General features: G+C 33.5%; 3 protein-coding genes across 3 annotated transcripts; 2 read left to right on the top strand and 1 right to left on the bottom strand.

The window, feature by feature from the left end:
* Positions 1-4,209: 4,209 nt before the first annotated feature.
* HELRODRAFT_170795 (hypothetical protein) lies at positions 4,210-7,668 on the top strand (the record flags this gene model as incomplete). Its single annotated transcript, XM_009016627.1, has 3 exons — positions 4,210-5,495; positions 6,366-6,438; positions 7,573-7,668. 3 exons carry the CDS (start codon positions 4,210-4,212, stop codon positions 7,666-7,668), a joined length of 1,455 nt encoding a protein of 484 aa, XP_009014875.1.
* A 3,340-nt stretch (positions 7,669-11,008) lies between these two features.
* On the top strand, positions 11,009-19,686 carry HELRODRAFT_77130 (hypothetical protein; the record flags this gene model as incomplete). The annotated part of the gene is made up of 12 exons (XM_009016628.1): positions 11,009-11,125; positions 11,832-11,987; positions 14,349-14,446; positions 14,834-14,980; positions 15,188-15,335; positions 15,506-15,667; positions 16,382-16,481; positions 17,403-17,557; positions 18,106-18,197; positions 18,273-18,309; positions 19,011-19,193; positions 19,423-19,686. The coding sequence occupies 12 exons, from the start codon at positions 11,009-11,011 to the stop codon at positions 19,684-19,686; spliced, it is 1,659 nt and encodes a 552-aa protein (XP_009014876.1).
* A 3,762-nt stretch (positions 19,687-23,448) lies between these two features.
* On the bottom strand, positions 23,449-58,939 carry HELRODRAFT_98742 (hypothetical protein). The gene is made up of 28 exons (XM_009016629.1): positions 58,642-58,939; positions 56,046-56,219; positions 54,113-54,223; positions 42,174-42,366; positions 41,634-41,710; positions 31,637-31,728; positions 31,290-31,500; positions 30,780-30,901; positions 30,513-30,690; positions 30,219-30,322; positions 29,897-30,116; positions 29,640-29,809; positions 29,119-29,307; positions 28,774-28,937; positions 28,522-28,658; positions 28,124-28,289; positions 27,848-27,980; positions 27,597-27,695; positions 27,188-27,307; positions 26,813-26,967; positions 26,354-26,645; positions 26,184-26,277; positions 25,856-25,932; positions 25,498-25,632; positions 25,248-25,373; positions 25,014-25,168; positions 24,522-24,657; positions 23,449-24,339 (listed from the first exon to the last, which is right to left on the bottom strand). Exons 1-28 carry the CDS (start codon positions 58,802-58,804, stop codon positions 24,250-24,252), a joined length of 4,083 nt encoding a protein of 1,360 aa, XP_009014877.1. The 5' UTR covers positions 58,805-58,939; the 3' UTR covers positions 23,449-24,249.
* Positions 58,940-65,654: the final 6,715 nt, after the last annotated feature.

Consider the following 65,654-nt stretch of genomic DNA (forward strand, 5'->3'; position numbering starts at 1 on the left):
TTGTATGATAAGAGTGTAGAGTAGAAATAATTAAAACATTGTCTCTTCATAAAATTTTTTTATTCTGTTGGTACGTTGTTGCTCCGTTCAAGTGAGCCAGTGAAACATCTACACAGAGACAAGGACTGTTTTGTTTTTGCATGTATCATACTTAGCCATCCAGGCATTCTTCTTCACGCATTCCACTGTATAATAATGCAACAATTAACAATTTGTCTTTCTAGGAGTGTGTGTGTGTGTGTAATGGTATGAAATAAATGGGTATGCAGTGGCGGATCCAGACAAATTTGACGGGGGGGGGGCTAAGATTTAAAAAAATATTTGACGACCGGCCGGGAAGGATTTTAAAAGAAATGTTGATGATAAATAATCGTAAAATAATGTTTGTATTTTTTTCTTCGAAAAAATCTACTGAAGTCGTAAATGTGATTTGGATTAGTTGGATTAGTTTGATGTTTCTCTTACTGTTGGCATTCAAATAAACGTTAAACAAAGTTTGCGTTTGAAGAAGTTGTGTTCATCTATCTGAAATCTTGAACCAACGAACACTTGACGGTCGTTGGAAGCTACAACACAGGTGTTGGAAATAAAATGATCACTGAAGTTATAACACCGGTGTTGGTAGTTACGAGAGCGAAAGGGTTACAGCATTATTTTATGATGGTCTTAATATTGAAATTAGTGCCACTATCCGATTATCGAAACATCAAAAATGTTTCAAATAGTTGCTCTCAATTCAAGTATGTTCAGGTTCACGGTATGCCAGTTTTTTTTTATAATGTGGCGACACGGACATTAGTTAATCTTATTTGTGTGCTATTTTGAAAGTGCCCAAGTGTGTAATCCTTTGAAGAAGGAAGAGGTTGTCGTGTTGGCCGGCCAGCGCGCCGTTGTTCTTAACACTACTCGCACACAGTTTCAATTTAACAATTTTGTCAAAAGTTTTATATGATTTATGTTCAAGTGTACACACCACACACACTCACACAAACACACACACACACTCACACACATAACACAAAAAATATTGCAAGTTTGTTCACCATAGTCTGATATGTTACATTGACTGAATGTTTGTTCAACTCCTTCTTTTTCCGATGACCATAGAAAAATTTTTATTTGAGATTGTTTGACGAATTCATTGCTTTGGTTTAGTAGTAGCTTTTTGAAGACAGTGAACAAAATTCTATACACTGTTAGGATAGTATTTGTATGGCAATGGTATTTTGTCTTAATTATTTGATATTTTCTTTGAAAATATAATTTATAAAGAGTAAAGTAATGGGAACATGAACGAAGTTGAGGATGAAGATTCCGAGATGAATCTGCATACAGGTGATCAAAAAACGAGATATGTGTGTTAATTGAAAATTTCAATGTAAATATAATCTATATAGATTTTATATTGCTTAACATTTGACATTTACTTTGTTTTTCAACAGGCCAAACCTACCTCTATCTTGAATATCTAGCAATAGATGTTGTGTGTGTGTGTGTGCGCGCGTGTGTGTGCGTGTTGCATGTGTATGTATTAGATACTAATTTATATTTTCATACCTGCACCTTGGTATAATAGATTGCATTTAATATTTGGTGTGACACAAGTAGGTACAAATTTTGAATTATGATGGATTTAAATTAAAACAAAATAAGATCGTCATGTCGTTTAAATATCCGCCATAAAATACAAAAATATTTCCGCCCATTTTAAACACTGCTCAAATACAAATCAAATTCAACTTATGTTCGTTGCGAGTATCTCTGATTACCTGTCTGATTCGAGTAGAATGTAGAATCGCAATGTCGACAAGAGATTGTATGATGAGGTCTGGTCATCAATACTTGCCACAACTGGATGTGTCTGCTTTTTCGATTGCTGATGAACGAAGTCTGAGACCGAAAATAACCTTGCTGCTTTACGAAAATTGAGAACGAAAAATTATGGAATCGTCGTCCTTAGCTGTTGTTTGAAATCGACTGCCTGACGATGTGGTGAATGTGGTGGTAGAAAGAAGGAGATTTGGAAAGATCGGTGTCTTTATTTAACTAGCAGGACCTCTGAATACAGTGTAGAAGAATGCCCATATATAACCAACATCATTATAAATTTCAGACAATTATTTCGAATTTATTGAGTTAAAAATTTTCAAAAAAAGATTTTGATATGACTTTAAAGAGAGTATGGTGAGTTACGAAGGGTTCAAGTAGATACGCGTCAAATCTCGACCTGCGAGTTAAATCAATCAACCATCCCAATTGTAAGTCTTCCTCGCTGGAATGTTGTATTTTTATTTTGTTTGCGAGCAAGCATAAATAAATAATTGTGTATATTAATAATAGCTTCAAACTAAAAATATGTTTTAATAAAATTTATTTTAACGCTTTTAACGTGATAATGCATCTTTCAAAAGAGTTAGCAATTAGAGTGGTGCGTATTATCATGATACCATAACAATCAACCGTCGTTAGGTATTTACGTCATTCACTGAACGATGAATCGAGCGTGATCACCATCTCCCTCCCCAGCTGATAGAAAAAAAAAACAGTCCAAAACACCACCACCAACAACAATGATAATAATAATAAAAATAATAATAATAACAATAATAGGACAAGTGAATATAAATGTTGAGAATACGAGAAATAATAGAAAATAATAATCATTAGAATGGTTTGAGATTTATCTGAACGCTGAATAAACATGATCCCATTGATTATCCAGCATATGGCGTGTTGTGTATGTGTATTGTGTACGAGTGGCATGTGCTTACGTACGTACATATATACTCGTGTGTGTGTGTTTGTATGTGCTGCTTTGAAATGTTTTCATACAGCTCTCAATTATGATAATTGGTTTTTGTCATATTTTATTGAATCTGTATTATTTACGTTTTCTGTAATGTTAATATTGAAATGATATGGTTGACAAGTTAGTTAGCTTAGTCGGTAAAAGTGTCATGCCTCGCGATGTTATTGTGCGACGGTGACCTGGTTCGAATACTGTCTGTCCGAATTCAAAGACTTGTACGCCATGCCATGTATGTGTGTGTTTTTGTATGTGTGTGTTTGTGTGTGTGTGTTTGTATGTGTGTGTTTGTGTGTGTGTGGTTGGCACAAAAGTTCAACAATATAACTATATAAAAATATGCAAGAAGTTCTGAGCATGTAAGAGATGCATAATATTAATAAAAAGCAAACAATAAGATATTATGCAAATAAAAAATTAGATGCAATAATATAATAAAAGTAATATAATATTATAATGATTATAATTTTTGTCATTTCCAAGTTCGATACGTGTAAAAAATTGTTTTATGACGACGTTGTTTTTACACAGTTCATCGTTTGAAATCAAATTTTTCCTGCGTTTTAGTTGTGTAAATGGAAATAAATGATCTTCACACAAGAGTCCAAATTGTTTACAAATGCCATGACATTTGCACATATTCATCCATCACCGCCCGCCTTTGGTTGCAAAAATTCTGCTAAGTGATAGAAATGTCAACTCGTGCATCAAGGCGCTATGCAAACGACGCGTACTGTACAATAATTAACTGTCGTGTCGAACGCGTGTCAGTGCAATTTACGTACGTACGTACCTATGCTCAGGTTTGTTATTCAGCAAATTGTTAGTTCAACGCTAAGCCAGGCCAGTGTTTTTTGTTTCTGAGAATTAGTTTCCTATGTAGATTTTATGGGCCGATGAATATTAAACTTTCAACAGTAGCCAGGTGCAACAGCGGTAAACTGTTCAAAACATTTTAAACATACTCCCGACAAATTTATTGTTGCTAAGTTATTTTTAAACATCCACCATTTTTTAATAAATAAAAAATTGTATGCTTCTTGAATTGCATGTAATGGTTCGGAAGAAAAATTGTTGAGAATGTTGGCAGTGTTTGCCTTGCCACATCACTTGTTTGCGAATGCAGATGCTTTCCAAAGTGATACGTAACTTTTATTTCTTGTAGTTCTTACGATTTCATTCAGATTATTTTTGGAAATAACGTTTTCAAATTTTTGGTAACAGTTGGTTGAGAATAGTAAAATTATAAAATAATATTTACAAGAAAATGAATTATAGAATTGTGGCAATATCAAAACAGCAATTTAATGCGATTAACAGTGAAGTAGATCATTAACGTTCTGTGATATCATTTTCAGACTGGTTCAGTGGAATGATAAATGATACACGATACGTGATACACGATGCACAACACAAACGATGACTCTGCAGCATCCATGGGTGAACAAGCATTCATCGACCCATCCCACGACTCGCAGCTCCCATCATCACCGTCATCATCGTCATACGTTCATTCCATGCAATCCTCATCACTGAAAGTGGCAGATAATGATTCATCATTTTGTGATTCAAACGTCGATGTTGACGACGATGAAGTGGCTGCAACATCGTCCTCCCCGCCAAAGCAATCAACGCACTTAACGCTAGCCTCGACATCTCCCGTGCAAACCTCGACAGTTGAGCCGTCGGTATCTTCAACCTCGTTGCCCAACGGCAGGCCAACGGGAACATCTTCAACAATTCTTGCAACATCATCAAGTTCATCATCGTCATCATCTTTAAAATCACCATCATTATCAGCGCTTTTCTCAAAAACCACAAACACATCAACGCCAAGAACAGCATCGTCAGCAACAACAAAAATAACTTCGCACTCCCAACAACAATCATTTTCATCAAAATCGTTTGTCAAAACTTTTCCAACTCCACCTAAGCCGCCATCAACCCTATCCAGTTTCACATCTTTCTTGCAGTCCGCAAAGTTTCTCAATACGGCAATCATGTCCACAACCACAATACTGGCCTTCCCAATGTGCATTGCACTCAATGAAGGCAACGAGGAGCCTAACAACAAAGAGAATCCACAACAAGACTGCAAACCAGCAGAATGCGTTCAAAAACAACAACAACAAAGCATTCCTACAACGAACATATCGACTGAAACGATATCAACTCAAGAGAGTGCTTCGAAAAAAAATGATTCAAATGGACAAGTGCAAGTTTACCTTTCAAACAGTTTAACAGACTTACAAAATGTGAACAGTCACTCGAGCAACGACGACAACGTAGAGCAGCTATCGCGTAAGAGTTCCTCTCAATTCACTTTGAATACGAACGCACATGATGGAAGTTTGTTAACAATTGATGCCCAACTAAACAACAACACGAACAATGAAAAGCATTCAAATCCAGACCTCCACTTATCACAGCCGATCCCAATCTGCATGGTTTCATCGCCATCTCCTCCACTCCCCCTCACCACAAAACCACCCACCTTTCCGGTGAAATCATCGGTGGTGACATCCAAATCATCACCAGCGTCCTCATCCACACCACCCAAATCCGTTACACTGCCCACTCACGTTCTACCACCTCATATTCTGGCCGCCAAAAATTCAGCCACAAGAAGAAGTTTAGGATTTGTGCAGAGAAAAATGGCCGACAAGAAAAAACTCAGCGTGTCCATAAGGTTTGAAATTTTTTTTAAAATACGTGTTTTTCAATTATTAATACAAAATATTTTGTGCATTAATAAAGCTAGCCAATATTTCAGTTATTTAAAAATTGTTTTCAAGGTGATTATAGCGAAATGTAAACCCACTAAGAAATAATGCCAATGCTAAAATAGAGGATAATTATGTAGCCATCTAGACAGGCACATTTAAGTGAACGGTCTAAAAACACAGCCTGTTAAAAATTCAAGTATGTCAGTCAGTCATTATTTTATAACTGGTTCACATTCTTAATTGTATGAATGGCCCAGCGTGCAATTTTATTCAATTGCAATTCCTTACTTGTTCTCTATTGACCTTAAATTCTTAATTTGCTTCTGTAATTTTCTGTTTCAATGTTACTCACTAACCTCAGTATTTCGGTACTTTTTCATATTTGATACCTGTTACCATTTGATGTCATTATAATGAGTGATTGAAACTTTAGTTAGTATTTGAATATTTTATTTAACACTTTGTTGATTTGTTTGTTTCTAGCTCATATAACCTGATCAATTTAAATTTTCAGTTAGTTGGCAGCGACATTGTAGCTCTTGGTTAAATATGAATGAAGTTAAGAAAATTATGAACTAGATTCAGATATAGGAATATGAACTGATTAATATTTTAGCACGTGTATACTACGTAGTCTCCACTCTAATCTATTCTACACGCAAACACACAAACGTGTGAGCACACGCATATAGATGTTCGCATTCCTCTTTCATCCTCTCAACCGCATCTTAAAGACCACTACGTTGCAAGGAAATGAAACACAATTCCATGGGATGCCCACATAAACTCTTATTTACAACCTCATAATGTACAAACTGCGCGGCTCGTTCCAGATGCTCACACGCTTATGTAGACACGGTATATAGAAACAAAAAAGAGACATGTTGCAAAAAGACCCACTCTGACGTTCGTTCTGTCTATAGGCAGCTGCTGAACGGCCTATGCTGTCTGTTGGTGTTATGTTATGATTATTGACCGGTTGAAAATGTGGATTGGTGGTGATTTTAGTTAGGCACACTTATGATGCAGCGCTGGTAATTCTTGATAATGCTACTTTGTAGATGCTGCAGAGTGTGTTTACGTATCTCTGTTCGTCTCGAGTGCCTCTTTGTAGTTTGCTTTTCATCTGGCGTCATTCGAAATTTGTTCGTAAGTTTCAGTTTATTGCAGAAGTTGTAACGCTGGGTAGAATGATTCAAGTGTGTTTATCACCTTTATCACGTTATCATCATCATCATCATCATCGTCATCATCATTTTCATCGTCATCATCATCATCATCTACGTTTCCATCGCTGACATTTTTATTCCATGCAAGTTTTTTTTAGGAAAAAGGAAAATGAAGCTTCATATTATATCGCTACATCGTAAATCTTTCCACACACACACACACACACACTCACACACACACACACACACACACACACACATAAACACATACACACGAACACACACATAAACACACATAGTTTCTACATTCTTCCGGCTCGCAGATATCTTCATGTACCCCTCCAATGTTATAGTGACTTTTTTCCTCGGGAAATTACTTTTTTGTTCTCAGCTTATATGCATTATTTTTTACAAATATATTTCTCCTGGAAAACCAATCTTATCTCTCTGGATGTTTTAAAAGTGCCAACATTTCGATTTCAAAACCTCTTTAATACTTCTTTTCTTAAATAACAATCAAGCTTTTACTCTCTTCTCAGACAGAAAGGCGCGCTGTATTTTTCGTGAAAGATTTATTTAAGCAAAAACAAACCACTTTAACGCGAATATATATCTTATATATAAATTTTATCGTGCGATATGAGTGTCACAAGATAAAATTTTTTACCACACAAGTTCAAAATAAACTTCTGCTTGTGACACTCTTAATATCAGGCTTCCCGCTGCTAGCGTACAAATGCCAAACAATACAGAACACAACGACACAAAAAATACAATAAAATGCAGTACTAAACAGTTTAACAATGAACAACATAAAAAAACGTTATGAAAAAAAAACCTTCGACATAAAACAACAAACAATCCAATACAGAAACAACAGATGAACACAAGTGTCCAACCAAGCAGTCACCTGCTGATAAATTTGATTTTGTTTGGAAGTGTCAAGTTTTTGCTCTTCAATAATTAACTGAACAATTAATAAATTAACATCTTTCATTATTTTCAACGTACGAACCTACTTGTCCACATGTATTTTCATAATTTAAACATGAACACACGTAAGGTATAACTTTGTATACCGTGCATTAAACATTTTACATGCACAATAAATGTATTACATTCAATAGCTTCTTTATATATTCTTTGTATATTCATGTATGAGCAGCGTCATTAGAGTCATGTATACCTTTACTTTCATTGACATTATGTATTTACATTACGTTCATATATTTGCATGATAAGACATTCAAGTGTATGCTAATTGTTTCTGCGTGCCTCTTCGTACGTACGCATGAGTTCAGCAGGGTTTTCAATGAAAGTTTCGTTCAAGTTGTTGTTGCTATAGTCGTAACGAGAACAAATTGTTTATATAATTTTCATGAATTCCCAGTAAGTTTGGTTGTTGTGCTATCTGTTCTCAGCTGGTAGAGCTTTTATTTATGCATTGAACTGATGCTCTTAATTAAAATAAACACGAACAAGTTAAGTTAGTCATCAGTTATGCTCTCTAAGTTCTTTCAATTATTCAAACTTTTTTGCATTAATATAAAAAAGTACACCATTAAATACTAGGATTAAATTAATTGAATCTCTATTCTTTGTTAGTGAGTGTTTAATGTGTGATACAATCGGTTTTACATTTGACTTTAAACAATTAAATTCCATCGATAAATTTGAATAGTGTGGAGATTTTGTGATTCAATTAAAAATATTTTTGACTGACGATAAGATAAATACATTATATTATAGTTATTGTGTTGTGATACTACATATTTAACTTCTTTTTCGACATTCTTTGTACGCTGGATCATCATTTTGACTGTTCAGTTGTTAACGTATAATAAAGACTTAGTTTGGAGACTGATACGTTACACATTACATTGATCAATCAATCGTTCTCTCTCCTGACCTGAACATCTCAAATGAAGTACAATTTATTTTTTTTTAAATTCATTTTGTTGTTTCATATTCATTGAGGTTGTATTAAATACATTGTAAATCTTATTTAGACTGAATAAAATAATTATTGTCGAAATGAAATGTTGAATCAACTTGAGTGTGTAGTTTGGTGAAGGCAACTTCAGCAAGCCAGGACATGTTAAATTATATTTGATCACAAAATATTGTGAAAAGTTTGGCAACATTTTTTAAAATGAACTCACGTAAGAAAAACATATTAACGAAGTAACAATAAATGGCAATATTCTGTCCAATTAAATGTAAAGAAAATTAAAAGTTGTTGAAATGAACGCTGAAATTAGTCTTTTTTCCCAATCTTAAACTGAATGTGAAAAGCTGCTCGTCTACATTTGCTCGAAAATATACATTTTAAATCTGCTTTCATTGATTATATATATATATATTTGATATATATATATATTTATATATATATATTTATATATATACATACATATATCAAAATCACTTCCATGGAAATGGTTATGCTTTGACTAGACTAAATGAATATAAATGTAATGTTATGCATGGTAATAAATTAATTAACAATAGTTCATTTCGAGTGTTTCACGTCAATTTTTTGGGCAATAAGACCAGTTATTCTTTACATATTTAAGAGATTATAGTCAAAAAATTTATCTATTTTTCATTTTTTTAGTCTTTTCTAACCTGGTGTCGCAAAAGCATTCAACAAATTTTTACTTGGAATAATATTCCAACATGAAGATGGCTAAAGCGAAATACGAATCAATACGAAATATGATGAGGAGAGATTTCCATTGATTTTATTTGACACTATCACAAAATTCATGACCCATTTTAATGGCTTATTTATGTGGTGTGCATGCATGTGATGTATACGACCAGACCAACTCAGATGATAGATGATATAGTGGCGATGCAGTTAAATTTATAATTTCTTTCTTCGTTTAGCTTTTTCCCTCTCTTTTACTAGTTCTCTCTACTAATTTTTTTATATATCTTTCTTTTATTTTCTCCTTCTTCCTCTCTTTCTCTTTTCTTTTTTCTCTCTCTCTCTCTTTTTCATTTTTTTCTTTATCTCTCTCTCTCTTTTTCTCACTTACGTGTGTAAATTTTCATTCCCTTTACGATAACTGTTGTGGATCGATTTTATAATTATTAAATGATTGCTCATGCTGGTTTTTACACAATCAGATTTTCATACACGAAAATTTAATTTATTGTCTTTAACTTTTTTCACAATATTTGTGATAGATTGGTTTATTTTAGTTCTTCATATCGGTTTTTATACGGTCAAATTTATAAAATATGTTAACGTTTGGTGAAACAATTTTATTTGAACAACAAAGTCAATAAATATTTGAGAAATAAGTAGCTGATTAAAAAGTAAATTAATAAAATCACACCTAAAACACACACACCACACCCTAAAACACACACCATACACACACGTGTTGCCTTTTAATCGCAGTCCCACAATGAGTCGCTTGTTGGATGGCTGCCAAACAGCTGGGGTGGTGGGCATCTCCAGGGATAAGTTGCCCCTACACAAAAGGGAATCAGTCCTTCAGAAGTCCGACCTCATCAAAATGGACATGAGTCCTTCTATTCGGCTGAGCGTTGGAGCGTTTCCTGATGGGTACGTTGAAGATGTCTTCTGTTTGCATGTTTGTGTGTTTTTTCGCATGTACGTTCGTTTATGTTCTTACATGTGTGTTTATTTGTTCGTCCGTATGCAATGTTGTGATTGGTCTTTTTTTTAGGTTGACGTCATTCATGGCACGCTGAAATTGGGCGCGCGCGTTGGTTTTTTTCTTTGTTGTCAGTTGAAATTTTGAAGTTGTTTTCAAAAGTTCGGAGTAACTTTTGTAGTTTCCGAGGTTATGGTTAAAATAATGATGACGATATTTGATCGTTATGATTCAGAGCGGTGTTTACTAGTTACATGGTTTCAATTGTTGCAACCTACTCAGTCTAATTCCTTTCGAGCATGATTTACTGTCTCCACGATTCATGTCGTACGTGATGATTGTGTAATTTTTGATTTACGATATATAGTAAGTAGTTCAATAACGTGCGTTTATCTCTATCTACGTGCAATACAATTCGTAAAACCGGTCAAGTCGAGTTTTTCACTAATTATATTTTTACCCTAATATAATATATCGTTGAAGAATAAATTGGTTTTAATTTATAGCTAGCCTTTTAATGCATTCATTTAATCCATTTAATTAATAAAAATGATGTTACATGTAATTTTAACAGGATTCTCTAAATTATTTTTTTGACAGACCATAAGCCGATAATAATTATAGTGATAATAATTATTGCTACGATCGTTGAAACGAGAACTTTAACAGTTCATATTAATGCTTTTCAGTGGATTAGATGAGACAATCGTAACGCCGTACGCTCAACTGCTCAGTTCACTTCGAAGTATCAGGAACAACTATTTCGTTGTAGCCAATCTGTCGCCGAAAAAGTTTGTTTTCTTTTTAAAATTGGGTTTCAGATTAGCATTGCACGCTTCGTTATAATATTATTATTTTATTTTACGTGATTTGTTATGAATTTATTTAGGTATAGTATTTCCAAATGTTCAAGAAGTTATTCAACTTATTATTTTATTGTTACGCTGATCTCAACAAAAGCATTCATTTTATGGAAAATGAAAACAAATGCGCGAGCAAAATGTAAACAAAATAAACGAACGAACAAACGAACAATCAAACGAACAAACAAACGAACAATTAAACAAACGAAAAACGAACAATTAAGTGAACAAACAAACGAACAACTTCTTCTTTTTCTTCTTCAGATCGCGACGTCTCTCTCTTTACGAAGCTGATAAAATTCTCAAGTACAATGTTATCAACGGTTAGTGACATGCACTTTGAATTCTTAATTTTCACAAAGTTTGAATTGATTAACTATATTTACCAAAAAATACCAAGTCATTTTGATTGGTACAGTTTTTATTTGAATGAATGATTGATTAAATGAATGAATAAACGAGTGAATAAATAAATGAATGAATGAACGAACGAAAGAACAAACAAACGAATGAATGAATTAAACGATCCAAGGATTATATGATACAGTGATTAGACAAACGAATGTATGAAAAAAGAAACGAACAAATGAGCGGATAAATGATTGATCGAATATTTTATTAATTCACTGATAATAGAGTATTTTCAAACGTTATATTTCACTTTATTCAATAATCCAAAAGAGGAGACGAAGCAGAGGCTAGCATTAGAAACACTGGAGGAAATTGAATTTTGTCTGGACAAGGTGGAAAGCATGCAGACCCATCCATCAGCTGCTCAGATGGCTGCCCACAAAGTTTGCCGAATATTATTTTATTTCTTTTTTGAATGTCTTCGGCTTTCTTTGGAGCATTTGTGAATGATCATATCATTTTTAAACATTGACTTGTCCATCACATTACTAAACTTTTTTTTTCATTTCGCTAAGCTACAAAATAACTTAAATAAAGTTATTTGTGTGAGCTTAATAATAATGTCATTTTATATAGCGTCATGGTAAGCGAATGAGGCGCATTATCATTATTACAACAAACACACGGTGCATAAATACACGTGAATCAACGCATCAAACACTTTTGCATGTGATAGGTGGGGATCTTTTTTGCATTCGAATCCGGACACAGCATCAACAATGCCAGGCACCTTAGTCATTACACCATCGCGTCGCCCAAGATGGTAAGTGAGGCAAATAACGTTAAGATGGTAAAGTGAAGAAGATAAGCTGTTTACTGCTGCATGCCTCATCCTGCCGATCCCAGATGTTGAGACGTGCATGAAATCAGGATAAGAAAGCCGGTGAATATGGAAGAAGGGTGATAATGTGATGATGACTTGGAAGTAACGATGGAGATATTGAATGATGATGAGAATGATGACAGTGTGGTACCTCGAAATACGACCTTATCAGTTTTTACTTCTTCCGTTAGATGTTTCACTTGATTTTCATTGAAAAAGTTCAAATATATTTTTGGTTGATGTTTGAAATATTTCTCTATGTTTCAAAATCTCCCTTCAAAGTGGTTTCATTAAAAAATGCCACCAAACGAGCAAGACCGTTCAATATTTGCCTCAGTCCTCTCAACTCTTTCTCAATAATATCTATCATAAACATTTATTCACCATTGTTATTTTTTTTAAACTCAATATTTTAAAATTTGATTATTTTTTTGACACAAAATGTAAAAATCTATAATTAACAACCACGTGATCAGTCGGCATTCAGCAACGAATTAACAACAATACTATTCAAGCAAAGATCATTTTAATATGCTAATGAAGCAAAGGTCATTTTAATATGCTAATGAAGCAAAGGTCAGTTTAATAAGCTATTAAAGCAACTGTCCAATACAGGTCAGAGCAAGCTAAGCAAAGTTAATTTTACGATCCAGATATTAACATCGTGACATCTATTTAACAAAAACTGGAACGAAATTATTTTTTTCTGAAAAAGGAAAAAGGTAAACAAACAGATTGAAATAAAAACGAAACGACGTTGAAAAGATGAGAAAATTAATTTATAACAAAAATTTGTTTGACTTTAATGTAAATTATACAACATTTTCTAGAAAGATATAATGCTATAGTTTTAATCTTTCTTTGAATTTATTATCTTTAGTAATTATTTTTTTGCTTTCCGCCAATTTCCACCGCCAGTTTCAGAGATTGTCGTATTTCCGTTTTCTAGTTTTTCATTCCACGTTTCGGTTTTGGAAATTATTTTTGTTCTCAATAATTATTTCAGGTAAATAAATTTAAATGTGACTAATTTTTTGTAAAAAAAATTTTTTTGTATAAAATTGTTTAGTGTGGAATTGTTTCAATAATCAAAGTGGAAATAACGTAACACGTGCTCATTTGATGGAGAGATTGTGACTGCCAGAGTTTTGTAGCCAGTGAAGTAGTTGCGCCTCTTCAGTAACAAGTAGTAACGACATTGGTAGCGACGCGTCGTTACTTTGAAGCTGAATTATAATCGATACTTTTTTGGGTAGAGATTTTATTTCGCCATTAGATTGTGCACTAGAAAATAGGACTTTTACGCCATAGAATCTTGATTATCTTTTTTTTTGATTAATATCTTTCTAACTTGTTATCTTTGCACTTCTCTTTCGACTATGCGCTTGTAGGTAATTTTTGTTTTTGTTATTTTTGTTTGATTAGCAGTTTCTACTAGGAAAATTGTTTTTTTTTTTTTTAATTTTTGAAATCGATGTGTTTTTATATTAACTTCGCTATAATAAGTTTTCCCTGCAGTTCAGAATAATGTTTGCTTACTTAACAAAAATTGTTTACCAGTTGAAAGTTAAAGAGTAAGAAATGTTTGCAACGCAATTTTTCCAAGGTGCTATAATTTTTTGTAATAATTTGTGAAAGCGGTTGTTTCGCAGCTACCAACGCATGTTGATGACGTTGTTGTCTGCTATTAGCCAGCTGGTTTGAAATAAATTAACTGATTTTTTTGAATGGCTTATCTGCTAATTGATGCAGGCATTTTTGAAACAATTATGTGTCATTAACTCGGCCTGCAATTATTAAATGCTTAGAAAACTATCACGCTCAATTTTGTAGAGTTTTTTTTACATCCAGAATATTGGCATGAGTTAGTTATGAATTACTCATATGAAATAAAAATAAAACTTGAAAAAATTATTTTCAGTTCAGTCAAATATTGAACAGAGAGATGAGTCAGAACCCTGACCTGAAGAACAACGGCGGGGGTTCAATAACTGGATACCTGAAAACTTTCCTAGGTCTGTATGTTGTAATATATTTTTTTTCGTCATCGTTGTTGTTTGGAGTTGTTTGCAATTGACGACGACGATGATGATGGTGACGATGATAATGATGCCGACGGTGATGTTGATGATGATACTAATGATGACGATCGTGACAAAGATGACGACGACGATGATGATGATGACGCATTTTTATCATTTGTGTGGAACTAGGTTTGAATTATTATTCTCGTTAATGTTGCCATGTTCCGTTTTTGTTATTATTATTATTAGACTTATTGTTATTAATAAATTATTAGACTTATTATTATTAATCAATTATTACTATTGTTGATATTTTTGAAAACATTAAAAAAGAAGAGGGAGGTGATGGTGGCGATCAGACGTCGACGAGCATCACTTCAAGGACAGCTGCTCCACAGCTGACGGACGACACAAGCTCCAACAGGAACGCCAAGAACAAAGCTACCAACATCTTCACGCGACTCATCTCTAGGGAGAACTCATCTGAGAGGGCGATGAACGACGAAGCGGTCGTGAATGATGTCGAACGGTTTTGCAATAACGTGCCTTTGCAGTTGAAACAGGTTGCGCTCGCCTTACTCCTGCTCTTCACTTTTGTTAACGCATCTATCATTTGTGTCTTTGTCGTTCTTTATAACGTAAACACAATTTTAAAATCATTTTTATTTTTGTTAATTTAAAAATTTTGTGTTCTCAGTAACACAAAACGTTGATAAATGCTGAAATGTTACACAAGCCTGAGACTGACTCGTAAACTAAACATGAACATTTTCCTTGCGCAGTTAATAGAAAGCACGAACGACACTTGGGGTGTTGATTTGTTTGAAGTTGACGCCCTGTCCAACCACCGGCCTCTCACGCATGTCGCTCTCCACCTTTTTAAAGTAACGTCTTCATATTTTTGTTTTCTTAAGTTTTTTTAGTTTAGTTATTTAGTCAGCAGTTGTTTTTGTTTATGAGTTTCAACAAGTTTTTTGTGGTTTTATTTTAACAATTTGTGGTTGTTAACAACATTGGCGACGTCCTAAAAACAAAATATTTTCATTCTTCCCAGCAACGAAACATCTTGAAGCAGTTTCAAATTCGCGAGTTAACCTTCTTCAAGTTCATATCGGCCATAGAGGCCAAGTACCGTAACAACCCCTATCACAACAACATCCACGCCACTGACGTGCTGCAAGCCTCGCACCACATGCTCAACTTCAGCGTTTTCAAAGTTAACATTCGTCTTCTTTTTTATCTGCTATCGTTAAAAGAAATTATTTCAATTAATACCTCTAGCACTGATATAAAATGTAGTTAATTGTACCATTTATTCGGCGGAGATACTAAACGCCGATAATCCATTTACGAATGTTTATGTGTTTAATATATTAATCATATTGTTTGCTTGCATGCATACGTCTATATTATTTTTATGACGTTTTAATTAATAAGCGTTAAATAATTTGTCTGTTGTTTCATTGTTGTTGTCGTTCCCACTGTCGCTGTGACGTTGCTATCGTTCCAGTTGTTAAAATGATAACTACCACTTCATTAGAACTGTGCTATTAATAAAATAGCTTCTTCATCTGTTTCATTTTTATCATCATAGTTTTTATCATCATTTAAATCATCACCTTAATCATTTGTTTTACTCTTATATTGTCTTCCTTACCTTCATTCATCTCCTCCATCGTTTTCATAATTTTGTCCACTTCATCATGCTTATCATTATTTTCATCCTTATCTTTCCGAGTTGATGGCATCTAAACACAGCACACCATCACACACACACACACACACACACACACACACACACACACACACACACACACACACGCCACAAACACACACACCAAACACACACACAAGAACACAAACAAACAAACAAACAAACAGACGCGCACATACGAACACACACTAAACACACACACGCATACACACAAAGAACGTGTTCACCGAGCTGGAAGTATTTGCAGCTCTGTTTGCAGCCGCCGTGCATGATGTCGACCACCCCGGGGTCACCAATCAATATCTCATCAATACGAGTGAGTGGGTGAATGAGTGAGAAATGAACAGATGAGTGAGTGAATGGGAGAGTGAAGGAGTGATGGAATCATTGAAAGTTCCTTAAGTTTGTAAAGATGCGAAATAATTGTGTCTGGTTGTAATGATCAATTGAGATGTTTATCTAAATACAATGCAAACCATCTATTGATATGCGTGAGAATGTTCTGTTTTGATACAATCCCACAATTTTTATATTAACTTCCCTATAAGATTGCCCTAATTCAATAATCGGGTTTCATTTTTTGGTGGGTGAATGAGTAAGAAATGAATGAATGAATGAGTGAGTGAGTGAGCGAATGAGTGGTGAGTGAGTGAGCGAATGAGTGAGAGTGAGTGAGTGAGAGTGAGTGAGTGAGTGAGAGTGAGTGAGTGAGTGAGCGAATGAGTCGTGAGTGAGTGAGCGAATGAGTGAGAGTGAGTGAGTGAGTGAGTGAGTGAGTGAGTGAGTGAGTGAGTGAGTGAGTGAGTGAGTGAGTGAGTGAGTGGGGAAGTGAAAGATGGAATCATTGAATGCTCCTCAAGTTTTTGGCATATAATTTCTTGTTTTGTAATTTAAAAGTCAACCGACGATGAATAAATGATTGCTGATTATCATTTTAATTATTTCATCATCTTCTTTAGTATTTTTTATTATTATAAATAAAATAATGATAAACTTTTGTAATCTTCGCTTGGAAACAACGAGCCAAATAATTTATTTTAAAGTTGATTCAAATTTATAATTGTTGGTTACTTTGTTAACCCATGCACACTACACCAACCAGCCAAACAATCAACCAAACAACTAACCAACCAAACAACCAACAAAACAACCACCCAAACGATCAACCAAACAAACAAACAACCAACCAACTAAGCAAACAACCAACCAACTAAGCAAACGACCAACCTATCAACAGATAGCGACCTCGCCATACTGTACAATGATGAATCCGTCTTAGAGAACCATCACGTGACACTTGCCTTCCAAACCTTGTCCACAGAAGGATGCGATGTTCTCAGTACCCTAAACCGCAAGCAACATCAGATGTTCAGAAAGATGGTGATATCTGTGGTCAGTAAAAGATAGACGGATAGATGGATGGATGGATGCATGTGAAAATGGATAGTTTGATGAATAATGATAAATGTATGGACAGATGGCTTGATAGATAGATGAGTGTATAAATGATTAGATGGATGAATGAAAGGGCAGACGAACGGATAGACTGTTGGATAGATGATTGATTAGAGTGATTATAAATATATTAAATGAATTATAGATATATAGACCGTATCTTATTCATCATCAACACAACTAGACAACACAACAGCTGAATGAATCCGAATTCAAAATAATTTATAATAAAAAAAGAAAGCGCTTGTTAGTATAAACAGTTTCATGCCCGTGCATTTAAATAAGTCAATTTGTTAGTTTTGTTTGCAAAGGCGCACTTGAAAAAAGTTGTTTCCGAATGAAGACGACAAAGTAGTCATCATTTGGTATTTTTACGTTTGCGCTTCGAGGAGACGTTAGACTATTTTATGTGCCTCTACGCTGCAGATGTTCATCTGAATGGAATGTGGCGTAATATTTATAAATTTTTGACATTTGATTGTCAGGTGCTGGCTACAGATATGAGCAAGCACATCCAACACATCGGTCATCTGAAGACCATGGTGGAGATAAGAAGATTATCATCATCAGCCTCATCGTCGCTATCATCTTCCATCACCAATCTGCATTCGTCATCAGCGGCAGCAGTCGGTACATTAGCTGCACAGCGCAGAATCATCGATCCTGAAAATGCCGAAGATAAATTGCAGGTAGGCTGGTAGTGCGTCTGTGTAGCTGGCTTCATGCTGGTCATGCGCAAATATCTATGCGATTGATTTATTTTAATTCTTAAGTTTATTTTTTAAAATAAAAAAAGTGGTTTTTAGTGATTTTACGATAGAACGAATGGGTGAAATAAATTCAGATGGCTGCAAACAAACATGCAGCCATGGTAGATAAATAATTAAAAAATAGACGAAAAATTATTAAAAATAAAAATTTTATGAACCTGTTATCAGCTATTTGAAAAAATTTTTTATTATTATAATTTTATTTATCAATACACTGACAAATTAAAATTATGATGACAATTTGGACTCAGTTGCTACCGTGATCATCTGTCATACTAATTAATTCAACCAATCATTTCTGTATATCATACCGATACAAAACATTATTTTTTAAAATAAGTAAATTCAACTTTCATTTTGTATTTTCCTTCAATCCACCAATCCATCCAACTATTGGTCAATCTATCATTTCATTTATTCATCAATCTATACATCCATTCAATCATTTACCGGCACTTTCATCTATCTTTCCATCCATTTATTCATTTATCTATCTCTCTATCAATTGATTTATCCATTCATCCATCTGTGTATTTTTTTATTCATTTTTCATCCATATATCTAACTATCCATCGAGCCATCTATCCATCCATCCATCCATCCATCCTCTCTCCACTCAGATTCTGCAGTCTCTCGTCCATTGTTCTGACCTGAGCAATCCTCTGAAGCCACTGAATCTCTACCTGCAGTGGACAGACAGAATTATGGAGGAGTTCTTCAGGCAGGGTGACCTTGAAAAGTCGTTAAACCTCGAGGTCAGTCCGCTCTGTGATAGAGAAAACTCCAACATATGCAAGTCGCAGGTTTGTCTAGTTTGTGTTTTAGTTTTTCAAAATTTTGTATATTTTGTTTGATCATCGTCCTTTCATCAACGGTATCATTATTTTAACGTTTTATCATTTCTTTCTCAAAATTTCAACCGAAATGTTATCAATTACACCAACATCAACAACATTCTCATCCTCAACATCAACATCCTCATTATCAACAACAACATCATCAACGTCATTACACCACAACCACCAACAACAGATGGGCTTCATAGATTATGTTGTACACCCCCTCTGGGAGATATGGTCTCGCCTCACTCAGCCTGACTGCCAGCCAATCATGGACATCTTGGAAAGCAACAGGGTTTGGATTGCCTCTCAAGTTCTTACAGAGGATGATAAACACGATGGAGATGACGATGGCGATGATGATAAAGATGATGACGACGGCGACGATGATGTCATCCGTGATGATTCTAACGGGTCTGATGACGTCAAGAATGCGAAGAGGAAAGATGGCAGCTGAAGCAATGGTGAATAATTCAGTGGTGATTAATTGTTTAATTTGATAAGGGCATCAATTAAAATTGTTGATGTCATTTTAAAGGGTCTATCTGAGTTAGAGCGAGAATGCGAGAATGTTGCAATTGCATGTACCCATCTACGCTATCTATGTCTTTATTGAAGCATTTTCTTTAATTTTTTTATTCGTGTGGATGTGTGATTGTTGTAGAATAGTTCAATGACATGGGAGGGGAGTCGTTTTTTACGTAACTGTCAGCATCCTAGACGTCTGTATATATCATTATTGTACAACGTTAATATGAATGGCTGGGTAAATAAAAATTCACGTTATGTTCGGATAAATAATTGAATGAATGAATGAATAAATAAATAAATAAATAAATAAGAAAATAAGTAAATAAATAAATGGATGAATGAATGAATGAATGAATAAATAAAGATGTACAGTTCATAATTAGTCTCAATGAATGTTATTCGTCTGTTGTTGTCTCTGTTGTTATTTTTGTTAGTGCTGTTGTTGTTATTGTTGTAGTTAGTTTATCAAACGATAAAACTGACCGTTCTCTGTTTTGCTGTTGCGTTTCCTAAATATTTTGTTGTTATTGATGTTGTTGTTGCTGTTAAATGGACACAAGCGATTTGTCACAAAATGGAAATTATATTCTATCTTTTTGTTTCTTCGTTTCTTCGTTTATTTATTTTATAATTTATTAGTTTATTTTTCAACAATTTAGTCATTATTTCTTTTGAATATTTTATGTATTCGTTATATTATATGCAAATTTATATATATAAATGAATTTTAAATAAACAAACGAATGAATGATTTTATATATATATATAAATAAATTCTTTGGTGTACATACATTTATTATTTTGTTAAATTTAATTATTTAATTAATTTTTCAAAATAATTTTCTGTTCGACATATTTTTTTTATTTTGACATCATATAACACACACATACATACACACACGCATGCACACACATACATGTGTTCAAGTGTTATTTCATTGTACAGTTAAAATATGTATATAACTATACAAATATTTAAATAAAATATTATATTTTATGATTAAAATTGTATTTATAATTAATTATAATTATATATATAATAAACACACACACACGCACAGATAAACACACAAATAATCACGCGTCCTATGATGCTAACTGAATGAGTTTTGACATTTGGTTCAACTTTGGTTATCATCAGTCTCAAGTCTCCCAACATTCAAATTTAAACTTTTTTTTATTTGAGTGCCTTAACGTAAAGAATGTTTTATGCATTTTAACTTAAAACACATTTGATCTCAGTATAACTTAGGATCAAAATTATATCATTGCGTTAAAAATGAATTCAATCTCAACTTATTCAATGTCTATATTTGTTTATGCCACATAAATTATTCCACTTATTTTTGAAATTATTTTATGATAAAAAAAATCTTATTCGGATAAACTTAGTAATCTCTCTTTTTCAATTATACCTATGTAAAGGTCAATCAGAGCACGATATCAGTTAACATCATCCGGGTCTTGAAACAAATCTTGGATCAATCTATATATTTTAATTATATATATATATATATTTACAATATTCTATAAATTCTACCGAATATTTGGTGAATTTATGTTTCTACATAAATTTTAACGCCAAACATTCGGTAAAATTTATAGAATATTGTAAAAAATATGGTCTATTACCAACATATATATGTATGTATATATATATATATATATATATATATATATATATATATATCAGTATTATAATATTAAAAAGACGTTGTTTTACTCGGAATAAGTATAATTGAAATGTAATTGTAAATATAGTTAACTAACAAGGTTGGTTGTAAATATATATATATATATATATATATATATATATATATATATAGTGTAAATATTACTGGACATGTAGTTTGTTAACAAACTTGTTTAATCAAATCAATGGGTTTGTATGTGTTCAAGTTAAATTTTAAGGAGACAATTTCATAATGTTGAAGATATTTGCAGTATCAAAAAAGATGATCAAGCTGAATTTTGGAGGTTCATGAGTTTGGCTAACATTATAAGGCTAACGAGACTACAAACTGTTTAAATACATACATTAACCGCAATTTATATATGTATATTGGGATGTATACGTCTATAAATTTGTATAATCTTACATTATTCTTTAAAAATTAAATTTACCAAGTATCATAACGAATGCGTGATATGCATCGATAATGCGTTACGTAAGTATTTCGTCGAAATTTAATATTCAGTTTCCGTTCTAGCCATGACCATGTTAAATTCCAGGAGAGTAATTGTGGATTTTTATTGGCTGAAAATTGATTTTGGTTTCGATAGCTGCTAAAACTTCGGCCAAATTCAATATTCGGTGCGGCACTAATAAATATTCTTGTTAAATATTCATGTATAAAATATTTTGATGTATCAATATATATATATATACACACACACACACACACACACACACACACACACACACACACACACACACACACATATATATATATATATATATATATATATATATCACCATTCTATAAATATAAATGGGTATATACGTGTATGTACATATGTTTATATGGAATATATGTTTATGTATATACAAATATTTAAATGAATATTTGTGTGCGTATTATTTTGTATGTGCGTAACTTTATGTGTGTGTTATGTTTGTGTATGTGTGTGTGTGTTTGTGTATGTGTACATATTCAATTTCCATTATGCGTTTCATGACAAAATATATCTTCCAACAAACAAAAAAACACAAACAAACAGACAGACAAACAAACAAACGGATAAATTTTTCATCTCTAATGTTTCTTACTATTGCAATTTTATTAAATTTGACAAATAATTTTTTTTTATAAATTAACTTTTTTTGGTAAGCGTGGGAAGCATAACTTCTAAATTATTTTGAAATAATCTTAAATAAAATGTTTGTTTTGTTTTTGCAGGAATATATAACCCTAGAAGAGACATTAAAATCGTTTAAACTTTTCAATGTTTTTGTTCGTTTGGCAGTTCACTCAAGTGTCTGTCCAATAAATTATTTTGTTCTTTGGTACACTATTTTTAATTAACTAATTTATGTTTATTTATTTATGTTAAATAATTTCCTAAACCTAACGTAACTTTTTTATGGGATTCAGAAATGTTAAATTTTTTTATCTAATTTATTTTTTTTATCTTTATTCATTTGCTAATTGATAATTTTTTGGTTATTATTATTCTTTCTGTGGTTATTATTCTTCTTTTCATTGTTGTTGTTGTCGTGATTGTTGTTGTCATTCCGGCTACATTAGCATATTTTAATTGTAATATTGTAAATTAATTGTTAAAATGTTGCTATGCTGTTGTTGTTGTTGTTGTCATTGTAAATTCTAACGTTTATGAAATAACCATGGTTCATTCATCACCATGATAATTTTAACTTCTAATTCTTGACGCAACAACCGTTCTTATATTTTATTTATCTGAGAAGTTTTTGTGACGTCATTTTATTATTTTATTGTTTTCTTATCAGTTTTGGCATTAACACACTTGAAATTTTTATCTCAATAAACTGAACAGAGAAATAAAATATAACCTTAAATGATTTGCTAAACTATTAAAAGTTGTGTAGGTGTGTTTGTATGTTTGTTTGTGTGTATGTGTATGTGTGTGTGTGTTGTGTCTCTCAAACAATTCGTTTAATTTTTACTTCGTAATTAATTTTCTGAATATTTTAAAATGCGGTCGTACGTTACAATTTTAAGAAGGTATATTGCCATCAATACAAACAAAAGAAATATCTATCTATTTATATGACATATATGCATTAAATTGTCGACTAATGTTTATGATAATGTAACAAGCACTGGACAAATAATTTAGATCATGCAAACTATTAATTAAAGTTTTTGTAACAAATTCGACGTCACTTTATTTAAACCATAAATCGTGTCATTTAAATTTTTTCTCTGTCAGAAAACGTTGAAGAAAAATTTCTTAACTTAAACGTTGTAGGTTATGCTAATTAGATGGAACATTTTGTACACGAAGATAGCAAGGATGATTAATAATACAGGAACGAATCAACAAGAATAAATTGTACACAAAAATAAAATCCGCAATTAATTTAATTGATAAAAATATCTCAGGCTTTACATGTCTGTCATAACGTATTTCACGATTTGTATCAACATCTCATAAGTAACAAGATTGCAAACGACGAAGTTTGTACAATGTCAGTCAGTGTTGACGAGTTGTTTGCTAAGTGCAGAAGGTTTCAATCGTTAGAGCACAATGTTATGTTTGATGGTCTGTAGTGAATGATTTATGTTAAGATATGTTTTAAACATTCTAACGCTTAGGTCAATTCGTATTTGATTTTGAAATGAAAAAATAAATACATGAATAACTTGGGATATTTAAAACGATGGCAACGCGAATGTTCATGCACATGCATATGAAACAAGATACTTAAACAAAACCAGCACACGTAAGAAGTTAGTTGCTGAATAAATTACATACAAGTTCGTTGATTGCGTGCGTGTGATTAACACTAATTTGCATAATGATCGAATGAACCCAGGTATTCGAGAGCTGCTCTGTAGCAAAATGCGTAGTGATCCTCTGGATTCTGACTTGTGCTCTGAAAATAATTGTTGGTTATATCATTTTAAAACATATTATTGTGCACAGTTTCATCCTTTTAACATTACTTACTGCCTCACCATGATCGCCATGCTTTCCAGCATTATCATCGTCATATTTATCGACGACAATATTACAGTAGTGTGTATTTGTTAAAATCATCAACATCCCTTTACGTACTTCCGTTTGGACCATGCAGGGCCTCTGAGTTCTCAGCAGTTTGACGGTCTGGAAGAGATCGACTACCCCCTCGTACCTCATTCTTTCCAGTACGATGCTCAGAGCTATGAACACACCGGTCTTGCTCACGCCCGCGCTGAATTTCAATTATTTACTCTTATTTATAACCGCTTGATAAATTTGTTGTTCCATTAAAAAACATGGCAAAATAATTTATTTATTAATCTCACTACAGATTACATTAATTGTTTGTTCAAGTGGGGGATGGAATTGAAAAAAGTAAATATTTGTGAAAATGCAGCGAAGCACCAGTTCAACTGAATATTTCCTAATTTTCATCTGATTATTCAAGTTATTTCTATAATGTTCCCTGTAGAAATAATAGGCTGGATCGCAAAAAAAATTTCAAACAAAATGGAATGTAATGAAGTTTTATACTCAAGCGTATAACGATGATTCCTAATTCATTCTAAGTGTCTCATTGCAAAGAACCTGCAGTGAACAGTGATCGGACCATCCTGACCAAACTGCTCCTTTGTCTTGTGCACCTGTCCGATGAAATCAATGAAGCCCTCGCCAGACTTCGGCACTCCTTGCTCCGGCCAATCAGTGAATTGAAATTGCCTGATTGTTCTCGACTGACCATCCTGCGATGATTGCAAACAATTCATCCATTACAAAAAGTTGAAGATTAGTTGAATCAAATACGGCAAAAATTGCACCGACCCTGGCATCTGTAACTTTGAACTCTCTCAAAATGTATTGTGGCATGTTGTACTCCGCCATCGGATCCACAACAAAATATTGATACCTCGCTGATCTCTCGCTTGGCCAGTACTGATGGCACTTCTCCTACAGTTCAGTGCGTTCGGATGGATATGTTTTTAATTTAAATGTTTTGTTTTGAAATATCAAATTAAAAAAAAAAGAATTGTTTTTTTTTATAATAAATTAACAGTGTCTGAGTTGTGCAAACCCTTCCGGCTTCTCTCAGTTTAACCAGCATGACGACGATTGTGGAATTGTGCTCCCACAACATCCTCCAGAAATCTTCCGTGGTGCTTGCCAGGGGACCCTGCGTGGCTATGTAGGCCTTCTTGTATCTGTAGCCCTGGACAGTGGGTCATTGTGAACGAGTATTATCTTAATTGACTGACTATAGAGTATCTAAACCAACATTAAATTTTGAATCGTATTTTGTTTAGTTTCTGCTTCGTACCAACGGTTTTAAAAAATAACATTTTAATAAACCATTAGTGATGAGAGATTGCAGAATGTTAATCATGAAATTTTCTGGTTTATCAACAATAGTTTCAATATGAAATGGAACTAACGTCAATGAAGTTGGCATTGATGTAATCTGACCCCTCCACCCCTCTGATCATCTGCAGTGCAACTCGTGTTGACTCAACTTTGTAGGGTGGAAATAAATTTCAATGGAAAATGGAATATGTCATCATTTGTAGTTATGTCAGATATATGTTATTTTTTATTGCATTCACGGATTTTACTTTTGTTTTAGTAACTTGGCGTAATTACGTAAAAGTGTTAAACGTTAATAAACAATGTTTGGAGGTAACAGACAGACAACAATTTAATTACACCTTTAATAATAAAAATATGTAAGTTTTATAAAAAATAAATAAAAACTAATCTATTTACATGGCAAAATGTTAACGAATCTGTTTTTGAATTTGTTGTTCTGCAAGCTCGCACTGACGTATTGACTGCTCGTTATTTTCGTTGTGGACAACTTCTGAATGGATGAAACAAGTAGCAAGTTTACAAAATCATGATTTCTCACTAGTATGCAAAGACTACTGCACACCCACCTTGAACTCCATTTCCATTAGAGACAAATTCGATGCGCTCTCCGGTTCTAAGCTCATCAGTTTTTGCATGTGGGCGTACAAATTTCTGGCGGGGATTTCCGTGCATCCGCAGACGACTCCCTCCAAAATGGCGTCATGTACGAATACGTACTGGTCTTCCGTTTGCACCATGTAGTTCCTCTGAGCCCTCATGCATGTCACGTGACCGTACACGTCTATGGTCTTCTCGAATCGTGCCCTCTCCAACATGGCATCGACCACGATGAATGCTCCCGTCCGCCCTACACCGGCGCTGTGTGCCAGTAAAATGAGATTTTAGAGATTTGTGACAAAATTTTTGTTGTTGTTAGGCAACAATTTGTTAATTAAATGAGAATTATTTCTTTTTTCGAAAACCAATTAATAAATTCATCAAACATTGAACACAAAATTCAAGTGAGAATTTTCATGATGTTAAACCTGCAGTGCACAACAATTGGGCCAGCTTCAGGTGTCTGATAACTTTTGACTCTTCTCATGAACATCAGCAGGGCGGTTGGATGCTCCGGAACTCCATGGTCTGGCCAGGCTGTGAACTGGAACTGACGAACTTCTACGCGATCTGGATGGCCAGACTGCAAAAAACAAGCGCAATTAAAAGAATTCAATTCCAAACAAAAAATCATTGATTGTTTTATTTCTGCTTTTAATTTGCGGATTTTCTTTACATTCCAATAAAATTTTTAACTATTTGACTGTTTTTAGAACAAGAATATTACACAACAGAGCAGAACATGTCGTATTTACAATAGAAATTATTTAGTGGATCAGTGAGTGTTAAATCTGACAATTTACCTTGGTGATGAGAAATGTTCTGAGTGTATAGATAGCAAGTTCGACGACATCCACCAGTGTGACGTGCACGCACGCGTACACTTCTGTACCTCGGTTGGGCCAGTACTGATCGCACTTCACCTGTTATATCGGGTTGTATGCAAAACTGATGTACAAGTGGCTGTGTATGTCAATTTGTGAACGTATGTGCATCAAAATGTTCTTTAAAACGGTTGAAAAAAGTTTTAGAAAATAAACCTGAAAACGTAAACAGATGAAGAGTTTTTAATAGAAAATTAGTTTTATGAATCTCAATAGTATCTATCGCACAATGAATTGTTTGAAAAAGTAAAAGAATCAAAATTTATGGTAAAGCGTTACGTATTTTGTATGAGATTAATGAATAATTTTAAGATGAAGCATTTCAAACTCTGCCACGCTCCTCCAGCTTGGTCATCATGACGATGATGGTCACCCGCTCGTCCCACACCATCCTCCAAAAATCTCCAAACGTTTCTGGCAGGGGGCCCTGCACAAAATAAAAAAAAACGTAGACTCGAAACTTTGTCTAAAATTATAATCACGTTTGTAAAATTTTACTTTAAAAATTAATCAAATAATTTAATAAATCCTCCGGTATTATTAATAATTTTCGAGACAAACTGAACCAATCAATGGCACCTGGGTAGCAATATAAGCGTTGGACTTCCTGTACCCATCAATGAAGTTTGCGTTGATGTAATCACTTCCAACTCTTCCATCCAACATAGGCAGAACCACGCGCGAGTGATCGTACGCTATCACGTTTGCGTACCTTCGTGTTTTTGAAATGCAATTAATTTTGATATACAAATATCCATAAGCTTGTTTCGGTTAAAGACAAACAAATTTAATAAGATCATTTATTTAAGTAATTACTTTCCAATTTATAAATTTATGATCCCATTTATTGCAGACCTATTTTTGGATTTGTTGCAGTCGAGACTCGAGGTCTCCCATGTGAACTGCTGGCCTGGGTCGATGGACTCGTACTCCTGAGAGAAGAGCACCCCATCACATGCCTTCAACGACTCGACGTGGCCACCAAATTCTGAGACAGGGATAGGTGGGTGGCTTGCCATAGCTGGTTGGGGGTAAGAAAATTGATGTTGTTAAGGCTGGGAGTGGTTATTGAGATGGTAATGAGTCTAATACACCGTATTCATTTTTCAAGAATGTGTATAATAACATAAATAAATTATGAATGCGATCTTGCTATAATTTAACTTTGCGTATTAAAGAAAACGCGTATTAAAAATCGAAAAAATTTTACAATAATTGAAAATGAAGCAATGAAAATAAAAAATAGAATTGACCTTGAGTGTGATACTGAGTCCTCCTTATTTCAACGGGGTCCGTTGGATTGATGGAGAGTTCGGTCGGCGTCATCAACAGTTTGGCGGGCTGTTTTGGAAGGAGATATCGTTTGGCGTTGTTTTCCCTGTTCCTATTTCTGAAAATCGTTTCAAAATATTTTTAAATTTTAAAATCAAAATTGCTGATTGAATTTAGATAATTAAAATTAATGGAAATTTCAGAGTCTATTTCAGCGGAACAAATTATGTGACCTGTTGAAAATGATGATGAGGACAACGAGGAGGATGAGAACGATGGCGGCGCACATGGGGCCAACCACCCACAGCAGATCAAAGTTGCCCACCATCATCTGACTCTTTACCTCCAACTTTTCCATCGATATGAAAGCTGAATACGGCGAGGAAGAACTCAACCTCTGTTGTTGTTAGATATTGAATTAATCACTCAAATTATGTAACGTCCAAATTTTTGTGCAGTTATGTTTCAATCACGATAGAAACAAATTTTTACTGTCACGACAAAATTGCATCAATTTCGTGCGAGTTGCTTGCTGGCTATAAAGTAGAGAAAAACAAATTTTTTAAAACATCTGACACAATGGATCGACTGACTTTATTTTCAGGCAAGACCGCTCTTATGAAGATTTTATAAACTTGATCTCTCCTCAGCCGGTAGTTGATGAAGTCCCCAGAGGCAGACCTGCCCCCGTCACCGAGTACCATCTCCTTCGGTAGGACAACATCGAACTTGCTGGCCACCCAGCCATCCTTCTGTGGGCCTTTTAACTGACCCGTGTAAGTTTTCACAAGGATGATGGAAAGTGAATTAAAATAATTGTTTAATATATTTTTTACGTAAAAGTTATTTTAAAATTTCTTAGTAAAAGTTATTTTAAAATTTCTCTACTTACAATACGATAACTTCAAGGACAATTATTTAAAATATATAGCAAATAGCGATTAAAAACTGCGTATATAGTAAATTTAATTATAGAAATGGTATACTCAGACCGCTCTTGTTACAAGTTTTATTTACTTTTGTAACTAGACGATAGTCTCTCGACAAATTTTCCACAAACAACTGTCGTTAATTCATTTATTCCAGACTACCACATTACCTCGTCGATTAATATATCTTCTGGATTCCTCCTCTCATTGGCAAACATGACGACAACGTAGTATTGAACATTTCCGTAGTGTGGAGTTGTAGTTGAAGATGTCAACCTCAGTAGGACACTTCCTTCTCCGACAGCACGGATCAGCGTGGGAGCGTCCAGAATGGGTGGAGCTACGTTGATGTTTTCATAACGTGTTTTAAAATAAATGAATTTATAAAATGAAAACTTTTAAATTGAACCGCAAAAAATATTCTCACTGGAGCTACTTGTTTCAACTTTCAGTTGGTAAGCTGGTCCTCTTGAACCGTCAATGAACATGGACGTGATGTTGATGATGTAGAGCGTGTGTGGCAGCAAGTCATCTATTTGGAATGATTTCTCTTCTTTCTCCACGTCAAAAGATCTTTTCACGTCAATCACCGTTTCTTCCAAGTTATGCTTTTGGTTCATGGTCTTCTTGTAGCCTAAGTATTCGATCTGTGGATACGTTGAATGTAATTTTATACTCCGAATGTAACATACTATTGTTTCATATTTCGTGAATAAAGTTTAGCGACGTAATTTGAGTGCTGCATGAACCTTATATTTGGACAATCCAGGTTTCTTGGGAGGTTTCCATTCCAAAGTGATGGAGCGTGGGTTGCTCGTCCGAGCGTGAAAATCTCTTACCATGTCGGGCCTCTCTGTTGAAACAATTTTGATTTTCTTTATTCAGATAATTTTAGTTTTATATTTACTCCGTTGAATGTAAAGAAATATAAACATTAACAAGCATAAAATCGTTAGATTTGAAACTAAATATAATCTATATTCAAGAGAAATGGAAAACATTTAAGATTACAAATTGAAGAGGTACAATACAACTTAACAAACCGTTTTCAAGCTTGTTAGAGTAGACGATTTCTGAGAGATTCCCAAGTTTGCCGTCAGCATACACTGCCCTCACCCTGACCACGTAGACGGACAGCGCTTCGAGTCCAGTTAGATGGTGAGACGTCTGAGAATTCTTCACCTCGCTGTACGACCATTGATTTATATCGGGGATGGCAACCTAACGGTGCAATGTAGAATAATAATTTTACATTTAAAAATAACTTCATTAACAATTTTCGATTGAAAATAGAAATTTCTTCAAATCACTGTGTTATAGTAGACTCGGTAGCCAATGATGCCTCTGCTCGCCGGCGGGTGGTCCCAGCTGACGTCCATCTCGGAGGGTTGTTGGCGCTTCAGTTGAATGTTGACGGGTGGCGCGTAGCTATCTGCTCAGTTCCAAATTAAAGTACAACGCAATGAAGTTAACTAGGAAATAAATGGATGTAAGGAAACATTAGCTGATATGCCAAACGCGTGATAAGAATCATTCATAAGTTTGTGCGATTTGTTTGTTTGATTTTAGTGTATGGAATGTAAGAAAATTAAGAGATGGTTTAAAAATAATATTAAATTTGATATAATTGTAAAATATTTAACGCAATAGAAAAATAAATAACGCACTTTTGAAAATTTCTAAAAAATTTGACACCAAACTAATTAATTTTACAAAGAAAAATCAGAAACATTATACTGTTTCATTATACTGAAACATTATTAATGCAACAATATAAGTAGAGGATGGTCATAAAAAAATTTGTGAAAATTTGATCGTACATTGGGACGCAGTTTTGAAAAGAAGCTGGTTGCTCCACGGCCCAGGTCCCTCTTTTGTGTAGGCTCTCGTCTGGAAGTTGTACTCCGTGTTGGGCTTGAGGGAATCGAAAATGTAGGAGTCATTAGTCGTATTGTAGGGCCGCCATTCGATGGTCGGATTGTTTGCCAGGTGGTACATCACCTCGTACACGATGATCTCACCATTCCTGTGCTGTTGTTGCAGATTATCAAGAGCGTGATGAAAACTAAAAAAATTATTAAATCTACTCATTCACATTTTAACATGATAAGTTTAAAAAAATAGATTCAGCTAAATTATGAATGAATAATTAATTTATTATCTTTACATCTTTCGAGGGAGCATTCCACTGCAGTTTTACGGATTTAGGATTGTTGTTGAAGCCTGTGGCGGTAAAGTTCTGTGGAGCGCCTGAAGGCTCTGACAAATTTTCATGTTCAACATTTTTGTTACTCCAACGATAAATTCAGTAATTCATATAACGTGTCAGGGTTGTTAGGTTTTAGAAACAGGCATTGCATGAACTAAAATGCAAACAACAAAAGATTACCGAAGAATAAATAAATAATGATCGGAAAGATATATTTCCAAAAAAAAACTTAGCCTTCAAAATAAAACTGATATAACGAACAAACAATATAGAAAACAATTCAAATTAAGAAATAAGTATATCATGATATAATGATATAAGCGTGTAGTAGCCCAAGACATATATCTTCCATCCATGTAAGCAGATATGGGATAGTTTTTTTTTAACTAATTTAATAAGTTAAATCGTTCATTTTGTGTTGATTGCTTCATCACAAAATGACTAAGTTCATACAATTTCGATAGATACAATTTAAGTTGAAAAATGTCATCGTTAATTTAAATAAATAATTTTAAAAAAGAATTAATTTCAAATTTTATAGACATGTATTGTTGCAAAAAATTATAATAACTTCCGCCAGGGGTCACCAATCTTCCGACAGATTCAATTCCAAATCCGTACAAATTCTTGGCGGATAGTCTGAACTCATATTCAACACCTTGTTCTTTTTGTGAAATGTTCAATATAATTAATTAACTTCCATTGTTCCCAACATTGAGCGCACTCAGTTTAAATTGTAATACGTTCAGAAAATTATCTTTCGGGAGATTATTTATTATTCAACAGGTGTTTGACTCATATTTCGTGTAAATCTCACAATACCACATCACTAATAAATTGAATTCCGCGCACAACTAATTTTAAACACTACCACCATCACCGACAACAAAAAAACAACCAAAACAACAACAAAACAATGCATCAGCAATAATGCATCAACTCACTTAAGATGCCAGTGACAAATTCAGTTTTTGCCGAATCGAACCTCTTCTCCTCCTGATTGACAGGACTTTCACCGACCACGTGGTAGGTCAGGCAGTAACCTTCCAGTGCTCCGTTCGTCGTCAGGGGTGGATCCCAGGATATGGAGACGACGGGCGGGTTGATTTGGTACATATCCAATCGGAAGTTGTGTGGCTCGCTTGGCGCTGAGGTGGCGATATTTATTCTTCTTTTACAAGTTTTAATTTTTTAATTCAAAATTACTTACGTTTTGTCACTTCTAAAAAATTAATTGAAATAGAAAAAAAAACAAAATGCAACGACCCAAAATACGAGCCAATAAAGATTATAGTTTCCACAACCAGTCCGTGAGGGACCCATGGATCGGAGGGTAGGAAATAAAAAAAGTTAACATCGTTACAACTTTGAAAATCATCCCCTCTAACCAAAAATTTCTGGATCCGCCAGCGCAAACTGTGCAACGATATAACCATGTAACTACGTAACCATGTAACTATGTAATCCTATAACCAATTAACTATGTAAACAGGAAACCAACGTTACCATGTAACTACGTAACCATATAGCCAGGTAAACACTTAACCATGTAACCATGTAACCGTGTAATCAGGTAACCACTTAAATTTTGTTCTTTTTAACAAGACAAACAAAATTGATAGCAATACCAACTAAAAAATTGTAGCTGAAAGATCAACATCAACTCTAACCGACACTACAAAATCAAAAGACCATCACGAACCGACAAAACAAACAACACAAACCAATAACAAAAACACAGCACAACATCTAACACAGCACAGCCCAACCAACAAACCAACCGGTATCTTTTGTTTTAATTTTCCTGGCCCTACTAAAAACTCCCAACTTGAGTTGAGTGTAGGCTGCAATTTCAATGGCATACACCGACCCCGGGTTCAATCCATTAAGGACCGCATAGGTCTCTGTGACGTCATGAACCAGTGGGGGACTTAGTGACGTCATATCTACGGCGTTGTAGTTGTCGTCTGGTAGTGATTGGAAGTAGGATATTCTGTATCCGATGATTGGATTTTTTGAGTCGAGGTCGTACGGTTGTTTCCACTTCAATGAGATGGACGTTGAGTTGATAGCGTCCATCTGAATGTTCAGCGGCTCACTGACCACTAAAAATTATTATGGTAATGCCAGTTAAAAATGGATTGGGGAATATTTAAATAAGCGATCAATTTTTGAATTAAACTATGCTCTAGCTAGATTAACAAGATAAAGTGTATGAAGCAAGATTTGTTGAGTGTACCTATTGCACTGAAGGAAGGTTATCGAACAATCATTTACAGGATTTCTAAACTAAGAGGCGAACGAAAAACCTAACAGGCAGAAGTTCTTAACATGAAAGTGATAAAAATGTTGAGATAATTATCATCGTCCATATGAATCTAATTTGGCATTTGATACCAAAATAAATTTGCTTTATAAATTAATTTATGTTAAGAAATATATAAAATTCTATTGTAGCAAGGTGGATGATGAAGAATATCATGAAATCAACAGAATAAAGCGATGGGATATTGCTTCTACTCAGCTTAGAAACGCATGAATTTGCGTGCAATAGTTTGTTTTCTTAATTAATCAATTAGATAAATAAATAAATTAATTAACAACAATTAACTAATTAATATTTTTAGCGTACTACATAAAGAAGCAATTGTTATGATTTGTAATGAACCTTCAAAGCATCTACACACACACACACACACACACACACACACACACACACACACACACACACACACACACACACACACACACACACGTAATTACAACACAGCAATCCCAGGGAAAAAAATCATAAGAAAGCAAATTTAAAATGCTTGAACAACATTAACTCTTTTATGATGTGTATATTAAAAAATATTAAAAAACACATAACACAAACAATAATCAATTAAGGTATCTAAACGTTGTCTTAATAATTTTTAGTGATGGTTATATTCGTAATGATTACAAATGCAGAAAACACATGATACAAAACTGAAGAAAAGATAACAAAACGCAATAATAGCATTTTTATTAAATGGTTTTCATCGAATGATTTATAAAGATATTTTGTTGTACAATAAAATAAATTACGCCATTTCTAAGAATAACTTGCTATAGTGAAAGAAGTTTTTGGAAAGATTTTCTCTAATGAGCAGATAACATTTAAAAGCAAGTAAAATTAATTTAAATCTAGACTGTTGAAAAGAAAGATTTGTCTGGTATAGCGAATAAAAACAAAAGCAAATGATACGATCGCATGTATGATATAAATATCAGTGGGTAGGATAGAACGAGTGATCAAATGGAGGATACATCAATAGATAATGTAGTCTAAGATAGATGAATGATATGAGATAAAGCAGCACCCAAAAAAGCGTCACATTGAAATTGCACGCTTTACGTTACTTTATATGCCTTCAGTTTTTACTGCCCACCAGCAAGTATCGTCATTTTGTACGTTGTGTGTATACAACAACGTCCAATAAAAGATCAATTATGAAAAATTAATGCATTTTAACGCCCAAACGATCATTAGGCATTCATCTTCTAAGCTTAAAACTAAAGAAATATTTCATTCTTTTCATGTGGGAAACAACAGAATTATTTTTTGAATTTTGGTTTATATAATAGTTAAATTAAAAGTTCTCTACAGTAAAACAAAAAAATAGTGCCTTTTAAATGAGATAAAATATGGTCTGACATACGACGATCATTTGTATGCGATATAATTACCATTTAGCGTACGCACCGAAAAATTATAAATTATTTATCAGCCTAATTTTATTATTTCAACAATTATTTTTATTTAAAAACGTATTTTATTTCTATTTCTTAATTCTTGCTTTTTTAAATAAAATTTTCAACACCAACATGAGATAAGAATTGTAGAAATGCAGCAAAAAGTAGTAGTTTCAACAGGCAGTGAGAGGTTACATCACACATCTATTTATAAGAAATAGAATGCATGCACACGCACACACGCACACACAAGAAGGAGCGAATATTGTGTGTTTAATAATTACATTAAATCAAGAGCACTGATGTTAGGAGAGGCATAAAAGTTTTAGGCGAAGAGTTATTTTTGAGAGAAAGATATTTTTTGTGTGCAAAAAACAGTAGAGTTTCATTGGCTGATGTTTATGAGCAATTTATTGGGTGCTCAAACCAAACAAATATTTTTTCAGCTCCTTGTCTATACACTTACAAACACACACAGACGCACGCACACACACGTGGGTACACCTACACACATTCATACTGACACATACGGATAAACAGCGGTAAACAACAAACCTCCAGCCAGGGTCCTAGCGACAACGAAGCCACTGCTTGCCACAGAAATCTTGTTGTCGTCGGCCACCATGGTGTCGACCTTGAACTTGTAGTCCCTGTCTGGTTTGAGGTCATCTATGACGTAGGTGAGGCGACTTTGCGGCAGGTTTATGGAGTACATCTGGTCATGAAGATGACGGTGATGATGAAGATGATGATGAGGATGATGAGGATGTGAGGATGATGAGGATGAAGATGGTAGTGAATGATGATGGTGTTGATGATAATGATGATCAAGATGACTATGACCACAATGATGATGGTGATGATGTTTATGATAATGATGACAATGATGATGGTTACGATGATCTTGATAATGATGACAATGATGTGCTTTAAAATAGTGACATTTAAAACGGCGATGATAAGAAGAATTGTAACAATTGCAATGGAAGAATTAATATTGGGACAACATTCAATATAAAAAAAAACTCTTCGGAGATCATTTTGCGGAATGTAAAAATTCAGTGAAGACTTTTTTTATGAAACAACAATGATATCGCGAAGGACGGCGATAATTAGGACGCTGTTTGTAATAATGATTCATGGCTTTGCGTTGGGATGAAGATTTATGGCGGGGCGTAGAATGGTGAGAATTTTCCAACCAACCTTTTTACTGCTCCTCTGATTAGAATCATTTTTCAAAACACTAGCAGCGTGAATTGGGTTGTTATTGCTGTTATTATTATTATTATTATTGTTGTTGTTGTCTGTAACTTCCCCGTACGTGAGGTCATAACCTTTGGCGTACATATCCCATGCCGGGTCAGACAGATGCCAGGTCAGTCGGATGGAGTTTAAGGTCAAAGGTTCAGCCTTCAGATAGATGGAGAGACCTTGGAAAGTTGTTGTTATTGAAATTTAATTTTATATTTATGTCTTTGTTTTTGTTATTTTTTTCTGGCGAACGTAGAATTGGTTGTATTGGAACACTAAAGTGGAATGTTTTGATAACTCAACTAAGGACATTTGTATTTGCGATTGGTGCACTAGTACCTTTTTACACTAGCTTCAGACTGGCTGGTTTAAAACGGAATTTATGCAATCTTATGCAATAAACGATCAGCAGTTGTCCAATAAACATACAGAGCAATAAAAATTATTAGAAATAGTTTCTCAATTGAAATTGTACAATATATTGAGAAGTAGGTCAACAAAATAGTTTAAAACAAAAACATGTTAACACAAGTCACGAACAAACTAGTCAGATAACCAATCAAACTAAACAAACAAACGAACAAAATAAACAAATAAACAGACAGACGAACAGACAGGCAGACAAACAAACAAACAAACAGACGAGCAGACAATTAAATATTAAAATAAATGCGAAACCAGGTAGTTTAAGCTTAACGATGACCGGATGGGAAAACTCGCTGATGTGGTCAGCTTTGTAGGAAGCCACCTGGACCTTGTAGTCCAGGTTTGACTGCAGGCCTGAAACGATTTCGTGGCGACTGGACGGTCCACCAGCAACAAGAACCGTCGAGGATATGTCGGGCTGGTGGGGGTTGTGTTCGGATAGGGAGGAGTAGGTTACCTTAAAACCCTGGTCAGGTTGATGATGATGATGGTGACAATGATGATGGTGACGATGAAGTTGAGTGATGTTGACGACGACAATGATGGTGACGATGGCAATGATGGTGCTGGTGACGATGATGATGATGACGGTGAGTAATTTTAATGAATAAATTAATGTATATATATATATATATATATATATATATCCACAAGTTTAATTTAATTATTCTTAGAAATAATAATATATATAAAAAATTATTATGTAAATATTGAAAAGCCGATTTAAAATACACGCATGTTAAAAGACACAAAAATAAATATAAAACGCTTTTTATTTTGATAAATAAAAATTTTCAATAGGCTGAAAAAGGAGAAAAATTGGTAATAAATTGTAGAAAAAAAATTAAATTAAAATTTAAAAAAAATTAATTTTGCGATAAAATTTGTTTTTGTTGCGAGTTTTAATTAAATTTCTCTTGATCTCATAAAAGTTGAAAACATTTGTTTCATCAATGAACTAAGCCGCATAATCTCCTCACAAAAATTGTTAATTTATTTTTCAAGCTCTCCTTTCAAATCGTTATACGTCCTCATCATTACAATCATCACAACATCATTATCACTTTCATCATCATCCTCATCATTCGAACCACCATCATCATTATAGTTAATTACATTTTGCAATGCCGCCATCATCACCATCGTCATCATCATATAAATTCTGTTCTAACATTGTTTCATAATCGTTTCCATCATCATCAACATCATCAATCTCGTCATTGCCATCATCACCGCGGGTAAAACTATCTCACGTCAATTTTAGCCTCCTCGCCATCCTCATCACTCCCAGTAGGAGCAAGTTGCCAATCAACACGGATAGATTCCGGGTTGATGGGAACTGCACGGACTTTGGTCGGAGTTGGAAGGACATCTGGTGATGATTGCATGCATTCGAGGTATTGTATTACAAAAAATAAACTAACCATATAAAGAAATAAAAATAATTATACAGATGAAAACAAACTAAACAGACATTTGCAACTAATTTTAAACGTAGATAAACGAACAATAAAACAAACAAACGAACGAACACACAAACAAGCAAACACACAAACAAATGTACATCTTGACATTCACCACACACACCATACCACACGCGCACACACACACACACACATTCCACACAACACATAAACAAGCAAACACACAAACAAATGTACATCCCGACATCGCCACACCACACGCACACACACACCCAAATACACCCACAAACAAACACAAACACACACGCGCGCGCGTAGAACAACAAACCTTGTAATGCTGATCTCTTAACTTTATCATCGGATTCTAAGGTTTCAGGCGGTTGTCCAGTTTAAGATGAGAACATAAAAGTTTCGAAACAAAAAAATAATAAAATATAAAAAAATAAAAATAATAAATAACGAAAAATAGTAAATTTAAATAAACATGAAATATTTTATATGAACTAAAATTATTTTTTATAAAATAAAATTTATAATTGAAATTAGGACTGTCTAAAGGTATCAGAAAAGCCAATGCAATCCTAAATAAGATTTTAAAATAAATTCTGGATAATAGATTGGTTATTTCATTCAAACTAATGATAAAAAAAATTGTTTATTAAATTATTAATTTAATTTTTCCAACAATAACAACACCACTACAAACAACATCAACAACAACATCAACAACGACAAGATCATCAACAACAACGAGATCATCAACAACAACAACAGCAGCAGCATTCAAAACAATAATAACACTAACAATAGTAGCACTGATTACCATCTCACGACATCTAAAACATACAGTAATTACGAAATTTTTGAATGTTGAAAACACCCAAAGAGACAAATTTCTAACATGACGTCATCTATTCTATTATAAAATTAGGAATGCAGTTCAACCACACACACACACACACACACACACACACACACACACACACACACACACATCCACACACAACTTTGAGCACGCACGCACACGCATACACAGTCACACACAACTTCACGCAGGCACACACACACACTATCACACATCGTCATACATCTCCATTCATTGTATGTACCATCATTACATTACATATTTACATATTTACATAACGAGTCCATTCATTCATTGTTTAATCCAAAAGCGAATCCACCCATGAATGAAATGTAATATAATAATTAAGTGATATTAAATCTACAAGAGTGAAAATTCTGAAGAGTATTAGAAGTCATTTGTATAATTAGATGAAACCTCTCGACTGATGATGACACAGCGGTAAGGCCACCACTAATCTACCTAATCTAACTTTCTCTCTATTTAATATTTTAAACTCGCTTGTTTACAAGCCTAATAACAAAATGCTTAAAAATTCATAAACGACCAACCAGATTGCTGAGGTCTGAATGAAATGAATTTGAAAGAGGAGTGTATAGTCGACCGATCAACCAGCCAACAGCCAACCCATCACCAGCCTCATAAATTAAACTTCATTGTAAACAATTCAAATTTATCGAATGAACAACGCGTGAAATGTTCGCTGGAGTTTGTTAGTACGTTAGTTAGCTCATGTGGTAGAATATTTGCCGTTATTGCGCTGTTAAATTGTTGGTGACAGTGGTACCTGCTTCAAATGCGTTCTGTAAAATTCGGCATAACCATTTACTCATGGATACGATATGTATTATATAGAGATATATACATGAAATAGAAGAAAAAAGTTTGTAAAATATGATAGTTTATAAAATTTATTTCCAATCAATCTCAAAATGTCTATATGATTGCTTGTAATTTATAAACAGTAATTTCGTATATACCTACAATTGGTTTCGCATGCGTCTGTGTGATGTGTGGAAGTCGACGTCTTGATTTGTTGGCTGGAGGCAAGATGATGCACGCACTCATACATTAAATATCATTCAACCATAGTGAGTGCAGAATTAACTGCCATTAGAGTAGATAAGAAAGGTGAATTTGATGGGGCTGGCTGTGATGTGATGACGAAGAAGAAGATGATGACACGAATGATGATGAGGAGGAGGAGGAAGAGGAGATGTTGGTATAGTGAAGATGGTATTTAACAGATTGGATGACAATGATGCAAGTGATAAAATAATGGATAATAATAATGATTAACATTAACAAGTGGTGTTATTTATTATGTCGCTGATCATTACGAGACATATGACGTATAATGACGTATGATGATGTATGATGATGTAGGATGAAGTAGGATGATGAAGATGACGACGACGATGAAAATGATGATGACGACAAAGACGATGACGATGACGAAGAAAAAGATGAAGATAACTCTGATGATCATTATCAAAATAATAATAATGCAAATTGCGAAAGAGCATTAGGCACTGGAGCACATGCGATAAACAGATAATTATATGTGAGCTCACAGGAAAGAGGAAAGAGATGTCAATGGTTCTTCCAAATGAACGCACGAACACACAAACACACACACACACAAACACACTTACAATGTACATACCGATATCTATACAAACTCAACACAAACTGGCACATTTAAACAAAAATACACACAATAGATATATGTACAAACCCACAAATCACAAACACATATACATACAAAACATACAGTTAAATGTACACATACTTAAACACATGTACATACAAACACATACAAACACGTACACACGTACACACGCACAACAGACAACATAGAAATTAAAGTTATAAATTTCAGCACGTGTGCGTTAATTCTCTTTTTTTGCATTAATTTAATAATTTTTTTCAATTTTCTTATTTTTCTTTAATATTTCAAAATGTTACTTTATTATTATTTTTTTTGTTTTAGTTATTGCTGTTGTTTTTGTTGTCTTCTCATGTAATCAACTGTAAAACATAAACCGTATGTGATTCGTTGGTTAATTAAAGCAACTTAAGACACCGACTGCGAGCAAACATCATGAATATTATATAAAATACCCTAAAATTATTAAATACTATAAAACAATATTAGCACATTAAAAACAACAACATCATCAACAAAAACACATCATCAACAACAATGTTAGCAAAACATCACCAACAACAACACAACAACACAACAACAACAACAACAAAACATTACCTTCAATGTGCACATCAATATCGTGTTCGATATTCCCAAGTTCAGAGGAGGCAATGCATTTGTAGGTACCAGACTGTCTGCACACAACATCACGTCATAAACATCATTAGAAATATTTCAGTCATCACGTTGTTGTTGATGTTGTTGATGATGGTGTTGTTGTTGATGTAGTTGTTGATGTTGGTGTTGGTGTTGATGTTGTTGATGATGTTGTTGTTGTTTTTGTTGTTGTTGTTTTTGTTGTTGTTACATTGGTAAACTCTCCACTAATAGCATTATGTTTGTTGATGGTTGTTGTTCGCGTTTAATTACTATTGAAATGTGAAGTTGTTGTTAGATACAACCAACCTATTATCTCTCACCATTGACTTCCATCCAGGTAACAACAATTTGATATTAATGCTACAATGAAACGTGCAAGTACAATTATTGTGCAAATATGCCGTAGATAGAAAAAAATGATTATGTGTAGATGTGTGGTTGTGTAGAATAGTCCACCCTAGCCCAGCAATGAAAAGCCAACAAAGTATTCAATCCAACCTTATATCAGTTAGCACAAGTACTGATCTCCCTCCAGTGACCTTGTTATCCGGGGTAAGGTCAATGTCACCTTGTCTCCATCTGACCTTGGGCAGTGGGGAGCCAACGGCATTGCACGTGACGTTCAGGTTCGCACCCATGTTCACGTGGTATGTCCTGTTCATCAGCGTGAAGTGCGGCGGAACTCGACGAGCTGTTTTTTTTTGTTTGTTTGCTTTTTTGTTTGTCTGTTTGTTTTTGTTTGCATGTTTGATTTTTCGTTTGTTCGATTACATAGTTGCTTGTTTGTTGGTTTGTTAGTTTTTGATATTTGTATCAATGATGGAAAATTAAAATTTTGTTTAACAAGTGAACACGTCTAAGGTATTAAAATACAAAATAAACATGCAATAACTAAGGGTTATTGAACAAATGACTCTTCAAATTAAATTTAAAAGAATTTGATGTTGGTCCATTTTTTCAGAAAATTGAGCGCATGCAAGGTATTTAGTTCTTCAAGGAAAATTCAAACATAGCATATTGTTTAATAAAAACTACGAAGTTTTTGTTTATTTCAATTAATTTTATATAATTATTATTATAATATTAATTATTATAATTAATTTCTTTCCTATCTTCTTTTGATAGATTTTGATATCTCTGATTGATATCTCATTGGATAATTTATCTTCTACGCCACAGAAATATATAATAAATAATATTTTATATGAAAAAAAACTTAATGGTATCATTTTTTATGTTAACATAAGTACGTGACAATCGAACAATTTTTTGGAGAAAAATAAAAACAAAACAAGCGTGCCGAGATGAATGGATGCTGTTTGGTTGGTTGGCTGGTTCGAATGCTGGTAGGTATGTAGGAACTAATTATTATTATTGTTGTTGTTGTTCATTTTGTTGTTGTTTGTTGTTGTTGTCGTTGTTGTCGTTGTCGTTGTTGGACAATAAACTAATGGTGATTTTTATGACAACGAAAATGGTGATGAAAAAAAATAATGGTGATAATAATGACGATGATATAACTATAAAAATAAGTTGCATATTTTATGTGAGAATTATTGCTTGAGACAATCAATATGGTGATCTGTAGTGGAGAGCTTATATGAGGAAAGCTTATACAAAATTGTAACTATCTTAGTTAACTTTAGTATAAATTAGTTTGGCAAAATGTTGATTAATGTATAGAAAATGAGGATGATTCAAAGAATATCAGATACTGCTGATGATCTAAATCCTAATCATAATCATAGTGATGATGATTCGGATAAATGTACGTACGCTGATGATTCAAATGATAAATATATAACAGCAGATGAAGCCGATGATATGAACACTAATCATAATCACAATGATGACGATGATGAAGATGATGACGACGAAGAAATAGAAGACAATGTTGGTGAGGATGATGAAAGTAGTCCTCATTTATTTACATCCACCTAATTAACCCTCACGACGCCTCCATACTAATTGTCATCAACAACGTCCTCAAAATCATCTTCACCCTCATCATCATCGTCATCATCTCAACATCGCGCTATGGTATCGTCGGATCATCATCGTCGTCGGATCATCATCGTCTCGACAGCTTGAATTTAATCATTCTTGTAACAATGTAATCTTCATTTTATAACAGCAGCATAATCACATCGCCATTCCGTTGTTTCCTAGCCAAAACTTCATCACATAACCAGTCACACATATTCATTCTATTATCACATAAAACTTTTCAGCCATCTAGGTTCACATTTGAACATTTGATATCACGCCGTCAGATACTGCTGATGATCTAACAGTGGTTAGATCATAATTATCATATAAATCTCATATTTTTCTTCCTGATTGGGTAAGTGGTCCGTTGTGGCCCTCTGGTCAGTTGTGATAAATAAATAAATATCTCATATTTAGAATAGCAAACGATTACACAATCACCACATTATCATGAATATATCCGATGTTTTATTCTCATTTTTTCATATTTTATATTCAAATTAATAGCAGTGTAGCATTGATTAAAAAAACGGTTTCTCAATCAAACTAAACAAATTGACGGAATAAAAATATTTTTGGGTGATTTAAACTTAAAATTAAGTCAAACAATCACAAAAGTCATCATAATTATCATTAGTACACTCGTCATTACAGCCATTTTATGCATACAGTACTAAAAGCAACATCACATTAATTATAAAATCAATAAATGGGAGTATGTAAATCAGGTGTAAAATTGGTTGTAGGTAAGAAAAAATTCAAAAAAATAATTGGAAAATTATTGTACAGGAAGGATTTTAAGGAATTGAAAAAAAAATCCGGAACGTTATGACGGGATGTTGTTACCTGTTCCTTGAGGGAACTCGTGGGCGAACATTGTTGAGAAGGATCCTTGGTTAAAGTGGGATATGTTAGTTTAATGTTTGGTTATTCCATTTTATTTTTGGTAGTGAGTTTTTTGGAATGTTCAATTGTTGTTGTTATGTTTAGTTACTCTAATTTATTTTTAATCTGTAGTACGTTAATTTGAGTTTGGTTTAGTTCAATTATACTGACAATGATTTCATCTATAAAAAATTTAAAACAGAACACACAAAGATGTAAGCCAACTTAAATGCATAAATACATTCATTATGAAAAAAGCAACGAGAACAGCAAAGAGAACAGTGTTTATAAAAACTGCCATGAAAACATTGCAACATCATAGTAACGCAACAGTGACGCAAACAAAACTGAGCAACATAGTCACCAACATAAATATAGACAGGCAGTAGCCAAAACAATCACGCCAACAAGACTGAACATAAACAAGCATGTAACAAGTTGTCTTCAAACGGGTGGACAAAAATTTCATTTTGTTGTTTATGCTGACGTTATTGTTGTTGCCATTGTCGTTGTTTATGTTATTGTCATTGTTGTTATTGTTATTGTTGTTGTTTCAAGATTTGTTGTCAAGATGAGCGTGACTGTTGGCTTGGTGCATGTTATAAACATCGAACACAATATCGTTTGTCGTCCTATCTCCGTATGCTGTTCAGTATGCCTTCAAGTGGCTGCCAAAGTTGGTATATTTCGATGTGTGTTTACTGTTCGTTCGACACGTTTCGCTTATAATTGTCGACAGTTGAAACCATGAAAAATAAAAAAAAATTAAGAAAAAGCAGTTTAACGATTCAAATCGCTGGCGCATTCGTAACAAGTACGACCAAGGACATGCGACGAAAACTTGGCCGAGCACCACTTGGTGTAACACTTTGCAAAACTATTCCTTGTGTGCGGCCAAAAAATATTTCCATTTCCGCTGCAACGCCAAGAGACGGGTTATACTACTTTTTTGTGTCTAGAAGTGCCGTTAACACAAAATTTTTTAGAAAATGCGGTGTTGATTATGGACAATTGTTCTTTTCACGAAATACGAAAAATATTATATTCAAAAAATAAAATGCTATTTTTCTTAACCCCATGTAGACTGCACTTAAATGCGATTGTGGAAGTTTCCTCTAAATTGAAAGATGCAGTCAATGCACAAAACTGTGCAAACAAGTCGGAGCTTGTGACCAGTGTTTTGGAATGTTGCCAGGAAATCACACCTGATGACTGCCGGGACTCTTACAACCACATGAAAGATTTCTTGGATAAAGCGTTGCGTAGAGAACGGTTTGGATGAGGAAAATGCATTTATTACCAACACAATTTGTTATATTTCTAATAAGACAAATGAAACATGTTTAATTGTAAATGTTGTAAAATACTTTGGAAACGTTGTAAAATATTTTGGAAATGTAAAATTTTTTGGATATGTTGTATTACTTCTTGTAAGACCAGTATTAACCCAAGTTAATTCATGTTATTTCTGTTTATGATTTCCGTTCACACAAGTTTTCTCAACATTCTTGAGCGTTTATATATTTATAGAACCACGTGTTTAAATTCCTTTGAATGTCTCGGAAGTTTTGTTACTGCATTATGAAGGCACGTTTTCAAAGCATTATTTTCCGCCAAACAATCGCTGAATCTTGCCTTCGTCCACGTGCATTCCGATCGACAAGAAGAAGACCGAACGCGAAGACGTGTTTGGTGAACATGAACATGTGTTTGGTGAACATGTGTTTGGTGAACATGAACATGTGTTTGGTGAACACGAACATGTGCCTGCTGAACAAATTTCACTTGAACATTAATTTTTGATTTCTTGCAGTGGTTTTATAAAATATCGCTAATTTTTTTATTATCTCGTTCTAAAAATTATTTTTTATAAACATTTTATATGATAACAACAAACTATCAAATTAGTTGATGGCATGGAATGGAAGCATTAGAGACAATGGAAACATCGGAAACATTGACAGCGTCGATAGAATGAATGAAAGCATCTCCGTATGAGAACAGTGTGAAAAATCGAAGAAGAACTCTGAAGAGAAAGAAAAATCATGCAGATGCTTTCTTTCGAAATAAGAAAACTGGAAGACTGAAACGTCAATTGATCGATAAGGACACTTTTTCGACATTTTTGGCGGGAAATGACGTCATTACGAACAAAAGATTATAAATCGTTTGTTTTTACGTAACGTGACGTCACGGATGCATAAATATGACCGGTCAAAATCTATTTAGCAATGCATGAAAACATTTTCTTCTTCTTTTTTTGATTTTCTTTAGAAGCAACAAACGCAAAATCGACGAAAAAAATTTTGAAAAAGAAAAAATTAAAAAAAAACTAACCAAATTATGCGTGCGTCATAAATGTTCCTTACACAATGCCAACGTGCGTATTGACTGGAAACTATTTGAAAGAAAAGAATCAAAAACGTCAAATGCACATGCACGAATTGGAAAAAACAGAGTTACAATACATAAGCAAGGACGTGAAAGTTAATCAAATACACGAAGTGCCTGTTTGTTTGTAGAATCTGTGTGCACTGTACATTCTACAATCGTATGTTTGCACACATGTATGTTTGTATATATGGGTTTATTTATGTGTGTTTGTATGTAAGCATGTCTGTATGTATGTATGTGGGTATACATCATGTATACATCAATGCATTTCAAGATACATTTATTGAGACTATGTGTATTCATTTCATTCCATGTTTGGTCTTTTTTACACACACACATACACACACAAACACACACAAACATAAAAACACACACACACACACACAGATATATATATATAACTTTATATAATATTATTTATTTGCGATAAATGTATTCATATACAAATATAAAGATGTAAATGTATGAATGTTTGTCTGTTTGCTTGCATGTATGCTTGTGTGTTTCTGTTTCTGTGTGTGTTTGTGTGGAGAAAATCTTCAGTAGCAATGCAAGAAATGTATGGACGTTCGTAATTGGACAATTAATAATTAATGAATTGTAATGGACTCTTTGATTGAACGCAGCCGTTCACGTTATCGCCGATTTAATTAACTTTGTTCGTTTGTTTCTCTACATAGCATCGTATCGTACCGTATTGCAAATCTGTAATTTGAAATTTTAATGACTCACATTATACGCATTTAAAATACTTAACAACTTTTAATTTTATCTAAAACATGTTTTAATTATTAAAAAACTTTTGAAGCTCATTTGTAGCATGATGTCACATTTTTTCAAATGTCTAATCATCACCAGCTCTGAATTTTCGGAGTGGAAATCACAAACTTCCTAATAAGTTATGGACATTTTAAGAATAAGGAGTAGCTTGGAGGCAGTGATGAGGAATGGGATGTTAATTCGTGATGGCGACGAATGAATTGCGATGTGTGGACGATGATGAAAGCAGGCCATGATGATCTTAGTGATAATTTAATACTCACAAGTGTTAATGATTTTTTAAAAAATACTGTGAATATTTTGCTTAGTTATAAAGGCCTTTATAATGTAGATGAATTTTTTTAATTCCTTAGTAACCTTTATGATATATGGAGATGATGATAGGATTAATAATAACTATAATACGAATGAGAAATTATGAAACGTGTTAAACGAGTGTATGTGTTTGTTTATTAACACTCTTTTAGATAAAATTCGCAAATTTTTCGATGAATTAAAAAATCATTCAGATGTAAAAAAAATTGAATAACTAAATCAAATTTATAAATAATCAAAGACAGCTGCAAAGAAAAAAAACTCACATAACTCTTATATGAAAAAAACCCACAAAAATGAACTCGTTTACCCACCTCTATGCACTACAACCGTCTGGCAAACGAACAAACATGTTCAAATGTTTTTCACCCCATCTCTCATACACCCCAACAAAACACACGCAAACACACACACACACAAATACGCCTTCAACTTCAGCTTATAGAGCAATACAGCAAACATCCTATTTACATGGCAGCATTGATAGGAACAAGCAATCAAGCCAACACTGACTGACTCTCTTTTGATGTATTTGCTCTGAAACTCTACGTACCTCTATGCTATGTTGGATGGACCAAATCAAATATAACAAATTATTTCACACACACACACGCACACACAACACACAAGCCCATGTGCACTATTCAATATTTATATTTAATGTGTTTGTATTAATATTTTTATTTTTTACTCATTTATTTGTATATATACGTATAAATTGTATTCAATTAATTTTTAAATCTTTGCTCGATTACTTATCTACTTATTTGTATTTGTCAATCTATGGACTTGCTTAAATGAATGTATATATATATGTAGGACACAACTTTTTAATTGGAAAAGTCAAATACAAATCACAATGTATTAAAATCACATTTAAAATATTCAGAAGTTTGAGAGAGCAGAATTAATGTAGATATTGAATCAAAATTAAAGAAAACATATCGTCAGTAGAATATTGCAAATGGGTTGGTCACAAGCCTCAAGGTATTGAGAGATGCTATCAGCTAGCTTATGCCAATCATCATTATTTAATATAATTTCAGTGATTGGTCACATTCGTTACATATTCTTTTTCAAACTATTCCTATCACATTATTTTTTGCTGGGCCTACTTAGCTAGCATCGTCACCATCATCGTCTCTCTTCCTCTTCCCTGTTTTCATCATCTTTTTCGTCCTTCTCATCTTTTCTCATTATCATCATCAGCATCATCATTATCTCCCCTCATTATCTTGATTACCCTTTTAATAATCATCATCATCTTCTTCTTTTTTCTTCTTCCACTTTCTCCTTCTCATCTTTTCTCTTTCTCATTATCATCTCTCTTCTTCCTCCTCTTCATCTCTCCTCTTCCTCCTCCTCTTCATCATCATTTCTCCTCATTATAATTTCCAGCAGGCATTAGCATGTGCACGTGTCTTCAGTGTTAATGTTGGCTTCGCTGACTTTAATGCCGTCATAATCAGGTCACATTAATAATAATAATAATAATGGCGGCACGGAAACCAACAAAATGGTTCTGCACTCGTGACCGCCAACTTATTTCTATTCCATTGAACTCGTCAAATTTTCCATCTAACTTGAATTATTACTCTACAAATCCGCACAATGGTTTTTAATTATTCTTGAAAATTCTTTTAAAAACTTAACTCACTCCTAAAACATTTTTAAATGAATGCAGTTAAAAATTTTACAATACCAGTCCTAAATTCTCTCTCTTTTCTCTCTCTTTCTCTTTCTCTCTCTGTAGGTCTCTTTCTCTCTTTTTTTGTACAATAATACATTTACGTACATTAATATTTTTTTTTGGTCGGCTCCTAACAGCACAGCGGCTAATACAAACAGCATCCTAATGACGAAATTACTGCGACTAACGTCCTAACCAGCCGGCAACAGAGTGATTGTGGCAATTATTCGAACAATGGCTGACCTAATGCGGTCTTTGTGGTTGTTGGCGTTGATGTTGTTGGTGTTACTCTTGTTGATGATGTTATTGATGTCGTTGTTACTGTTAATGGTCGTTGTTATTTATAATTATAGGTTGGGGTTAAATAAAATAATTAATTGCTCTCGTTGCTCAAAATATTTTAATTTATTTATTTTTAATTATAATTATTTTTTCGTTTAACAATTGGAAACGAAGTTTTATTACCATTTCTTAAAATTTCTTATTGATAGCTTCCTATGTCTTTTCGGTTTCGCAGTGCATTTTACAAATTAATTCATAATTTTCGTATCGATTAAGTCGCTTTTATTTTTTTTTTAGAAAAAAAGTCTTTTCATGTGACCAGCAAAACAATTTAAAGACGAAAAATTTCTAAAAGTGGATTGTTCAAACATTTTTTTATACAATTCTTTATCAATTTTATTGTATTGTTGAAAAACTTAACTGCTAAACAATTTTATATTTTAATAATCATTATCAGTGTTGTTATCATCAACATATCCTTATATTCATTAATCATCATCATCATCATCATCATCATCATCACCATCAGCATCATCATCATCATCAACAACAACAACAACAGCCTTTTATCATCATCATTATGACCAAAAACAAATCATTATCAACACTACAATAATCTTCCTAAGAAACGTCATCATCATCATCATTATCATCAACGTTATCGTCGTCCTTATCACCATTGTCAACATCACCAACGTCACCATCAACGTCATCATCATCGTCGTCGTCACCATCGTGTAATAGTATGTGTTGTGACTCACTGTCTATATCGTAATGGCCATTAGCTCGGAATCAACGCATCCAGTACGATGTTATCAGCATAATAATCAACATTTTAATCACATCGCTATCATCTGCAGAGTCGTTTCAATTTTTTTATCATTTTATCATTGCTGTTATTATTATTACTCATATGAATATTATTGTCGTCATCATTGTTGTCGTCATCAGCATTCTTCTCATCGACTTGCTCCTAATCATTTTCATCATCGTCGTCCTCATCATCTCTTCATCATCAACATCATCATCATCATCCCCCTCATCATCATCTTCATCCTCCTCTTCCTCCTTATCATCCTCATCATCTTCATCTTTATCTTCCTCATCATCCTCATCATCATATTCATCATCATCATCATCATCATCATCATCATAATCATCATCTTCTTCATCATCATCTTCCTCATGATCATCATCTTCATCGTTATCTTCCTCATCATCCTCCTCCTCGTCATCATCATCTTCATCATCTTCGACATCATTTAAATCAGGTTGGCAATAAACAGCGGACGAATTGGAGCAAGCGAGCAGGCAGGCATGCAAACCACCACCAGAAAGACAGACGTAATGAACATTAATAATATTTCCATCTATGTCCCGTAACGTAATGTAACGCTAAGTAATGGAACGTAACTTTACGTACTGTAACTTTACTTAATGTAATTTAGCTCTACTTAATGTAATGTAGCTTTACTTAGTGTAATGTAACTTACCTAAATGTAATGTAACTTTACTTAATGTAATGTAACTTTACTTAATGTAATTCAGCTCTACTTAGTGTAATGTAGCTTTACTTAGTGTAATGTAACTTAGCTAAATGTAATGTAACTTTACTTAATGTAATGTAACTTTAGTTAGTGCCGATTTAGCGTCATTTGATGATACGAAGCGTTACTTAAAGTGATGTAACGTTATTTAATGTAATCTAACTTTAGTTGATGTCATCTAATGTTACTCTATGTTGGCATAGTTGTTTAGCGTTACTAAATTTGATTTAGTGTTATCTGATGCAACGTAGCGTAATTTTAATGTAATGTTATTTTACTTAATGTAATCCAATATTAGTATTTAGATGGTGTGATATAACGTTACTTAATGTGATTTAACATACTTTAATGTGATGTAATGTGATCTAACAAACTCAACACAGTACAAGCTTGGTGATGTAATGAACTGTAATGTAATGCAATGAAATCGTAATGCTGTGTAATGTCATGTAATGGAGTTTAATGTTATATAATGTAGTTTAATGTCATGCAATTAATGTAACGGGACATAATGTAACGCAGCTAATGCAACATAATGGGATAAGAATAACGCAAGCAGGCACTCAACCAGCAACTTATGACGTAGAACAAACTTCCGTAATTATCACGTGACTTGTTGGCTAATTACCATTGGCTGTCCGATTTGGAACGGATTCACTAATACATATTCAACGACTAATTAATAAATAATAAATTACTCCTACTGATTTGATTAATGTTTGCTAATATTAAAAACGAGATTTATCAATAAAATTTTATTAGTTTTCGATTTTTTTGATATTTTATATTCATTTTTTATATTATTGGCACGTACATTTATTCGAGTTTGAGTTTAATCATCGCAATCGTCCTTCATCACCAGCCAAAAATCTCAATCAAACAAGGTTTTCAACTCTTAACAGACACTAACACTCAAACTTCATCATTGCCAACAAAATCTTTAGATGTTCTACCTTTATAAAATTCATTTGATAATAGGATGACGTCATATGATGGTGAAGATGACGATGATGATGACCAGGTTAATTCAGATGATGGTGAAGATGACGATGATGAAGTTAGTTGATGACGATGACGTAATTTGATCATGGAACGATCGGGTTTTTGTAAATATCACATGGCCTCATCGTCATCTAACTCAATCATCGTCATCATACGGCGTCATCATCATCCCAATCACACGCTGTTCGATGTGTCTCTTCATTCATAATGACGTGGGTTTACTGACGCTCAAACTGCTCAGTTATTTATTTTTACCTATCAATATTTTTATTTTTTTTTATTATTTCATACGATATTTTTCATTTATTTATTTTATTATAAGGTAATATTATTGTTTTGTTATTTTATTATAGAATATTTATTTCCGTTTATTATTATTATTATCAACTATCCACTTTTAACCGTTTCTTCTTATTATTACTGTTACTGTGTTATTTTTGTTGCTATTAGCAAACTGCTATACAAACGACTATTGTTCAAGAATTCGATGTTTATACATGTGTGTGTGTGTGTGTGTGTATGTGTGTGTGTGTGTGTGTGTGTGGTGTGTTTGTGTATATGTCTAGTGTGTTTGTTGTTTGTTTTGTGTGTGTGTTTATTTGAAATGTCTAAGTGAGTGAGTATGTATGTGTGTGTGTGTTTGTCTGATGTTTGTGGGAGTGTCTTTGTTTGTTTGTTTGTGTTTGTGTGTGTGTGTGTGTGTAGGTGTGAATATGTACGTTTGAGTGTGTTTGTGTATGTGTGTTTGTGTTTGTGTATGTGTGTTTACGCTACCAATTACGACAGAAAATTTATGGAAGCGCAAAAGAAAAAAATTAGTTGTCTTATTAAGGAGAACGATACAATCACCACATGCCGCTTCAATCACATTCTGCTATGATGAATCTTGTTGTATCTATTTATCTTTTTGTTTTTTACAGTTTTTTAATTATTGTTCTGTCAATCGATCGATTGGTTGGTTGGTTGGTTGGTTAGTTGGTTGGCTGGCTGGTTGGATGGTTTGTTGGTTGGTTAGTAGGCTTGTTGTCTGATGATTGAATGTTTAGAAGGAAATTTTTTCTTGAAGTATTTTTGTTCGTTCAAATGATTGTGTTATTTGATGGCACATTTAATAATTTCGATAGTACCTATTTTAAAAGTTTCAAAAACTTTATATTTGTTATTTTAAGTAGTTTCAAAATTTATGTATCCAATAATTTCAAAATTGTTAACAACTTTTGAGTTCAGTAAAAAATTACTGAAGTAACATCACGCAAATTACAGGAAACAACATTATCATCAGTAGCAACATTTACAACAAACTTTTGTAAGAACACCAATCACGTCAACAGAAACATCAACAAAACAAACACAAGATAACTAAAAATTAACAACATAACAACGACCAACTTTATTTCATAAAAATTAATACGGCATATAAACAACTACAGCAACTGCAACCACAAGAGCAGCCACTAGATTAGCGGCAACTGCATCAGCCAAAGAAGCAGTAACAGCAGCAACAACAACAAATCACCAGACTAACAACAAAAACAACAACAAAACTAACTGACTTTTAACATAGAGGTTGGCCCCGTACGAGTAGGCCACACCGACGCTGTTCTCGGCGACACATTCGTACTTACCTTCATCGGACGTCTCAACTGTTTTTATGATCAGTCGACCTGATTGTTGTTGTTGTTGTTTGTCGCAAATTATTTATTTATTTAAAATTGTTGCTATTTACGTTTTAATATTAAATAATAGATATAGGTGTTTCAGATAAATGCTGGAAAAAACAATTTCTTTTCTAAGTTTTAAAGTTTTTTCAAGTATTAATTATTTAATCAATTGAAAAAGATGAAAGTTGTCAAATGCGAAAAATAGCTGGCGTCTTACAGATTTGAGAGAGATAATGAGTGTGCTGGGAGAGGGTGGGTTGAGATAATTTGTGGAGATGGTGATGAGCTGGGAGGGGAGCTCATTATGAAAATCTCCCGCCGAATTACATCAAAGGTATCTTATTTTTTTACAACATTCTTTTACATGCGCTTGTTTTTCAATTTTTTAGTGTTTTTATTCAATTTTTTTTTGATAATTTAATATTTAGATGAAAGTTTGAAAAAGTATATATATATATATATATATATATATATATATATATATATATATATATATATATATATATGAGTATCAATGGTAATTTAAATAAACACTTGTCTTCAATTCTTCTTTTTTAAGAAGAATAATAATCATTATTCAAATTCAACTGTATTGATGTTAACTTGCTAGGTATGTCTGGATCACAATATCTTTACAAACTTTTATTAAATTCCGAGGTTATATCTTTATCATGTAACATATGCAATTTAAAGAGCAAGAAAAATTTTGAAACAAATTTTTATGATATAACAAAAATAAATACAAAAATAGTGATTCAATGGGTTTCTTTTCAAAGTGTTTAGTTAAGACATTACTTCTTAGGTAATGAGTGTTAATTATTAACAAAGTTAAAATATTTTTATGTTGTTGTGAAAAATAAACTTAATTTAACGAAATTTCTGCATTTACAAAACTTTAAAACAAAACAAAAACATAAATGTTTCTAAATGTTTCAATCGTCATAAGTGGTGTGGCTTTTTCTGAGTTATGCTCTGACATGTATCATCTTGACGTGTGGAGTTTGTATAATTTAAAAAAAAATATCTTAATTCCTGAAGATAAAGTCTGAAATTATGTTTAATGAATTGAAAAAATAAGATTTATTAGCAGAGAACAGCAAGTGGAATTAGATGATGAGATGCATCTTGAGCAATACAGATGGTTAGTTCATGTCAGATCATATCGTTCTCTCTAAATGTCCGTGTAAGTTTCTTTCTCTCTTTGTACGTGTCTTAATGTGTGTGCATTTGTGTGTTTGTTTGTGTGTAAATACATTTGAGATATAAATGTCTTTGTGCGTCTGTCTGTATGCCTGTAAGTGTTCGTTTGATTGTCTGTGAATTCGTTCGTTTTTGTGTCTGTCTGTTTGTCTGTGCTATGCATAGTGCTATGCAAAACAATAAATTGTTTTTGCTTCCTTTTTAACAATTCTTTTTCTAAACATAATAATCTTAAATAACTTGTATAAAATAAATATTCAAAATTTTAAAAAATGGTTAATTTTTACAATTAGTTTGAAAAACTTGAAAACTGGAAATTTCTAAGGAACTCGTTAAAATTTTATTTTGAGTTTCTCCGATAATAATGAGCTCAGATCTTTACGATCTTTATATCTTACGTTCTTGAAGCAATTATCTTACTAGGATGTATCTTACTCGAACATAATTTTTATTTCAACATTGGAAAAAATGTCAGCATCATTAGTACAAACAAATAGAAGTGCAGGTCATCAACATTTTAGTACTTCGTGTCGTAAAATTATTAGAATTAAGGACAAAATTAATAATGACAAATCAACATAGCAGATATTAATTAAATAGAAACCGGGAAGAAATGATTCCGTACCTCCAGCTTCTAACTTCATCCTTGTGGGATCGATGTCGATGGGCACGTAATCCTTGTACCAGGAGATGATGGGAGGTGGGTTTCCTGTGGCTGAACACTTCATGTCCGTTGGCCGATCTTTTTCTGTTGATTTCATTTCAGGGTTCTCGGTGATCTCTGGATAGCCTTGTGGTTCTGCATTTTGTAAATCGTGTTAAGGGAAAATCTCACTTAGGAGTGAGAGACTGAATTGCTGGAAGCTGCAATTATACAATTGTACGTCAAAGTTTGTTTTTGTCTAAAAAAGAAAGTCGAAACTTTTTCTGTTTGTGAAACGAATTTACTTTAATAATAATAATAATAATAATAAGCCGCACAGATCCACTGTGCACACTGTTTCACATTAAACCTTATTTGGGACTTGATAAAAGTGAATAATTCAGGGCGATGATGTTGATGTTGACGGTGATGATGTGATGATGTGATTGGCTTTGTTAATAATAATCCTGACAATAAGAATGCCTGAAGCGATAATAATGGCATTGGCATCGTAAGATTCGTAACACACATTAACTTTATTTTAAACCTTCCAAAGTGCAACAAGTGCACGGCACATATGGAATGTTCTTCTTCTTTGCACGTCAACACACAAACACTCATACTCAGTGATAAAGAGACACACACACCACAAACACACACACACATGCACATACACGCATATATACACAAACACAATAATACAAACTCACACATTCATTCGTTCCTATTTTACATCAGTGCACATAATACTAACAAACACAAAAGAGGAGCTATAACCTCACACAATTCTGTGCACATAAGCACGTATTTACTCAAATGCATGCGTAGACCATTAAACACTCGCACAACACGTACATACGCGAAATCATGCTTAAACGTATGAATCAATACATGAGGATTTATATTGTTGTGTCTAGGACCAATTTATCTTATTTCTACAACTGGGTGGGTGCTGTTTCAGCATGCAAAACAACAAATGCTTCAAAAATTTTGTTCTCTTCGTTTTATTAGCTCTCTCTCTCTCTCTCTCTCTCTCTCTCTCTCTCTCTCTCTTCTTTCTCTCCTTCTTTCTTTCTCAACGTTTGTCATTTTTCTTACATTTATTGATTAACTCCCTATCAAAATTTGCTTACTTGAAATGAATACCTTTGAGTGTGTTTTGTAATTGTTCACTTTATCGTTGCTCTCTTTTGAAAATTTTTATCTCTTTATTTATTAATTCATCTTTAAATCATTAACGACGTACATAAACGGAGGCTAAAACCTGTTCAATTTGAATGATTACAGCCCAAATCGTCCCATAAACAAGCAAGAAATTATACAAACGAACAAACAAACAAATTAGCAACTAAACGAACATACAAGCGAGCAAACACATAAACTAACAACGAACGAACGAACAAACAAACAAATAAGCAAAGTTTACAAAACCACTCAATGCGGTGAATGAAGTTTTCAAAGAAGAAGAAAAGACGATGTAGTACTATTTATTTTAAAAGAATAAGAAGTATTTATTTTAATTGACGCAGATTAATGAGCGCATGGTGTCAAGACACGAGGTAAATGTTAATTGATCTCATCTTTTCTTTCTTCTCTCTCTCTCTCTCTTTCTCTCTCTCTCTTTCTCTCTCTTTCTCTCTCTTTCTCTCTCTCTCTCTCTCTCTCTCTCTCTCTCTCTATCACGATCTTTTCTTTCTTCTCTCTTTTTTCTCTTTCTCTCTTTCGTTCTTTTCTTTTTGTATGTTTTTTAAATATGAGTGTGTATGTATTTATGTATGTATGTTTGAGTGTGTCTATGTGTCAACGTGTTAGAGTGTTTAGTGTGTGTTTATTTGTCTTGTGTACCATCATTTTGATTAGTTTGATTCACATGTTTGTGTAATGTTGACTTATAATCTATATTGCATATCGACTATCTTCTTTTTTGTTTCTATTGTATTTTTGAATAATTTTTTCTGGATTCACCTGACTTGAACGTCTGCTACAATGACCATGCTAATAATTTGACCTAAACATTGTTTCTGCTAGGCAAACAGTTGTTAAAAATTTTATACGTATTTAAAAGGTAACCAAATTGATTTAACTACTTGAAAACTTCGTGCAGATGAGCAGATAACGAACATTATTAATTGTTCTAGTCCTATTTGTTCTATAGTTGTGTGGACGGTGCTCAATATTCAAATATATGATACAGTTTTTTAAAGGTTTACATTGCAGTTTTCAACCGTCCTTTGTTACTGCGGTCATTATCGTCTAAATCATCATAATCTGGATACACATATTTTTATAATAAAAAGACAGTTGATATAATTGTTCATGTCTTGTTTTCATATTAGATACAAAAAAGTCAGAACAGTAAACAACATCATAGACAGAAACACAATCAAATAAACGAAGCCAAGGAATGGCGTGAAATAAGTAATTCATCTTTCAATTGCAAAAATGTGAGATAACAAACATAAAATAAAAACAAACACAAAAGAAGAGCGCAAACAGAAAAAAAAACATGTGCGAACACAATCAAACGCACGCACGCACAAACAAACACACACATTAACATACAAACAGACATATCTACTTTCATCTTCCTTATAGACGGAAAGCCTCGCGTAAGTTCTCGCGGCAGGTCCGTTGCCATTCTCGGCCAGACATTCAATGAAGGAATCATCAACCTTCCATTTCACATTCTCAATTCGGAGCACAGATCCGTGTGGGATGGGATAGATCTTCTGCCTCATCATTGACTTTATTTTCTTGCCTGCTTTTTTCCACGTGATGTTCGGGATTGGATTGCCGATTGCCTTGCATACGAAGCTGACCGTGGCTCCGTGGATGACCCTCTGATCGTGTGGCGGGAGGTTGATGACGGGCTCCTCTGTTGGTTTGATTGTTGCGTGGTCAGTGGTGGTTAGTGGTAGTCAGGAGTGGTCAGTGGTGGTCGGTGGTGGTCGATGTTGGTCAGTGGTGGTCGGTCAGTGTTTGATGGACAACGAATACGTGTATACGTGTGAATACGAATACGAATACAAAAGCGTGAAAATATGAATTCGATGTTTATTGAATGTTTCATCTACGGACATTAAAAGTTATTGATGTCTAATTTGGTAATTTTGTGAAAACCATATAAGGAAACAATGCAAGTGAAACAAAAGGAAAAATAGGAAATGTAGATGCATTTTAAATTATTTCCAAGCCAAAGTTTGAAAGAGAATAAAAGTGCAAGAGTCTTTGGCCCTGGATGCTATTGATGTCTGCACGGGAAATTAAGCCCTCAAACAATTCAACAGATAAACGCCATCAAATATTCATGAATTAATTATTGAATAACATCAATAATAAACACGTCTACAAAACTACATCAACACACATACATACACACGCACGCAGACACACACACGCACACACACACACATACCAATAATAAAAATGTTCACACGCATGTGTGTGATTCATATTTTCATATAAATTTCTACATATAAACTGCATGCGTTCATTCAGCAGACACCTCCAGACAAAAATGTGCGCAGACAAAATGTGATGGCTTGATTGATGAAATGCTCTGCCTGTGTAAATAGCCATCAACATAATTGAATTTGTCACTCACACTAGCGCAAAAAATGCATGTGCGCAAACTTACATTTTCACACACATACACACACACACACACACGCACACACACACGCACACACACACGCACGCACATGCGGTCCAATAAAAAATGAACTGAGATGACGAATGAATGAAAAAATTTGTCCCCGGCAAACAATCTTTCTTGAAGGAAGATAGTTGAGATAAATATTTTCCTGCATTAATACAATCCATCATGCCAATCATCATCATCATCAACATCAACATCATCGTCATCAACATCATCGTCAACATAATCATCGTCATCATCATCAACAACAACTTTTCGATCATCACCATTATCATTACTGCCATCTATCATTATTATTATTATTATATTTTTAGAATTATTATTATTATTATTGCTAACATAATTGTTTCTATTGAAGTTCATTGTTGTGTTTGCTCATTCGAAATAATGCAAATTGATGTGCGCACTGCAAACAATGACTTTTAATACGGGGAAATGTGAATGCACGCACACGTCACGCATACGTTGTGCGTTGTAAGTGTAGGCTGCGTGTGCGTGAGTGTACACCGTAAACATGTTTTGTATGTATAGTGTACACTTTGTGTACGCAGGCTTTACATGCGGAAACAAAGTTGAACTGACCTGTTTTTCTAATTTGTTTAAATGTATATAATTCTTCCAGTTTGGTACGTTATAGATGAAAATGCTTGTTTTTTTCAATAAAATGTTTTTAAACACAAGAATGTGTGTGTTTGTGCGTGTGTGTGTGTGTTAATATAATCATTTGTATATGTGCAATTGTGTGTGCGTGCGTGAAGAAACCATTTAATACAGTTGTATGTATTCCTGAACGAAATGTAACGAATGTATTTTCCTTAATCATCTGCGCATATCAGGCAGTATTTATTGGAAGGGAGCCATTGAGACTACCAGCGAAGTTTCGAACATTACTCATCCTATTCCCCTGGCCACCATACATTTCCAATGGCATCTGCCACTCCCCTATACTGGCGAAGCACTTCGCAATCATCTTCTTCATCTGTCTCCTTTTTAAATCCTATCACATTATTCATGACAATTACTTTCACATCTCAGAAGTAAACTGGTAAACCAATACATCTACCCAAATTATTTATTGTGAGTAAATCATTTATCGATTATTATTTTTTCTACAAGATTAAGTGTGTGTTGTGTGTGTAATTGTGTATATATGAGTGAGTGTGAGTGTGTATGCGTTAGTGTGTAGTATGTGTGTATATATGAGTGATTGTGTGTGTGGTGTGTGTGTGTGTGGTGTGCGTGTGTGCGTGTGTGTGTGTGCAAACGTTTAGGTTTTAGCTTTATATATTTTTTCCGAGATTTTTAATGTGTAATAAAAATATTATGCAAAAGTTTAAAAATAAAAATAAATGTTAAGTTAATGGTATAATAATATTTTAAATGGTGTTAAAGATACATTAAATGTGTACATATAATTCATGTATTATTTTTAATTCGAATAACAAAGTTAACAATTTGTGAAAAATATTGACTAATTGGTTAATTTCATAAAAAATACTACAAAAAAATATTAAGAAAAATCACGAAAAAAACATTGAAGCCAAAAAATCTAGTTTTAAAATGAATAATCACAAAAACCTTTTAATGTACAATACAAAAAGAACGATAAACATTTCAAACCAAAGTTGTATTGAAAAGTAACCATTGAATGTATAATTAGCACAACCGAGGTTTCAAATAAGTTGGATGAGATTTAAAACACCAACAGTACTCACATATACACAGATATTTAATTCCTCACACATCCTCATTATCTTCCGCAAGATCATCATCAACATCTAGTTCAACAACATTTTCATCATCATCACCGTCACCACTAGCAACATCATCATCATCATCAACATCATCATCAACACAATCGTCAACACCAGCATGGACTTACGTTTCAAGTACTGCAGGTAGCGGTAGTTGGTGGTGGTTGTAGCATAGTAGAATTCTATCGATGAGAGGAGGATGGCGTGTTATTTTATTTATATTTTTTGCTCGCTTCTTTATGTCAGTCGTTTAATTCGTTCGATTTCAATGTGTGTGTGTGTGTGTGTGTGTGTGTGTGTGTGTGTGTGTGTGTGTGTGTGTGTGTGGAGAGGGAGTGGCGTGTTTGTGTGGTGTGTTTGTGTGGTGCGTTTGTGTGGCGTGTTTGATAAAGTATTTTTTTTTATTTAAAACCCAGAAAATGTTGTGACAGTGAACAGATGATGTTATTTTTTGTGAAATGATTTAACTAATTGCGTTGTTTACAAATTCCATGCTGTTTTTTGACCATTTGGGAGATATCGTCTCGCTCAATAATAACATTTACATAACTGAAGTGAATAAAAACTGAACGAAAACAAAATAAAAAGAACAGAAAATGTTGAACTGAAGGAAATTTTAGTGCAATTGAGGTTGTTATAAAGATGGCGATTGTGCTTCGGCAAGATGATGATTGTGATAAAAATGATGATTGATATGACGATTGGTGATTGACGATAAGAAAATGAAAAATAATAAGATGAAATAATGATATTGATACATGATACAGTATGCTTGAAATGGCGATTCTAGCAATTTATAATAAATCTTTTTTAAATTCGGCTTGGGCAAACCCCTTGCCAACAAATTAAAACAAATCAACAGTCTCAACTAACGAGCCAGTGATAAAACATTAAACTTTAAATGAGAATTCGATGGTTTGTAGTAAAAAAATTATATTTTGAAATTCGTTATAAAAAAATCTCCCCTCTAGGTGTTAGTAGTGATGTTGCATCAAGGTAGGGATGTGCCAGTCGATAATGCGATATGTTTACAATGCGATTTGTATCTGCTTCTTATCGATTGACTCTTCTGAAGTAACGGGAACGATTTTCTGTTTGCACACACCTAATTATTTGCATGCATGCATGGGAACATGAATTCCTGGATGCATGGATACTTGGTTGAATAGATGCTTGGATGGATTATAAAGAAAGACGCATAGATACGTTTAGTGTGTCATTGAATAAATTAGAAGCATCGAACCATAAAAAACATTTTGAGAATGTCGGCTGATATTCTTTCTGAAAATATAAACTACAACATTATAAATGACATCAATTGTGACAGCAGCAGCAACATTAGGAGAATTTTTTGTAGGCTTTGAAGTTTCCAAAATTTAGACTTTCAAAAAAATTACACCCTCAACACAGTCCTTCTCATCCCTGCTAGACGCCATCCAACATTCAACATCAACAGGAACGACAACAGCAACAACAACGACCATGTTGTCTACTACATTGCCATAAACAAAAAAACAGCACTAGCAATATGAAAGCTTAGTCGCTATGAACATGAACAATATAAAAATTGTCACCATAGTTTACGACAACACATGCGCATAAACGCGCATACACATCCGCATGCAAACACACACGCACGCACGCACACACGCACTTACATATTCATACAATTACACAAACAGAAACATACATACATGATCGTTCAGTCACATGATCATACAATCAGCTGTGAGTTCCTAATGAAACGATGAGTCCTTGGGTGGTCTCTTGGCGTCATTCATCCATCATCATTACCATAACTCGCTACCATTCTAATATTATGCTATCAGAGATGCTATTGTTGGCGATGCTGTTGTTGTAACTAGTAGTTGTATTAAAATTCTAGTACCTTTTTTGAGATTTTTGGTTCATTTTTGTTGTTATTTTTAATACTAATCTGCTAATGTTAAATTTACATAAACAAAATATTTCCGAACTCTGCATGAAACGTTGAAATATGTTTCTGAGGTGGCAAATAAAAATATTTACAACTTGCTTGCTCATTAGGTGCTAACCAACTAATCGTTCTGAGTATTTTGATCATCTAAGTGAAATTTCACAGAAAATCGTCATAGCGTTTGTGTAATTATATTTTTTTTTATAACAATCATTCATTCACAATTTCTCCAGCACAGCTCTTCAGTAACAAATTTAAGACCACCCAAACGTCAGTGTGAATAATCCTCACATATTTCAGCATAACTTTATATAAACAAACACAAGCCAAAACGCTTTAAAGCATGAAAAAATTATTCAAACTAAAAAAAATTTACGTTCGAAATAAAAGGTCAAAAAAGATAAAGGAGGATAAAAATGGAATGGGAATATAAAAAAGAAATGTAAGTCTCCTAATTAGTTCTCTAAATGAACTTGTTTTGCACGGTATTGACGTGCTGTACATTAATCATGTGTTGTTGTTGTTATTGTTCAGTTTTCAAATGCATATTTTTGTTGTTGTTTACAGTTTTTTTATTATTAAACGTTTAAAGTTGTTTGTATTATATAAGATTATATATCATATGTTGTTGTATATGTTGTATTATATATTATATGTCATTTTTTGGATTACTTACTATGTTATTTCTTGTTTTATGGGAGTCAACCCTAGATAAGCATTTATTGCTAGGCTGACTCTTTCACTTTTTTTGTGAATAAATGGAATTAAAAAAAAAGATAAAAAATAAATCTTAGAGTTGTTTTAATTGTATCATTCTGTTTGTGAGTGGAATACAAATGCAGTCGGTACCATTACCCATTGTTGGTTGCTCAAAATCATCATCGTCATTGTTTGAGACAGATGTTTTTTTTTTAATTCCAAAAAACGCTTTTCCACGCAAAAGTTCGTCTATCGATTTTTTTTTCACAAAACTGTCACCTAGATAGATTTAAGAATTTGCGTTCCTTTACTGGTACGCACACGCATATGTATGTTGCGACAGACGCACACGCATATGTATGTTGCGACAGACGTGTAAGACAATCATAATCCAATGCAACTGAATTAAACCACCGATACACTCACTCATCTTCAAATACTTCAACTAATTAAAACAAACAAACTGAATTAGCACACTTAAATAAGAATTCATGTTTCCTACCTGGCAGAAACATAGAACTGAACGATTGTTTGTTTGAGATAAAGGCGTAGTAGTAGTAGTAGTAGTAGTAGTAGTAGTAGTAGTAGTAGTAGTAGTAGTAGTAGTAGTAGTAGTAGTAGTAGTAGTAGTAGTAGTAGTAGTAGTAGTAGTAGTAGTAGTGGTAGTAGTAGTAGTAGTAATACTAATAATAATACTAATAATAATTTTATGTGAGAATATACAGCCATGAAGACAGCATGAACCAGTAAGTAATGTTAAACAAACAACGACATAAATACAACCGCGAGTGAACATCGATAAACTCAGGCACTCATTACAGGCATACCACGCATTCATTAAACGTTTAACATTTGGTTCCCTATGAGAATTATGTCTGCAAGCAATAAATAAGGAAGGAATAATTTTTAATAATTTTATTATCATTGCCATTATTCGCTATCGAAAAGTTTATATTTTTCAATGAATATTTTATATAATGTATATATTTTATCATATGTCCCAGATTTTTTTTCTTATTCCAATTAATTCTATAGATTTACAAAACAGTAAACAACAACACAAACAAGCAACCACAGAAACAACATTACAGACACAGACACAAACAACAACACAACCAATAAACAACGCAACAAACATCATGAAAAATCCTAGAAGCAGCAAAAAACAACACTAAAAAAAACCTCTAAGGCATTCCCAGCACAGTACTAACTAACCAATAAATAATAAAAAAGCATTCAAAACACTTCAGGTGAGAGCACAAATTTTCAATATTAACGGAACATTTTAAGAGCAATTCAGTCGGCTGCTTCGATTATTGAGATGTTTATCTCATTCCATCTTTTGCACGATGAACCAAAGATACAGGCGGAAATAAGAACATCGTAATTTGTTCTTCTTGCTGTTTTGTTTTCACGAATAAAAAGTTGAACTATTTAAACAACAAAATTAAGTGATCCAAAACAAAAAACAACAACCTTAGCAGAAATTCTTGTTACGATGTGACATGACAGCGACGACAATTTTTTAAAAGTGAAATTTTTAA

This window comes from Helobdella robusta (assembly GCF_000326865.2).
Source record: "Helobdella robusta unplaced genomic scaffold HELROscaffold_19, whole genome shotgun sequence".
Taxonomy (NCBI): domain Eukaryota; kingdom Metazoa; phylum Annelida; class Clitellata; order Rhynchobdellida; family Glossiphoniidae; genus Helobdella; species Helobdella robusta.

Coding starts and splice junctions, on each gene's coding strand:
- HELRODRAFT_98742 (XM_009016629.1), bottom strand. CDS start 58,804: ATGATGAGGCAGAAGATCTATCCCATCCCACACGGATCTGTGCTCCGA. Junction 30,691..30,779: donor ACCGAGTCTACTATAACACA/GTGATTTGAAGA, acceptor TTGCACCGTTAG/GTTGCCATCCCCGATATAAA. Junction 27,981..28,123: donor TGCAACAAATCCAAAAATAG/GTCTGCAATAAA, acceptor AAAAACACGAAG/GTACGCAAACGTGATAGCGT.